Source organism: Dioscorea cayenensis, chromosome 17 (assembly GCF_009730915.1).
Source record: "Dioscorea cayenensis subsp. rotundata cultivar TDr96_F1 chromosome 17, TDr96_F1_v2_PseudoChromosome.rev07_lg8_w22 25.fasta, whole genome shotgun sequence".
In the NCBI taxonomy this organism is placed as follows: domain Eukaryota; kingdom Viridiplantae; phylum Streptophyta; class Magnoliopsida; order Dioscoreales; family Dioscoreaceae; genus Dioscorea; species Dioscorea cayenensis.
In genome coordinates this window covers 2716998-2788204 of record NC_052487.1, presented here as the reverse complement: position 1 = coordinate 2788204, position 71207 = coordinate 2716998, and the positions used below count along the sequence as shown (strand labels likewise).

Sequence of the window (71207 nt, the reverse complement as noted above, 5' to 3'; positions counted from 1 at the left end):
CTTCTTATGTAAGTTTTAGTCCTTTAGAATTTTTCCTATCCACTTATGTGCTCTTAACATTTTAATAGGTGAAGAATAAGGTAAGGGTAATGTTATAAATTAATTTGAATTTAAAAGTAAAAAATTTTAAAAATTAAGGATGTTCTAGGGATTTGATAAACTTAAAGGGTTTTTTAAGGAATTGAAGGAGTTGGAGGGACTACTTGTTACTATCTTCTTAATTTTAATAAATTGAATGTAGAAGAAACCACGAATTTTATCTCTATAAAATTTCACTTTTCAAAAATGTCCCTACTTTTATAGTGTTATTTTTAAAATTTACAAATCACCAAGAAAAATGGTGAACGTGAAAACACCCAAGTACTTTTAAATAACTAATCCTTCAACTTATTATTTCTAACAATCATAATAAATTTTATATAAATAGAACAATTACATCATATTAGAAAAATTAATGAGAAATAATAATAATAATATGATATATATTTATTGAGAAAAATAAAAAGGAGAAAAGATTAAGAAAATTACTCTGAAAACAAAAAGTTCAATGTCACGCTGAGTGCCATTGTATGTGGAAACAGGACTGATAGCAATACCAAGAGGTGTATCTTTGCTAACTTGAACAAAACCAGGACATGCATTGTTCATACATCCGGTGCTTTTAAAATCATCACACTAAAAAACAATTATTATTAAAATAACAATGTTAAATTTATCATTTTTAAAAAATCAAGAAAATAAAATAAAAAAAAGTGATGAGAGAGCTTACTGTCCAACCAGCCATTAACCTGCTATTTTTATCTCCATTATATTTTGGATCTACCTATAGACAAATAAAACAACATTAAAACTAAAATAATAATAATAATAATAATAATAAACGCAATTAAGCATTTAAATAAATAGTATTTTAAGAAGAAAAATATTAAATATCTTATTGATATGACACAAATTTTATAATAATAATAATAATACTAAATTTTGAAATATTTTGAAATAAATATAAAAATTAATATAGGTTTCATTTACTTTCCAAAACTATAGGTAAACTAAATATAGATGATATTAATTATGAATTACATTTATTTGTAAAAACAAATATATCTTAAATTATTTTTAATGATTTGGTTCCTTTAACATTTGTGGTGGAAAAAATCAAATCCAATCCAAACAATAAAACATCTCCTTTCTTTTTTTATTATTAGATTTTAATAATAATAATAATAATAATAATAATATATTATTATTTATAATATGGACTAGCTATCACATATATACTTATTTTAGAAGTCATCTTCCCTGTTTTAGAATTAGAGAAATTTTTATGTTTGGTTTCATATACCGTGCAGCACTATGCACATAACTATAGAACTATTCCATAAATAAACTAAATCTAAACTCTACCCATAGCAAAACCAGGGACTTGGCAGGCAAGTTGAGTATCTTATTTTAAACCTCAATCACGCATTAGGAGGTAGTAGAATTCTCAAGCTCATACATAGGAGTTAAATACCTTAATTTCTCAATCACTGGGTGTTAAGTTTAAATTTAAAAAAAAAACATTAAAAAAAAATTCAGTTATAATTAGGAAAAAAATTATGAATAATAAGAAGAAGAAACTCACAGCCCATCCAACAACAATGTGATTGATATGACCTAGATCATCATCATTTGCAATCCAAAATCCACTTGATGAGAATTGAGTGTCTTGCATTCCAGGGAAACCATATATACCCATTAATCCTGAAGCACCATAATACCAAAACTGGTGGTATGGTTTATATGGAGTATGTATTGTTGCCCACTGATTAACAATATTAAAAAAATTAATTAATATATATAAACACATCAAAATAATAATAGTAATTAAATCATATGATATAATAAAAATTTATTTTATTTACCCTCTGAGTAGTAGAAGCATCATCATTAACATTAGAAGAAGAAGAGGGCCTGATCTTATATTGTTTGAAAGATGATCTCATTCCAATGAGTTGTTCTTTTTCAACCCTTTTTATTGGTACTGTTCCTGATGGACAACTCTCATGCAATCCGACTTCCATTGATTTTATTCTTGATGATGATTTAATCATATCATTATCAAATAATCCAACTGGTAATGAACTTGGCCTTAACTGCAGGAAAACAAATATATCATATAAATATACATATGTTTATTATTTTATAATGAATTAAGGAACAGAGGAATGAAAGAAGAGACCTGAATTTGATGATCTTTAAGAGATGGGTGATCAAAAGCTGGTTGCTTGTTAATATCCACACAATCAAAGATATCTTCATTTTCCTAGTTATTAGTATTAATGTTAATATTAATAATAATAGAGTGATTAGAATGATAAATTAATGATTAATTAATAATTATAAACTTACCACTATGGTTTTGATGGCTGGCTTGTTGAGAAGCTTGAGTTGTTTCTCAATCTCAAAGTCTTCATCAATGGTGAGATTGTGCTCTGAACTCAGAACAAAGCATGGGAGAAGAAGGCAAACAAAGATTAGCACCATCTTCGTCATCTCTGATGATATTTTCGTTTTGTAATGTTTCTTCTTTCTATGGTGTGTTTCATATATAATTTTATTATTAGTTATAACAATCAGATATTTATCCTGGTTTTAGGAGCTAATTAACTACCTAATATATTTGCTAATTAATCTAATTTTTCAATTAGATTGATGACAATATCTAGCTTGTATAAATTGATGTTTGCTGATTTGTGCTCTAATATAAATATAATTTACAAATGCTACCAGCACTATTATTTAGGGGTCGTGCACATAGGTCATGAATTGATCATTCAACCAGTGTTTTTAGCCCCAAACTCACCTCGGGGATCCATTATGATACATGTGTCTGTGAGACTTGAACTTGAGATGAACTCAAGACATTAATCTTCAATGGACACATTAAAAAAAATAAGAGAAAAAAATAATAATATGAAAGATGAAATTAATTTTTAAAAAGACATTATAGTAATTTATCAAATTGAAGAAGGGTAATTTGGTTTTTTCATAGAGATTTACAAATTAATTATTTTTTTTAATAATCTCATCCCTCTAAAAAAAAAAAAACCCAAATTTTTTAAATATATTTATTAAAAAAATTAAAAAGAAGAAAAAAATTAAGAAAATTACTATGAAAATATAGAGTTAAATGCCATGTTGAGTGCCATTGTATGGGAGAGGCGTATCTTTGCTAACTTAAACAAAGCAAAAAATAATTATAATTATAAAAATTTGCGGCATTTGTCAAAAAGTAAAATTTCCATATTCAAACATCCAAACAAGTGAACAACCCTTTATTCAAGAACTTCAATAAAATTCATACATCTTTAAAAATATTACAAATATCTTCAACAATTCCCCGGACCTCCAAAAAAGAACATATTACCAAGAGGACCACCTGTTTCTAAATAAGGCCCAACATCATAGCATTTTTGTGAACTTACAAAGGGATACAAATTCTCTGAATTTAAATCTTGTATTTTGTTTTCTTCGTTCACATTTTTAATATCACTGATATAACATGATTTATTAGTACCTTCAATTGGGAAATGACCACTTCCCATTGGTGGCTTATCCGGGTTATCTAAGTACCCAACAACTCCACCAAAAACAAGTTGATTAGCCTTTGCTTTTAAAAGAGTGAAAATTTCATTAGGCCAATAGCCTATTAGAATTTTATCTTTTTTAAGAAAAAACCACCAATTCTGACTCTCTGGATCCTGTTACAAATTAATAACATTAATGGCCATTCAAATATAAAAATAATACTATAATTATGATAATGGAGTTAGAATTATTACTTTGAAAACAACTATGTTTAAACCATACTGTGTGCTTCCATATGTTGACAGAGGTTGAATAACCACCCCCAGTGGAAGTTCTTTGCTAATTTGTACAAAGCCCGGACAAGATGTATCTCTACAACCTGTTTCCTGAAAGTTATCAATCTGAAAAAGATTGAAGTAAATTTTGTTGATTAACTTAATGTATTAATTTTAATGATTCAAAAATAAAATAAAATAAAATAAATGAATTACTATACATACAGTCCAAGCAGCAGTTAGTCTGGTTTTTGTATCTCCATAGCTGTCGTTAGATATCTGTGACAGTAAAATTAGAATTACAATTACATATTCTTAACAATTATGACTTCTTAGAAATATATATATAAGAAGAGAATGAAGTGTGATTTATTAAGACTCACTGTCCATCCAATTGCCTCACTGTCCATCCAATTGCTATAGTGTTTATTTGATTATAATCTTCATTGTTTGCTATCCAAATATAGCTTGAGCTGAATTGCCACTCTTTGGGTAAAGGAAGGCTATAAGCATCAATGAATGCTGATGAACCGTATGATTCTGATAGCTCTTCTTTGGTGATGTATGATGCCCACTATAACATCATGAAATCATACATATATATATACAATCGATGTGAGTTTTATATATATAAAGTGTGAAACTAATGAAGATTTGGTTTAATGATAGACCTGACGGTGTAATTCTTCATTTGTATCATTGTACATTGGAGTGTTCTTGATCTTCATGCTCTTCAAAGACAATTTCATTCTCGTGAGATTTTCCTTTGTAAGTCTTCTTATTGGTACTGTTCCTGAAGGACAACCTCCATCTCGCAATCCAATTTCTATTGATGTAGTTCTGCTTGTTGATGATGATAATGAATTATCATCAAATAGTCCAAGTGGATAAGAACTTGGCCTTAACTGCAGACATATATATATATATATATATAGAATAAAAAAGAAGAGTAGCAGTAAAAGAAAGAAGAAGATGAAGAAAGGACCTGAATTTTATGATTCTTTAGAGAAGGATGATCAAATGCTGGTTGCTTGTTTATGCCTACACAATCATATATATCTCCATCATCCTATGATAATATATATCAAGATGAAAATCAGAAAACAAAACAGAAATGAATTTTACTTATAATAATGATTAATTAACTACTTACCACTATAGTAGTCTTCATGGTTGGCTTGTTGAGAAGCTCCAGATCCTCATCAATGGTGAAACCAAAGCTAGGGAGAAGAAGAAGAAGAAGGCAGCAAAGAAATATAAACACTAGCACCATCATCTTCAACATCTTAGCATGCATGACATGTTTTTCTTTAATTCTTCTCTCTTCTTATATACCACTCATTTATGCAATGCATTAAATCCCAAATTAATGCCTTGCAATTTCTGTCCTTATATAGATTCATTGAATTAATATTAATAAATACAAACACAATATTTCACATTAATGATTTAAATTTAATAATATATGCAAGGTATGAAGTATCCATTCATTCACATTATATATTCATGTTGTACCACAAAATCATCTTCTCCCTCCGCTCGGCCCACAAACTCAACGAATTGGGCCAGGCTCTGGGCCCCAAAATTTTCCAGGGTTTATATATATAGCCAATTCATAATCTAGATATTATTTTATAAAAATTTCAAAAAAAAAAAAAATCTTTTCAACTTTTAAAATATTTAATACTAATGGAATACATTGCCTACACATCAAGCTATTTTTATAATAATTATTAAAAACTTTCTGTTTCAAATGAAGATAAATTTATTTTTTATCTAATCATATATTCAAAAACAATATTTTTTTACTTACAAGTTATGAAATTTTTTTGTATTTTATTATATAATCAAATTATTAAAAAATAAAAAATCGCAACTCATGAAATCACCCCTTCACTAATTCCTTCAGTTTATTGATTTTTACTAAAAAAAATTGTAAAACTTGAACGCTGACAAAAACCTAAAAAAAAAATCTAAAAATAATAAGTACAATAAAAAAATAAAAAAATTACAGAGTAAATGTCTTCAATTATGAATGCCACCATGCCCTCATAATAAAAATAATTATCAGTATTATAAGACCCACTAAAATCTTCATTCTTATATCATGGACTATATGAACTTGGAGTTCCCTCAATTAATGGTAAATCATTTGACTTTGAATCATGGTCAGCATATTTCACCATTTGAAATAGGTGCGACTTACTATAATTTTTATCTGAAAAATGACTAGTTCTCATCCAAGGAAATGTGGCATCTCGGTATAAAGTGCTGCAAAACTCGAATCTAGTACTGTATTGAGCTAAAGTGGTGAATAAATTATTAGACCAATAACCTACTAGGTTTTTATCATGACCATAAAAAAACCACCAATTTATAGTCATTTGATGCTATAAAAAATGCTTAATATATTACTCAAGGCTCAATTTTTTTCTCAAGTGTATTAGCAGATGTTTGTTTGATTAAGCAAATAGTTTCAAATTGAAATCTTTGCTGATGAAAAAAATTGTGAGAGAAGGGAGACTGAAACCTATGGGTCACATATAAAAAGAAAAACCAAATATTTTTTTCAAATATATGAGAGGATTTAAATTTAATCATATATATATATATATATATATATGAAGGATTTTTTAATTCACAAATTTTACAAAATTTATTAAAAGCTCATCTATATTCTGATTCTGATCATATATATATATGATATATATGATCATCTTGGTTTTTTTATTTATTTTCTTGTTTTTATTATTTGAAATTTTTTCTGCCTTAGTCTGTACTTAGATCTGTCCAAGAGCCAAGTTACCCTCCTAAACTTGAAGGCAAAAATGGGAGAGTTTAGACAAATATATAAGACCCGATGTCCGGGCCTAGGACAAAAAACAGAAACCTATTTTAAAAATGGACTAGGTTTGGTTTTCATTGTTAAAAGCCCGGCCACCCCGTCCGGTCCAAATTATAAAATATATTTATTAATTAATTTTGTATGTATATACTTATATATATAATGGTTTGAATTGCCATTGATTATTTATTAATTAGTTTTCTATATATTTACATAATATATATTTATTGTTGATTACCATTGATTATAATGATTTGAATTTTAGTTGTTGTAATTGAATAAATATTTGTTATTTTAATTTTTAAGTGTTTTGTATAATAATATTTGGTCATATTTACATATTAATATTATTGTTAATTTTTTTATAACTTACATATTATTTGATAACAAACCTATTTGAGTGGGTTTGGGCGGGCTTTGAGTAGAGATCATTAAATTTGGACGGGTTCTGGCAAGGATTAAGACTTAGATTTTTTGGCCAGACCGGGTTTGAACAAGTTTAAAATTTAGTAATTATGGCTTAAGCCCAGCCCGAACCTGACAGGTCTATCTCATCTGTACTCTTAATAATTGAGCTGAAGGAATAAGATATAGATAATTTTGTAATTTTAATTTAATTTAGATATAAAAATAAAAATTTTAAAAATTAAGGATGGTTTGGGGATTTGATAAATTAAAGGACTTTCCAGGGAATTGAAAGAGTTGGTGAGATGCTCTAATTTTCTTCTAAATTTAATAGATTTAATTAGAAGAAATTAACAATTTATCTCTAGAAAAAAAATTTCAGTTTGATATAGAATCTCCCATATTTTCATTTTCCAAAATATCCCTACCTTTTAAGTATTATTTTTAAATTTAAAAATTAATCATCAAGAAAATGGTGAACATCAAAATATCCAAGGACCTTTTAAATAACTAATCCTTTAATTTATTATTAATAACAATCAAAATATATTTCATATAAATAGAACAAATTACATTACATAAAAAAATTAATGAGAAGGAATAATAATAATAATAATAATAATAATAATAATAATAATAAATATAAATATGATATTTATATGTTAGAAAATAAGAAAATTAATCTTTGCAAACTTGAACAATGACAGGCATGCAGAGTTTATACATTATGTGCTTTTAAAACTATCATTCTTAAAAATAAAAAAAAATTAAAATTAAAAAAAGGTTAAAATTTTCATTTGTAAATAATTAAGGAATAAAATAAAAAAAATCAAATAAAATAAAAAATTATGAGAGAGCTTACTGTCCAACCAGTTATTAGCCTAGTATTTTTATCTCCATTAATATTTGGATCTACCTATATACAAATAAAACAACATTAAAACTAAAAAAAATTATAAACACAATGAAACATTTAAATAAATAATATTTTAAGAAAAATTAGTAAATTTTTTTAATTGATATGACATAAATTTTTTATAATAATAATAATAATAATAATGAAATGGGTGAAATAAATTTAAAAATAAATATTGGTTTCAATTATTTTCCAAAACTTTAAGATTAATTATGAATTCCAATTATTTTCTAAAAATAAATAAATAAATATTTTAGGGTCTTTTTGGTAGTCACACATACATGTGCCCTCTATGATTGGCTCCTAATGTGGCCTCACACTCACACTCACACTCACACTCATAGATGATTAGATAGGAGAGATTGCATATATATATATATATATATATATAGTACACCAATAATGAAAGAAAAGAAAAAAATCCGAAAGAAGCCTATCTAGTTGTTTGGTTTAATACTCCAGATCATATATTTCTAGTTTAGATTGTTCAATTTAATTTAATTTTTTCCCCAATGTGAATAAATAACACCACACATATGAATGTCTTAAATTTTTTTGAAGAGTTTAATTTAAATTTACAAAAAATAAAAATAAAAATAAAAATTATAATTAGAAAAAAATTATAAATAATAATAATATTTTATTATAATTAGAAAAAAAATTATAAATAATAATAATAATAATATTTTATCCCATCTAACAACAATATAATTGACTAGATTATCATCTAATGCAATCCAAAATCCCTTGATGGGAATATTTGAGCCCCTGGTATTTCAAGAATACCAAAACTGGTGGTTTAATAAAATGGAGACATGAGTGGTGAGAGTTCGATTCTCGGCTGAGGGCACATTTCTGAGAGTTATGAATAGTGGTTGTGTATGGGTGGTTCTAACGCCGACGTGAGCGCAGCCCCATCCCCATTTATTTCATCAAGGCTTGTGCATGTCTCTGGGTCTCTAGTGGGTTCGCCTCGCTTCTCTTTCCCAAAAAAAAAAATGGAGACAAAAGATGTCCCCATTTTCCTAGTGATTAGTACTAATGATAATATTAATAATAATAGAACGATTAGAATGATAAGATAATGAATGATTAACTAATTATTTATGAACATATAATGGTTGGCTTGTTGAGAAGATTGAGTTGTCTCTCAATCTCAAAGTCGTCATCAATGGTGAGATTGTGCTCTGAACTTAGAACAAAGGATGGGAGATGAAGGCAAACAAATATTAGCACCATCTTCATCATCCTGATGATATTTTAGTTTTGTAATGTTTCATCCTTTTATAGTGTGTTTTATATATAATTTAATTATTAGTTATAACAGTAAGATTTTTATCCTGTTTTTATGAACTAATTAACCGTCTAATTTATTTGCTAATTAGTCTAATTTTTTAATTAGATATTCATAAAAATATCCAGTTTAGTTAAAAAAAAATATATATTTTTTAGTACATATTTCAAAATTTTATTTTAAATGTATATACTTTTATTATTCAGTCCAAAGCAAACCTGCACTTAAAAATTAATCCCAATAATTATAGAAATTTTTTCTAACCAAACATCCAAACAACCCTTTATTCAAAAACTTAAATAAAACTCATACAACATAACAACTATTACAAATACCTTCAACAATATCCAGGACCTCCAAAGAAAAACATATCACCAAGACCAGGACCTGTTTCTAAATAAGGCCCAACATAATAACATTCTCTTGAGCTTGAAAAGGGATACAAAATCTCTGAATCTATATCTTGTATCTTGGTTTGTTTGTCCACATTTTTAATATTACTGAAAAAACATGCTTTATTCCTACCTTCAATTGGGAAATGACCGCTTCCCATTGGTGGTTTATCTTGGTTATTTAAGTACCCTACAACTCCACCAAAAACAAGCTTATTAGCCTTTGAACTCAAACGAGTGAAAATTTTACTAGGCCAATAGCCTATAAAAATTTGGTCTCTTTTAAGAAAAAGAAGCCAATTCTTAGTCACTGGATCCTGTAACAAATTAATAACATTAATTGGCATTTGAACATAAATTAAGAAAAAATAATATAATGATCGATGCAAATGAAGGTAGTGTTATTACTTTGTAAACTAGGATTTGTAAACCAAATTGTGTGCCTCCATATGTTGATAGAGGTCTAAGAGCAATGCCCAGTGGCAGTTCTCTGCTAATTTGAACAAAGCCTGGGCATGTTATATCTCTACATCCTGTTACCTGAAAGTTATCATTCTGAAAAATATAAAGTAAAATTTGTTACTTAATGTATTAATTTTAATGGTACGATAAAAAAAATAATATTTAAACATACAGTCCAAGAAGCAGTTAGTCTGGTTTTTGTATCTCCATAGCTGTCATTAGATATCTGTGACAATAAAACTAGATTAGATTCTTAACAATCATGAGTTCTTGGAAATATTTAAGAGAATGAAGTGTTATTTATTAAGACTCACTGTCCATCCAATTGCTATACTGTTTATTTGATCACCATCTTCATTGTTTTCAATCCAAATATAGGCACTTGAGCTGACTTGTGACTCTTTGGTTATAGGAAGGCTATAAACATCAATGAATGCTGATGCACCATATGAATCTAATAGTTCTTTTCTGGTGATGTATACTGCCCGCTATAACATCATCAAATCATACATACATGCAATAAATGTGAGTTTGATGTATATAATTAAATTGTGAAACTGATGAATTGGTTTAATGATTAACCTGATGGTACAATTCTTTATTTGTATCATTGTGCATTGATGGAGTGTTCTTGATCTTCATGTTCTTCAAAGATGATTTCATTCTCATGAGATTTTCTTTTGCATGTCTTCTTATTGGCACTGTTCCTGAAGGACAACCTCCATCTGGCAATCCAATTTCTGATGATGCAGTACTATTTGTTGATGATGATTTATCATCAAATAGTCCAACTGGATAAGAACTTGGCCTTAACTGCAGATATAATTTATGTATAATAAAAGAAGAGCAGCAGTAAAAGAAAGAAAGAAAGAAGAAGAAGAAGAAGAAGAAGAAGAAGAAGAAGAAGAAGAAAGGACCTGAATTTTATGATTCTTTAGAGAAGGATGATCAAATGCTGGTTGCTTGTATATGTTCACACAATCATATATATCTCCATCATCCTATGATAATATATATATATATATATATATATATATCAAGATGAAAATTAGAAAACTAAACAAAAATGAATTTTACTTGATAATGATTAATTACTTACCACTATAGTACTAGTCTTCATTGTTGGCTTGTTGAAAAGCTTCAGATCCTCATCAATGGTGAAACCAAAGCTAGGGAGAATAAGAAGAAGAAGAAGGCAACAAAGAAAAATAAACACTAGCACCATCATCTTCAACATCTTAACAGGCATGACAAGTTCTTTCTTCTCTCTTTTTTATACCACTCTCATTCATGCAATGCATTAAAACCCAAATTAATGCCTTATGATTTCTGTCCTTATATAGCTTCATTGAATTAATGGTAATAAATGCAAACAAAACATGTCACATTAATGGATTCATAATACTCCATGCAAAACATCCATTCATTCAGATGATATTCATGTGCTACTACAAAATCATATTCTCCCTCCACTCGGCCCACAAACTCAAGGAATTGGGCCCAGGCTCAGGCCCTGGGCCCTATAATTTTCCAGATTAATATATATATATATATATAAGCAATTCGTCATTTAGGATGTCCTCAGAATTTGTGAAGTTTTCTTAAAATTATAATCTTTCCAACTTTAAAAATATTTGATACTAATGGAATACATTGCCTACACATCAAACTATTTTCATAATAATTATTAAAAGCTCTCCATTTCAAGTAAAGATAAATTTATTTTTTATCTCATAGATTCAAAAGCCAAATTTCTTAATAACAAATTATCAATAATTTTTTCAATTTATTTCATGATAAAATTATCAAAAATAAAAAATTTGCAAACTCATGAAATCACTCATTTACTAATTCCTTAGGTTTATTGATTTTTACAAAGAAAAATTTGCAGAACTTGAACCCAAACATAAACCTAAAAAAAATCTAAAAATAATAAAAACAATAAAATCTACAATAAAAAAAATTAAAAAAACAACAATGCCAAAATATATATATCTTTAACAATCAATAAAATCAACCCCTCAAAATAAAAATAATTACATCATACATAATGAAATCTCCAACTTTAAAACACGGACTATCCCCAATTATGATGACTTGAATAATATTTTAGAGATAAATCTACCCTACCATGCAAGTATGCAACTATCGAGGGATAATGGTTCTATTTTAAAAGTAAATTAACCACATAATACATTTATTAATTAGTTTAATTTTTTAATTAGAGAATGATGATAATATCTAGCTTGGATAAGTAAATGTTGCTGATTTGGAAGCTTATAGGTTTTTGAATAAATGTGGCATGTTTTGTAATTCATCCAATAAACATGTTCTCACTTGACAACATGGGGCTCAGATAGCAAGCTCGAACTCACATTGGAGATTGTTACCACTATTGTTTCTTAAGGGATTTGAACTTGAGTCCCATACCATGTCTTTTACAGTGGGATTAATACTACTTGACTATTAATCCTCTAGCAAAATAGTTCTTTCAAGATGGTTTTTTCCTTATAAATATAATTTCAATTTTATTTTATAAAAAATTCATAGTAAGGAGATTATATTGTCCAGCCAACTGCAACCACATAATGAAGGGATGTTTATTTCTTTAATTGCTTTAAAATATAATACACTTTATTTGGAATGTAAATTTTTAAAAATTACAAGACTCTGATAAGAAAAAAAAAAAAAGGGAATTTTTACAATTTATTCTTTAATATTCTCTTAAATATTTATTATATTTCTATAATCAGAAATATAAAAAAATCTAATAAATCCTATAAATAAAATTATCATAAATTTTTTATTAAAACTAAAATCTTCATTTTACTAGAACAACCAGTGGAGCCATCAAAAATAAAAAATACTAGTGAAACAAAAATATTATGCTTGAATATTTTGGCACCTCAAGTGCTGCCCATTAAACAACATGAGATTAATTAAAGATTAATTTTTATACAATCTTAATCAAGAAACAAATATAAAATCAATGACATAGTGACATTTTAAGTACATTTTCAAAATTTTATTTTAAACATATATACTTTTATTTCAATCCATAGCAAACAACCATGAAAACTTTAATCGGAATAATTAAAAAAAATTGTCAAAAGGCCTTTGCCAATGGCACCGACTCCACTACGTAAGTGTTGGCTGCAAGACTTTCATCGTTCAAGTTAAAAATGAGCCGAGCGTAATGATACAAAAGGGTCTTTAGTTGTTAATGTGGGTTTACAACTCAATTATATGTTGGTCGGGTGAAGGCATACAGGTGAATTTGTATTGCTTTCTATATGCACCCTCCTTTCTCTGAATATACATACACTTGTCGCATATGTAAAAATAATTACAGAAAACTTTCATAACCAGATATCCAATTAAACAATCTTTTATTTAAAAACTTCAATAAAACTCATACAACATAACGAATATTATAAATATCTTTAACAATATCCCGGACCTCCAAAGAAGAACATATTACCCAGTTGGCTACCCATTTTTGAATAAGGCCCAACATAATAACATTCTTTTAAACTTGAAAAGGGAAACACATTCTCTGAATCTAAATCATGTATTATGTTTTCGTTGTCCACATATTTAACATTACTGAAAAAACATGATTTTCTAGTACCTTCAATTGGATAATGGCCACTTCCCATTGGTGGCTTATCCGGGCTATCCAAGTACCCAACAATTCCTCCAAAATTAAGCTTATTAGCCTTTGCACCCAAATTAGTGAAAATTTCATTAGGCCAATAGCCTATTGGAATTCGATTATTGTGAAGAAAAGACCACCAATTCTTAGTATTTGGATCCTGTTAAAAATTAATAACATTAATTGAAATTCAAATAAAAATTAAGAACACTAATATAATTATAAAAATGGAGGTAGTGTTATTACTTTGAAAACAAGGATGTTTAAACCATACTGTGTGCCTCCATATGTTGATAGAGGTTTTATAGGAATGCCCAGTGGCAGTCCTCTGCTAACTTGAACAAAGCCTGGGCATGATGTATCTCTACATCCTGTTTCTTGAAAGTTATCAATCTGAAAAAATATAAAGTAAAATTTGTTACTTCACTTAATGTATTAATTTTAATGATTTGATAATTAAACATACAGTCCAAGAAGCAGTTAGTCTGGTTTTTGTATCTCCATAGCTTTCATTAGATACCTGTGACAGTAAAACTAGATTAGATTTTTAACAATTATGAGTCTAAGAAATATTTAAGAAGAGAATGAACTGTTTGAGACTCACTGTCCATCCAATTGCTATAGTGTTTATTTGATCATCATCTTCATTGTTTATTATCCAAATATAGCTTGAGCTGACTTGCCACGTTTTGGTTAAAGGAAGGCTATAAACATCAATGAATGCTGATGCACCATAAAATTCTGATAGTGTTTTTCTGGTGATGTATATTGCCCGCTGCAACATTTCATGAAATCATACATACATGCAATCAATGTGAGTTTGATATATATAAAGTGTGAAACTAATGAAGATTTGGTTTAATGATTAACGTACCTGATGGTGCAATTCATTATTTGTACCATTGTGCATTGATGGAGTGTTCATGTTCTTCAAAGATGATTTCATTCTCATGAGAGTTTCTTTTGTATGTCTTCTTATTGGTACTGTTCCTGAAGGGCAACCTCCATCTGGCAATCCAATTTCTGTTGATGTAGTACTATTTGTTGATGATGATTTATCATCAAATAGTCCAACTGGATAAGAACTTGGCCTTAACTGCAGATATAATTTATATATAATAAAAGAAGAGTAGCACTGTAGCAGTAAAAGAAAGAAGAAGAAGAATAAAGGACCTGAATTTTATGATTCTTTAGAGATGGATGATCAAATGCTGGTTGCTTGTGTATGTCCACACAATCATATATATCTCCATCATCCTATGATAATATATATCAAGATGAAAATCAGAGAACTAAACAAAAATGAATTTTACTTGGTGTTAATAATGATTAACTACTTAATTACCACTACAGTAGTCTTCATTGTTGGCTTGTTGAGAAGCTCCAGATCCTCATCAATAGTGAAACCAAAGCTAGGGAGAAGAAGAAGAAGAAGAAGGCAGCAAAGAAATATAAACACTAGCACCATCATCTTCAACATCTTAGCAATCATGGCATGTTCTTCTTTCTTCTCTCTTCTTATATACCACTCATTTATGCAATGCATTAAATCCCAAATTAATGCCTTGCAATTTCTCTCCTTATATAGCTTAATTGAATTAATATTAATAAATACAAACACAATATTTCACATTAATAATAATGAATTAATAATACATGCAAAGTATCCATTCATTCACACAATATTCATGTAGGACTACAAAATCATATTCTCCCTCCACTTGGCCCATAAACTCAAGGAATCGGGCCAGGCCCTGGGCCCTATAATTTTCCACATTTACATATATACATATATATAATTTCAGAATGAAACCAAGTACAGCAAGTGTTAATTATGTGGCTAACAATGAATCAGATAGAGTGTAGTGTGCCAGGTTGGTTTTCCAGGCCATTGTGTTGTTCATAGCACCAGCAACGGCTACTAAAAATTTAAAAATTCTCAACAATACACGCTCCATTAAAAAGCAAACCAAAAAAAAGCAAACAAACAAACAAACCCACCGACCTCCTCTTTCCCTTTTCCAGCTCCACAATCCCACCACCTCTTCCTCCCATGCACCTCTCCCTTATAACCCCCCATCCTCCATAATTCCTCTGCTTCTTCATTGATTTCCTCTGTAGACATTGGAAAACCACCATGCAGAAGAAGAGGAGTACTCCAATACTAAGGAAAGCAATGGACCTCATTGCTCATTCCATCACTCCAATGAGCAAAGTGAGGAAACCCAAGAGTTTTAGGCTTCTCAAGCATTATAACTATGCCTATGTTGGAGAGTATGAGTTCTCTCCTTCTAGTACTCCACTCTTTCAGCATTCCAGAAGGGTGCCTGTAAAGAAGAGAAGTCTTCATTTCCTTTGTTTTCTCTGTGGTGGTAGAGCTGGTTTCACTGACTCTAGTGCTTTGGAGTCCTTTTCTTTGACTGCTGATGTTGTGGACTTTGAGTCACCTGAGCCATTAGAGCTTGCTGGAGAGGATGATGAAGATTCAGTGGACACTAGAGCTGAGAAGTTCATTGAGATGTTTTACAAGGAGATGAGGATTCAGAGACAACATTCTCTCTCTGCATTGTTTTGATTTATGCTGTGCAAGTTGCGGTTTTGTTTGCTTTAGTTTACCTGTTTGTTGATTTATAATTCATTTCTTATTGATATTTGTTTTTCATTCATGATTTGATTTCAATCAAACAAAGACTAGTTTATGTCACAAAATCAGAAAGAACATCAATCCTTGTACACCATGTCACAAGTGAAACAAAATTTAGCTTCCGTGGCACAAATCAACAACAACTTCATCAACCAGTAACTGAAGGATGTCAGTTTGAATCTCAATGCCTGTCTCAAAAGCATCGACTTCACATGTCGTCCATCTCTCAATTGATCGGCTCATTTCCTTTGCGATAATGTCGTCGGTGTTTTTCCCTGATAAGCTCTGCCAACTTCTAATCTCTTCAAAAATTTCAGTCTTCAATCGATTTCTGCTGAAGAACTGGCACGATCTCATCAATGCTTTGCAACCAGTTTTCGAATGCAGGCATTCCATAATGCAGTCATACAGGAAATTCCTAACCGCATTAGGTTCATCGTACTCTCTGAAGCAAGAACCAAAAGCTTCGAGGATGGATTCTAATATGTTGAGAAGAAATGTGTTCCCATTTGATTGATCAAAGAAAATGTTGTCCAGCAGCAATTCTATATCTGATATGGGTTTGTGCACATCAATTAGTTTGCTTACTGAGTACACATTGCCGGTAGGATGGAACTTATTCATGGACTGCTGACTCTTTTGAGTTTCAAACTTTTCACTAATTACTGAAGTAGCCGAATCCAAAAGATCACTGTCAAGGTCCAATTGGAGTGTATTGTTGTTAAAGCTCTCTGTGAGCCTCACTTCTGGTTTGCATCCTGGAAATAATCACATGCAGAAGGTTAAATTAAAAGAGAATTTTAAATGCTTGCGCAGATCAAGTAAAAAAACTCTAATTCCAGAATTCAAAAAATGAACATGCAACCACTGCATACCTGAGCTACCATTTGGACTTTCAGATAAAGAACCCTCATTGGAGAATGAAACTCTGAGAATAGAGATTGGACTACACTGATCATTTTCACAGGCCGGAGATGCAGCAGCAAAAACAGATTGTTCCTTTTCCTGAAGAAAGAATGAAAAATCAGCAGAATGATAACAAATGTAACTAGGCATCAATGAAGCACACAATAGGTATGTTTCAACATATCTTTTTTTTTCTAGTTGAACAGAATGGAGTCCATTAGATTTCAAGAAAATTCACAAAATGAATGCACTGCTGATGAAAAGATACGCATCAAAGGATCAAAGACACCATTAATCAATGCAATAAGTAGACAAACAAAATACTTTACTTCAGTGTTATAAATTTAAACCATGAGGATTGGCAAGTCACTCTAGCGGTAACACCCAGAAAAACAACATAAGATCAAGTATTAGTTTCAAAATGAGAGTATTTGCAATTTCCAACAATAATTTAACATACCTGAAGGCTTTTGGTAATGGCAACTACTTGATTCTGTAACTCGTCAGAGTCATGACAAGAATTGCTTGTTACACTATGCTCATCCATGCAACAATCAGAATTTTTCTGAGGTAATGGAGCTCCTGTCGTAAGTGCAGAGATAAGCTCCTCAAGAATCGAAGCAGTAGACCTACCTAAATTTGCATCCCCTTTTGCTAACTCATCCATATCCAGCGATGACAGTTCTCTGATTTTCTTTTCTAGAAGACTACTCAGTGCATCACCTCTCAAAGGTGTTGCTCTTTGAGATGTCGAGTCACCATTCTTTCGTTCGGGTGATGATGCCTTTGGATTCAAGAACTCGCCTGAATGTTTATCTTCGCTCCTACTCTTCTCGGCCATCCCCTTATACAAAGAAGAACTTGAACCATGTCTCATTGGAGCAGTGAATGTAAAAGAGAATGCATCACTACCCTTGCTACCAGAGGTACTATCACCATCTGCCCTCTTCCTTACCTCACTCTTGATACGATTCCGACTGATAGAACGTTCGGTAGTGATCCCTTTAGCAATTCTCTCTTGTGGTAATTTTGAATTGCTTAGACACAAATTTTCATTCTGCAAGCCTCCAGCCGGTCTTCGCTTCCGAATCAAATGCTTCCCGCCAACACTTCTCTCCATCCCAACCATCTTATGGCTTGTTGCTACTGCTTTGGTCGGCCGTGTAACAGTGGTCTTGTTTAAATTTTTACTGGAAGATATGAAATCTTTGGCCCGATTCACCTCGTTGGGATACCTTCTTCCATCTTGCTTGCCATTAACTTTACCTTTGATAGATGGCACCGGATTTTGCCTCAAATTTTTCACCTTAGGGCCGGGTTTTGGGATGGCATCCTCTTCGCACTTCCTTTGTTCTCGAACTTCAACAATGTTGTACTTCTTTTCTACATTGTCCGAAGCTCTATTCTTTGCATTAGTCTTAACTTGATCAACAAGAGAGGCCACTTTATCAAGTGGCTTGATCCCGATATCTTCATACCCAACATCAGAACAAGAAGCATTGCTAAAATCCGAAGTAGAAGAACCACACTCACCCAACCGCAACCCTGGAACTTCAACCAAACCACCGCAACTCCTACAAGATCCAACAACTGAATCCTTCACATTTCTTGATAATAAACCAACATTTGATCCTTGCACACCACCACTGGCTCTTGCCGAGCCAATGTAAGTAAGAGCTCGATTCCTAGCATGAGACCCGGGGTCTAAGATCTTTGTTGCAGCCTCCATCAACCTCACTGTGCTCCTCCTAGGGAGTGTCCTCGGGCTCTTAACAGGCGTCGGGAGCTTATGATGCTGCTTCTTCGATCCAGCCAGCATGCTCTTGTTGAACCGAAAAGCATCGGAGCTAAACCGAGAAGCATTCACTGTCTGCTTCTCCAAGAACCCTCCTGTCTTCTGAATCTTCTGTGGCCTGGAATCAATCTTACCATTCCCACCCATCTCTGTGCAAAGATCCTGATCAAGCCTGGAACAATCCCAGCTTTCATCCCTATCAAAATACAACTCAGAATCCAATGCTTTTCTTGGTTTCTCTTGATAAACAACAGGCATTGTCTCTAAACCCATCAATCTAGCAACAAGCCCAGCAGTTTTCATCCCATTTCCAACATCACCACCATCATCATCGTCACACAAACCAAAGGATTGTTTAGCATCAGATTTCTTATTAGAGTTTGGAAAACCTCCACAGTTCTCATCCGCAATCTATAACAATTTCAAACAAACCCAAAACAATACTTCATATCAACACTCGCTCCAAACTAAAATCAAACAGTAAAGAAAACCAAAATGAAAAGATAAAATCTTTCTACCAATTTCAGCTTGGAAGTAGGCATCTTTTCATCACCCCCAAACCTCTTGGAAACCCTCTTCACACCACCAACTGAAACAAAAACACAACAACCAAAGGACACAACTTTGAAGATCCATTCCACTACCCAAAAGCAAAAGAACAAAAAAAAAAAACAGAGAAAAACCAAGAAAGATCCAAGCTTTACCAGGAGGAAGGAGCTTGCGAGAGAAAAGCTTCTTCTTTGCAAGCCTCCGGTTCCAATCCAAGAGCTGAAAGAAAATGCCAACACACCCACCAACCCTTCTCTGCTGCTGTTGCCCAGACCTCTTCTCCACCATAGCCATGCTCCCCATTCTCTTCAACTCCTCAGTAACCACAAAAAGCTCCTTCCTTTACCTCAGAAAACAAAGCAAACAACCCCCAAAGGGAGATCTACCAACCTACTGACACACAAGCAGCTGCCATTGAGGAGAAAAAGAAGCCAAAGAGCTGTAAAGCAGCAACTCAGGCATCAAAGAACCAAAATCAGAGAAGATGGTGATGATGCTAAGTTTAAAGCAACAAAGACAGAAGCTTGGAAAGCAGAGGACACTCACTTGCAAGCAAAGCCATCTTCTTCTCCATGGATGGAATGAAAGGAAGGTAAGGCTATTACTGAAGTGACGGCAGATGGCAAACTTTTTGGGAGTTCACTTGGTTTGAGGAAATGAAGAGAAGGATTAGTCAACTGGAAAAGGATGTGATTTTGTCTTTAATCTGAATTTTCTTTTAAAATAATATGGATTTATACAATTTTTTTATTTGATAAAATAATCAATTTATCATTTTGGTCCTTCTAATATGATTTATCTCTAAAAAGTCCCTGTATTTTAATTTATAAAAAATATAAATCCCTCTCTCCTTTTCTCTAATATAAGAGCCTCTTAGAGATAAATTATATTAAGAGAGACCTAAAGACGAATTATATTAAAAAAAAATATTTATATTTCATAAAAATTAAAATTTAGAGATTTCAAATGACAAATGACATTAGAGGGGGGCGAAAAGGAGAATTTCCAATGACTCCATGTTAACAATGCAGCTCATAAAATCAAAGAAATAATATGGTTTTATTGACCACAAAAGTATCACATACATTTCTCATTAATACGGATCATTTCTTCATGCCCCACTTTGCAAGACATGATACAATTAAACAAACAAACAAAATCAAAATGAAGGAATCACAAACAACCATGTAGATATAATAAGGTAACCAAACAATTTCAAATCCCCAACTTCAAGTCCAGACCAAGATTAGGGTTAGGGTTAAGGTTTGAAGGATGATAATAGAAAGAAGAAGAAGAGGAAGAAGAAGAAGGCCCTTCAAAAACAAGGCCAAGGGTACCATCATCCAAAGGTGGTGGTAAGTTTAAGTCCCAAAAATGCCCTCGCTTATGACTAGAACTCAACCCAACCATCTCCTTCCACAAACTCTTCTTCCCTTTACGTTTCCCTTTCATGCAACTCATGCATGCAAACCTTGAAGAGCATGGAGGGCCATTGGAGAGCATTATCAGGCTTTTAGCGACGTCGAACTCATCTGCAGTGAAACTACTGTTTGAAGAAACCAATGAAAGTGGTTTGCAGAGGGCCGGAGGGGGGTTGATCCCTCGGTAAGGTCTCTCCGGGTGACATCTCATGTGGCCAAACAAGGCCTTCCAAGAAGTGAAGTGCTTGCCGCATTCTGTGCACGGCGGTGTTGCCGTGTTGCCGGAGAGTATTGGGCTATTGGGGTTTGGTTTTCTCCTAGACTTCGGCTTTCCATTGATTATGTTTATGCCAGTTGTATTTGTGAGGCATTGCTGCAACATGGAATGATGATTGTTCGAAGGTTTTGGAGGAGGAGTGAAGTCAATTGGGATCATGTTTTGGGAATGATGATGATCCATGCTGGTTGTTGTTGTTCTAGCCATTGTTCTGATTTAGGTTTTGCAAAGAAGAAAAGAAGGAAGAAGAAGAAGAAGGGGTGCATGCGGAAAAAGGCTTTTAATCAGTGAACCGTTTCTTTGAAGCAGTTTGAGTGAACGGTTACAACTGAACGGGAAGGAAACGGAATGATCCCATTTGCCGTGGTGTCTTTTCCCATGTATTATGCTACGTTCATGCAATATATTTATTTGTTATGAAAATCAGGAAATGAACTAATTGTCACCTCATTTGTTGGATTAATCTTATGTTTTTTTTTAAATAGAAAATAATATTAATGGAAAATTACTTATACACCCTTATACAAGTGTGTATAATATAATACTTATTTAGTCTCTCTAATATAATTTGTTCATAAAAAAACCTATATGAACATATTTATTTTTGGTTTTTATTTGTTGTCATTAATTAACATTTTTTATAAAATTTTTTGAGAATAATATTTGTTGCTATCATTACTCTATAAAAGTTATTTACGTGGTATTTTGTGATTATAAAGTTAATTTAAAGAAACTATTTGAAACAATGTATTTATGTTTGCCCTTTATTTAATTAATTTTTTTCTAAATCTAATTAAAAAATAATATAGATGTACAAATAATATTATAATTTTAGATAATATTTTAATAGAAGTTACTTACATATCTTTATCTATATTTTTTTTATTTATATTGTGCTTGAAAATAAGTTAATAATTTTATAATATCTGCATTTATCCATCATTGACATTAATTATAATTTTTAATAATAATATTATCTGTTATTTTAATTTTGCTTGTGTAAATTACACATTCGTGTAGGAAGGAATGGATTACCCTGAAATGATGAAGCATAACTAGTGTATGAAATTTCATTCGTACATTTTAATTATATTTAATACTCAAATTATCTATCATGAAATTGATAAATATTTTACAACATATTAACTACGTAATAATTAATTACACTTCTATTTGCCCCTGGCCAACTGAGCTGCATAAATTATTTTTGGGTGAAATTTCAATTACAATCAAACCAATATAGATTGACATTTTATCAAAACCACCCGATTCAAGTGATTAGCATCACTAAAAATAAATTTGTATATGAGTGATATTACGGTCCATACTCACACGCTGAGACAGACACTTGTCGTTTTTTTTTAAAAAAAAATTGACATTTATAAATCAAAAGAATAGGATGAGTCACGAAAACTCGCAACATGATTACTGTCGATAATATTTTGATGTCGACAATATTTTGAGAATTAATTTCATTGTATTATTATTTATTTATTTATTTAGAAATTATAGTAAAATGAGCATATTTATTTAAAATTAAAAACACGTAAAATTATTTTATATTAATAAAAAAAAATTAGCTTGTTTATAATGGTGTTTTATTCTGCAATGATGATACTCAACTCAAACACAATTGTGTTTCTTAATTATATTTAGTTGGTTTTTGTTTTAATATAAGTTTATAATAATAATAAAAAATTTTAGAAAGGCTACAAGCACCAAAACCCTAGGGACCCTAGGGACGTGCACGTGTAAGGAATAAGGCTCAACACTGACCCGCGTACTTTTATCTTGCGTAGGACATGAGCTTCTATCCCGAATCTTCTCTAAACACCTTACGTAAAAGACCCGATAATAATTGACCCAGAGACCGTTGGTATGATAATAAAAACTTACTCTTGATAAAAAAATTATAAAAATTAGATTTATATATATATATATATTAACTTCTTATAAGTAAAGGCAGACTACAAAATCAAGTGAGATAAAGTACAAATTAAATAGTTTTTTTTTTGTTAGTTACAAAAAACAAAAACAAAAAAATCTTGACACCAATACAGCTAATTGACCAGTCAAATTTTAAAAAAACGAATCTCTGGTTTTAAATAGAAATAACAATTCAAAACAATCCAAAATCAAACAATACTTTGCATATTTATAGTAGATATGCTCGTTATATTATTAATTTACTTACAAATATAACTAATTAAATTTCTAGAAATTAAACAGGAGATAAAAGACCCAAATAGTGGAAGTGGAGTTGGAGAATTTGTGTAGCCTGTTATGGAATAGGTATTTAGTCCTTCTAATATAGTCAATTTATTATTTTGGTCCTCTAGTATGATTTATCTTTGGGAGATTCCTGTATTTTAATTTTTGTGAAATGTAAATCTTCATAAGAGCCTCCTAGGGACAAATTATATTAAAGAAAAGGACTTATATTTCTCAAAAATTAAAATACAGGAACCTCCTAGAGACAGAACATATTAGAAGGATAAAAAGTGTAAATTGACTATATTAAAGAGATTAAATAGGGTATTCTACTCATTGTTAATTGTTGTTGTTTTGGCTTATATACATGCTAAGCTATTAATTTAAAAAAATAAAATAAAAGTTTATTGGGAGGTGCCGAGGTGGATAGCAGAGAAACATCTCCATCGTTTGCTCAGTTCTTTGTCTCCCCCTGCAATATTATATACACTGTTACACACTCCCAAATATTATTATTATTATTATAAACTTTATTTCTCTCTTTTTTTTCTTTTTAAAAATTAATGTTTATAAATAACGATATTTTTCTACATTATATTAAATTTGTTTGTGAGGCACATAAATATATTTATTTTTTCCTTTTTTTTAATATTTAATTATTTTAAATAAAGTGAATAAATTATAATTTAATAATACAAAACAACAAATATAATAACTGATCATGAAACGACTGCCTAGGGAATAGATAACCATTAGAAAAAAAAATTGATTTCAGTGAGTATAAGAGAAACATTAAGAAAAAAAATAAAAAATTCACCAAAAATAAAAACCATAGTGAACAATATTTGAATTGCATTAGCATGTTTTGTTTTAGTTATTTTTATAATATATTAAATAAATTAAAAACTAATATAATTTGTGAAATCATGCCATCCATTACATGAAATAAAAGGATTAAAACATATATATCTATATATATATATAATGATTTACTTAAATCATTAATATAATTTGTTTAATACTGGCCTTTTTGTTTTCTTAAAATCTAGAAACTAGTTCACATCATGATGCGTTTCCCAAACCCAAGTCACAATGCTAATTTAGTGAATAATTATGAGTATTAATTAGCTAACTTAACTATAAAGTTGTCACCAAAAAATATTTCTTTAATTTTTCGAATACTCTAATCCTCTCCATAATTTAAGCACTTTTATTTCTAATATTGTATTAAGTAAAATTTAATAAAGTTATTTTTAATTGTCATCCCTTTTATTGTTTTTTAACACTAGTGAGTTTAGCCTAACTTCAATTTACTTATTTCAATTAGTTTGAATTAACTAACTATTTAATTATACATGAAACTACTTATATTTTGGTGAGTTTAGCAAAGTAAAAAATTAAAAAATCTCATTAATTAGTTTGGGTCGCTTAAATAATTAATTTCTCAAGTTCTAAATTATACGTATATAACAAATATTTATTTTAAAAAAACTGTCCTTGATGAAATAGTAATTAATTGATATGTACATTTTTTTTAATTTAAGATGAGATAATTTTGAAAATTTAAAAAATATATATATAAAAAAATTTAATAAAATTTTTCATTTTATTTTATTTTCCTCACAATTCGTTCACCACAAGAATTCGTTTCACCACAAGAACCGTTTCCCCAAAAACGATTCCTCAAAACCGCCTTTCCCAGGGACAAATCCTCGGAAGTGATGCAAGAGCACAGACAAGAGCACAGAACACTCACATTGAAAGACTTGGACAAGATTACAAAAAGAAGCAGAAAAGTAGTGTACCACATCCTCCAAATCCAAAATTTTATATATATATATATATTTAATTTCATTAAAAAAAAAATATCTTATTTAGTCCCTCTAATATAGTCAATTTGTCCATTTAGTCCCTCTAATATGATTTGTTCCGGAGAAGTTTCTATATTTTAATTTTTAAAAATAATAAGTCCCTCTCTATAATATAATTTGTCCCAGACCTTTATAAGGACTTATATTTCACAAAAATTAAAATATAAGGACCTCCTAAGGACAAATCATATTAGAAAGACCATATTAATAGATTGACTATATTAGAGAGACTAAATAAAATATTCTACCTTAACGATACCAAAATATACTTCTTTGACTTTCCATCCACCCTTGTTATTAAATTAATTCCAATGCTTTTATTATTATTATTATTATTATGAAGAATGTTAATCCTGTATCCTGATTTTGGACAAAAATAAAATACCAACTATGGTGTTATAAGAATAATTTTCTTTGCATTTATTTATTTAAGTGTCACGTGTGTACGTGTATGTGCACATTTAATGCTTGGTTGAGCTCTACACTGGATTTTAACTAGGTGAACTTACTTATTTTTCAAATTATTTTCCAACTTTGAAATTAATTAATATTTATTAAAATTAATATAATATAATTTTTTAATTTATTATGTTTTATATATATATATATATCTTCACTTATATAATTCTTAAATGATTTATAAGACTATTTATAAACTAATTAAATATTTAGTTGGATGTAAGAGGATTTAAATCTTAAATGATTTACAGGATTATTTACAAACTAATTAAGTATTTAGTTGGATGTAACAGGACAACTAGGTTCCCTTATATATATATATATATATATGCAAAAAAAAAAATTCAACTTTTATCTCAAAACAATATATTCTCACTAATATTCTTAAATATCACATTTTCTTTTGCAGACCAAATTAGTGCTATTTATACAAATTATTTTTTTTTTTTAAAAAAAAATCCACTGATAAGAACTATATTATATTATATATATATATATATATATAGAAGTTAAAGGTGAAGCCAAAATGAAACAAGTGGACCCATGCAAACAAGAGTTTGGTGAAAATGGTCCACAAAGCCAATGCATCCAAAACAATGTGAATTGGACCAGTGTATATATTAGTTGCCCTTCTTCACTGAAATACTCTCAGTCTCTCTAACATAACCTTTTATATATGCTATTTATTTATTTATTTATTTATTTATTTTCATAGATGTGAACAAGCCATGGCCCATGGATTCATCCAAATATTATATTCACTGGTTTTATATCATTATTTATCAGTTTTCCTTTTTTTTTTAAATGGTTTTAATTGAAGATAATCTTTTTTTATTTAATTAAATATGAATTTGACACAGCAGGGGAAACATGTGAGTTTTCATGTCAAGAGTGAATTGGACACTTTTTTGGTGAAGCAGAGACACTTTCACATGTATGTACATTTTTTGTTTTCAAGTTCTTGTCTTTTTATTAATTTCAACATCCAAAAGTAATAACTGGATCTGGTTAATATTAATATTAAATAATAATAATAATAATAATAATAAAATTAATAACACATGGTGAATTTTGGTTGTATGCTTCCACGTACTAATGGATTTTAATGTTTCTTTTCCTACCATAGTTTGTTTTTTTTTTTAAAAAAAAAGAAATTATTGACTTGGGACATGGTACACTTGTCTACACTCTACACTATGTTTTTGAAAGATTTGGTTTAAATAAAATCACATGATTTTTAACAAGTCATTTAAAACATTTTTTTAATACATTATATATTGATTATGAATACTAGATTGACAGATAAATATTACTTTTATTTCTTTAAATTTTTTTGGGATGTTTTTTTTAATATTAACTTTAGTTAAATGTTATGGTTCTCTTATGAATATTTTTGTTTTATGTATTCAAAGCAATTAATTCATCGATCTTTAATACAAACTAGACATATATATATAAAAGACTAAAGGGACGTTCTACATTCAACTTTATATTTTCCAACTTAATTATTACAATACAGCCCAATTTAATAATTTAATTAATGAAGGTAAACTACAAAAAGCCGGCCAAAGAACAAGTCAAAAACAAGTTAAAACAAAACAAAAAGATAAACTATCCATGCAATAAAAGGACATCACAACCCTAACCCTAACCCTAACCCTAACCATGGCCAAGCAAAGAAATAAAAACCATCTTCCTCCTCTCACACCGGAGTACAAACCATACTTATCTCCGGCCTTAGTACCGATACATCATGGACCGATGTATTCGGTTTATGCCGAATTGAGAGAGCAAAAACTTAGAACAAAGGCAAAAATAATGCTCAAACAATCACCACCACCATCTTCATTATTGCATGTAGTGTTAAGGAGGGAGGAGAAAGCAATAGCTAATGACATGGCACCCATTTCTTCAAAGAAGGAAGTTCAAGTTATGACACCAAGGCCAGGTAATAAGGCAGAGTTGAGAAAATTTGGAAGCATGGTTGCAAGAAGGTATGGTTAATTAATGATCTTAATTTGTTCACTTTGTTTGAAGGAGATGATGAATTGAAGTTATATATATATATATATATATATATATATTGTCATTGTGGACAATCCGTGCACCCCTAATTAATTCTCAACCCAGCTTTGGTAAAATAAAACTTTCTATCTTTTATATGGGAGTCAATTGCACGGCTGCACGCTTATTGTTGTTGTGATAGCTAGTATAGTACGTAGGTTATATACAATTTATTGGAAATTTTGAATAACATGATCTCTTCTTTAGATTTTGGATTTATTATTTTTGAATGTTTATTACATGTATCTAACTTGGATTGGCTTTGATTATGAAGAGAGTTTGAGTGTTCTTTTCAATAACATTTCATTGTTTCTTAAGCATTTAGTGGTTGTCAACAACAAAATTATGCTCCAGATTATGTTAATTGTTGACATTCATTGGAATCTAGCTGGTAGGCATTCATTAATGTTTAACTTTGATGAAGATGGATGAGTGTCAATCTATATAGAAGAGCTTACTAATGTAGATTAATGATCAAGATTTCCTTTTTTTTTTAAATATAAAAATGAATAATAAAATAAATAATATATTAAAAAAAAGGTACAACATTTGCCAATAAACTCTTGGTTTATTAGCACGAGATCCCTTATGTAGTATATTCGTGTCTTTACTAAAAAAGTGGGTTTGAATCTCAATAACAGTAAAGCACAATAGTTATTATTGAGCTTGCACATATATTCTACGTTTACATATTTTTAACTTTCGGCTTCTCCAAAATAAAAAAACCTCAAACACTGTAAATGCGTAGAATTCAAGCTAGATAAAACTTGGAAAAAAAAATATTTAGTCAATTTAATAAAAGAGTTGATTGGGAAAAGCCAAAAAAGATATTAACATTCCTAAATATAATAAAATTTTTAAATGATAATAATTTAAATATTTTTGTCTTAGACTATTAAATAAGTGTGCGTCGAATGTATATGACCGGGTCTCTTCCTATCCATTTAATTAATTTCTTTATATTAATTCAAGTTCATCTAATGTAGATAAAGCTCAGTCTTATGAATAAAAATTTTGGGCCAAGTGGATCAACATATGAGACAGATAATTTGCTGCTCAATGGCCCAGCCCAAGCATATAGTTTTAAGTTTTTTAAGCCTTGATTTACAAAATCAAATTATATTGTTTCAATTTTGGGTGGAATTGATTCCCTATTCTATGTTTCTATTATGTATAATTATTTTTCATTATCTTAATTTATTCCTTATTTAATCTTTGTTGGAACAATCATGAGCTTGTTAGTTGTTATTTTATTCAAATTAAATATTTTCAATTCCATAGGTAATATTACACACATAAATATAGCTAAAAATTTAATCATGAGCTTGTTAGTTGATTTATTAGATGTCACAATTTTAAAATATACTCTAATATGAGTGTAAGATTTATTAGTAGTGTAAGCCATGATTAATTTATCAGATAATTTAATCATGAGCTTGTTAACCACCTTAAATATATCATTAATAATTTATTAAACAGTACTAAAATTATTATTTATTTACTGAACTGTTAAAATTATATAAAAAATTAAATTCACTAATTTATATATTGCAATAAATTTTAATATGACTTGAATCAATTGTTAGAGCAACCCGGGCAATGGTTAACCCAACCTTGGGGAATTTTGTGTTAAAAAAAAAAATAATAATAAATGTATGTTGTGATAGGCGAGAACTTGTGCTAATATTCATTTATATCGAATCATTATAATTTTGAGTCTGATAAAACCTTATTATATATATATATAGTAATTGATTTGAAATCATAATTATTAAGTAGCAGCGTAATTTTATTTTCAAAGAGTGCTTTGCCACTATTTCTGACTTAAAGAAAAGTTCAAATTAAAGATATATATATATAGCATGCTTGGGGAGCTAATGTTAATATATATATATGTATGTATATATATATATATATGATAAACCAACCACCAAGGCCTACTTATCAAACACTTAAACAAAATACGATCTTTGTCAAAGTTCTTGTTTTGACCTTAATTAAGTTTCTCAACAAGCTTTATGTACTATAGACAATAATTCTATTATTAATTAGACCCTAATTAATCCCTATCAGTACTGGAGCCTAAAGTTTCAAGATTAGTTTATCCAAATTAAGCTTTTTCGCTAATGCATGCACGTCATCTTGCCGACTTAATTAATCCTTAATATATCAAACAGTCTAATCATATAATGCATTCACGTTTCCTAATCTCATAAATATAATTAACTATCCCTTTATTAAAGCTTCTAATCTTCATGTGAATCCATCTGTCTTCTTAGCTAGCACCATAGAGCAATGCATATGACTTTGTCTCAAGTGCATTAAGGGACCTTAATTCACGGATACACTAATTAATCTTGTTTTAAAATTGATCATATTTATGGAATCCTTAACACTTAGAACTCTAGTTATATAAACTAATATAACTAAGGCCTAGGAATAGCTTTTTCTATGTCATTAATCAAATGAAGTGTGTATATATATATATGTATGTATATGTATATAATAATAATTATATTAAACTTAGCCTAGAGAATCACTTCACATGACTTCAAGTGAAATCCACCCAAACATTGTTCCTTTATTTTCTTTAGTGGAAGTAGGTAATGTCACTTGGAATACTTGGCCATTATTTTAAGAGCTATGGCCACATTGCTTGGATTGCTATTAGGCTTTCAACATACACTTTAAAAGAAAGATATATTTATCAACTCCATTATTAGCCCATAGTTTCTTGCTTTATCATTATTATTATCATTATTTTTTTTAATTTCATCTCTAATATATTCTTATAAGAAAACAAGATATATATATATAATGGATGTCTTATCAAGATTGAAAATATTTCCTTGGAAAGAAGGACATGGTGGGACCTAAATGTGATTCTAGTGATCTTAAATGTTGCTATCTTTTTCCATAGATTAATCACATAACTTAGCATGATCATGATGTCTTAGACGAAATGACTTGTAATGGATGGTGAAGGCCACTTTGTTAAATAAGAGGAAACTCAATAAATAGCCTCCAATTTGGATCACTCATTCTCCAAAGTCGCTCAAAACATGAGCATCTTGTCCTTCGTTAGTTACTTAAGTAATTCATCCATGATGTGAGTGGACATACCATGCATGTGATTTTGAACCCTTTACACACCCTAACCTTGAGATTAATTAAATATTTGCAAAGAATATATATATATATATATATATATATATATGTTTATTATTGAAGCTTGGAAGATGGGAAGCAAAGGAGAGAGAAAATTAAAGTGTGCCAAAGAGGTACAAGTTAAGGAAGACAAAGACTTGAAATGATAAAGTATGGCCAACTTGGAATAGTACCCTACATCACAAACTATATGGAATTAGGGTTAGCTTAATCAACCCTAAGGGAAGGAATCTAGAAGCTATATTGGTGGATGGGTAACATGACTGTTGTTCAAGCGTGTCACCTCAACTACTTCCCATGAGGGAGACAAACTCAACACCTTTCTTGGTTGGAGAGACTAGATATCCAATCTAATCCTCCTAGCTAACTCATTGAAGAGAGAGAGAGAGTTATAGATGTTTATATACATACATATATATATATATATATATTGATCAAATAATCAGTTGGGAAAGACATAGTCCTATATATATATTCAAAGTATATTATATATAGTACAAGCTCTTGATTAGAAAAGGAATCCACCATCTTGAGTATCATTAAAAACATTGAAAGGATGAATAAACAACTACCTTGGAATAATTAATACACATCTACATATTTGATTTTTATTACTATTTTTTCTCCTAAGAGTGGGAGAAAGACCATGCACCTACAATGCATAGGTTGATCAATTATCGTCCGTATAACTTGTTATATTTGAAACACATAAGTCCTTTATATATCTTTTCCCTGTTGTTCTCCATTATTTCCTACCTAAATCCCCACATTTTTCACTCCCATCAATCACTCAAAACATATATGCCCATGAGTCTTATCAAACCAAGCTACATCTCTCTCTCTCTCTCTCTCTCTCTCTCTCTCTCTCTCTCTCTCTCTCTCTTTCAAGTACACTAAACCCTTATCTTTGAATTCATTCAACACAAAACCAACCCCAAACCCTAATCTCTTTCTACCTCTCCTTCCTCTTCCCTTCTCTCACTCAAACCCTTACCCATTTATAATATAATATATTAAACATATATATATAAATAAATATATAGCACAGTGTCATTATCTACTCCACTTCAGTGTTGAGGTGGTTTGACTCTTCTCCTTCACAAACCCTTATTATATTCTCATAACCCTGCATGTCTCCACATATAAATACAACCCTTTCCTCCCCTCCATAAACACCACTCCACCATCTTCATCTTCCCTTCTCTCTCTCTCTCACAGAGAAACAGAAACTATATTAAGGTTCTTGTTGTTATTATTATTATATATATTATTATTATATACGTAAATCAGTGATGGAAGCCATGCAAAGCCAAACAAAGACAAATAGCAACAGCTCTGCAAATCCATGTCTCAAGATCTTTGGCTTCAACGTCTCAGAAGACTCTGACGTGGACCACCACCACCACCACCAAGCAACGCCGGAGGCTGGATCTCCGTCGTCAACAACGACCACCGCCGGTGAGCAACGTAAGTTTGAGTGCCAGTATTGTTACCGCGAGTTCGCAAACTCTCAGGCTTTGGGCGGTCACCAGAACGCGCACAAGAAAGAGAGGCAACAGCTGAAGCGCGCCCAGATGGCGGCGCACCACACCGCGACCGCTCACCGCTCACCGCCCGGTACGTTGTACCCGCGGAACCCGATGGTATCCGCTTTCGCACCGCCACCTCATCTGTTCCCCGTGGACCCCACCGCGCCGAGTTGGATCTATTTCTCCCACGCTGCTGCTCCGGCGATACACGTGTCACATGGATGTGCGATGCCGTCCGCTGTTCGGGCACCGCAGCAGTTCTCGTTCTCGCCGAGTGATGAGATTGACTCGGCGATGGATCTTAGAACTCGGCCGGGTCAATGGAACTCGATCAGTGGGTTTGGTGGCGATTCGGGACACGTGGAGGCTGGTGGGCAGCCGGGGGGAAGTGATGATGGGTTTGGATTGGATTTGCACTTGAGTCTCGCACCCGCTGGCTCGTGACTCGTTCTTAACTCAGTTTAGTTGGGTTTGGGTTCATTATGATGAATTAAGTAATGAGTGGATTATTAATGAACTTTGTAATTTTTTTTTTTAAATTAAATTCTTTAATTTGATAACCTTTTTTCTCTATTTCTTTACATGATGTTTGGTTTTTATTTCCATATTTTATTTTTTTTAAAATGTTTTTTTCCTATATATATATATATATATATAAATGGTAGGGTTTATGATCTTTGGTTAGATCTCAGTGGGGCCATGTTGGTTAGTTTGTGGGCCCGGGTTGGTCGATCGGCAAGAGTTCAAACTAAGCTTGATGGTGTGCTATGCTTTCATTGGATATATATATATATATATATAAACATTAATTTAAATTTTAAAAAATGAAACAGTTGGAATATTAATTATAATCGGTTGTTATAATCAGTTAGTATTAATTTTGTATTAACTTTGTTATTAATAACAGTTGCATTCTTTATATATATATATATATAAATGTCAAAAGTAATTCAAAGTGACAAATAGCAGACATAAAGATCAACCAAAGATTTGTATCAATTAAATATATAAACAAAAGCTTGGTATTTAATTTATACATGAGATTTATAATTAGGAAGGAGAAAATAAAAAAATAAAGCATTAGGTATCATTGATTCTTAGGAGTTGATTTAATTTGTCTTATTAATTAGTGTTATGGACTTGCCAAAGCTAGTTTTGATGGAATGTTTTTAAGGACAATGACTTAACTAGACCCTTTGTTTTGATATGGACTTTCAAACAAATGCAGGTATTTTAGGTAATGTTCTTGTCCTTCCTCCAAAAAAAAACAAGATTAATTAGCAATAATTGATGACATTATAAGTTTTTATAACTTTTTTTTTATTATTTTGACTAAAAATTCAAATTAAATTAAACCATCAAAAGATATTCAAACTATATATATTTAAATTATTTAAATAAGTGATTTTGACTTTATTTTTTTATGTATGTGAAAAAAAAAGACTAAGAGAAGATTGTCTTTTTAAAAATTCTCAGGACCTCATCCCAAATTAGTTTAGAGTCTATAACTCTTAAAAAACTGGTCGATTACAGATTAAGTTAAATTATTTAATTTTTAAAATATTTATTTATTTATTTTTGGCAAAAAAAAAAATTGAAATTAAAGTGAATTATTAGAAAATCATTGTCCACTAACACTACAAGTCACAAGTTAATTTAGAGAGAGATATAGAGACAAATTATGCTGACTAGGTCCTATTTGTTTTATAATACACCTTGATTGATATAATTGGAGAAATACAGGCATCAAATCATAACCAAACTTAATTATCAAATTGAATTAAACACATGATTATTGACTTGAAAGCAACAAAATAAGAAATAAAAAAGAGTACCACTAAACAAAGTGTCCACCATAAGATAAACATTGTTTAACTAGTCAAGAGACAAAGGGATTACAATTTTACTTATTAGTCATTAGAAAAGTTAATTAATTAGGACTAACCACTTAGAAGCTTGCATTTAATTGAAAGCCATCCACAACTTTAATTTGTGATACTAATCCTTCATTAAGGGACTAATGATCTTTTGACAAATTAAAAAAGGAAAAAAAGTGGGTTTCCAAAGAGTCATGAAGGTCTCCATCCTTAAGATTTGGCCATCAAGGAACATATCCTAGAAAGGAAGATATGGAGAGAAAGTGTGGCTTGGTTTTATGAATAGCTTTTTGCCTTGTCAATCTCATCCAAATTGAATGGTAATTAAGCATGGGACCCATTGTCACTAATCCCAAAAATTAAAATTAATTAAACCCCATCATAACCCTTAATTATATGTTCATATATATATATATATATGTGTGTGTGTGTGTGTGTTAATTGATATTAGATTAACAACTAGAGAATGGCTTGGAAGAAGGGAAAGAAGTTTCTTAGATTTATTTATTGGGTGACATGAACAATCAAATCATGACATTTTTATGGTTTTCATTGGAATGCAATGTCCTAGAAACACTCATATGTGGGACCATAGTTATATAAATTTTTATTTTATTTTTACTATCTAGAGTGGAATGACCATTTCAAGCCTATCAAAATTAGACATGAAGTGGCACTTACTTCTCCTCAATGGAGCACTTACACAAGTTATTACAACTTTATATGTTAATTAAATTATATGGACTATATATATATATATAAAGAAAAGCAACATGCATTATTATTTTTAATGAATGCATCTAAGAATGGTTGCCCACCAATAATAGTGGAAAACCTTTCCATCTCAATGAAATAATATTGTTTTATTAATATATATATATATATACAAGAATGATATTTTATGTTCATCAAATTCCAACAAGAAGCAAAGAATAAATAAACAAGAAGTGAAGAATAATGATATTGTTATTTTTTCTAAGTTTAGATACAACCAAATAATTCAAAACATAGAGATACAAGAGTAACAAGAACAGAAATGAAATACTAAATTGAGATTTTTTTTTTTTCTTCAGGGCTCATTCAGGTATCAGCCACCATAAATAAGGAAAAATACCTCTCCAATGATACAATAAAAATATTTATGTATGAATGTGGTTGAACCCTTCTTTTTCACTCTCTGAAATGGAGGTTGAAGCCTTTAACTGATTTACATTTTGAACAGAAGACTAGTTGAATTTTCTGGATTACCGCCCGGAAATTAACTAATGAAGTGTGATACTAGAAAGTAAAAACTTCGCAATGATCCTCATTTCATCGTCATTCTATTTTTATAATTTCTTTTTATTTGGTACCTGTCAGGCCTTCTTGCTTAGATTGAGGTTAAACCATTTCTTCTTGAAAGATTTATCCCGGCCGTCCGGGGTTTTATCTTCTCTTGGGCTTCCAATACTAGCTTCGTCGTCAGGAGCTTTGCTGCTGCCGCTGGTGCTGCCTCCGGAATTAGTGATAGTTCTTACAGTGGTAAATGAGGAATGGATACTGTCTCGATGTTTTAGCAAGTCGTCTACCTGCATGCCAATCAACGCAAACAGACCGGTTTAACATCAGGTAAATAAGAAATCATTCAAAGTAAACCAATTCGTGATTAATAATTTGAAGAAATTCAGAAAACAAAATGAGCTTCAACAATGATATGACAATATTATTATGTTTGAATGGCACTTAATATAACAAAATCCGATCAGACTACTCTGAAAGCGTTAAAAAAAGAGCCACATAAATATCTCAATGTATCCGATGGATGGCAATGTAAATGCCGCTGAAATATTCCTTTGCGGTACAATAACTCAACGAAGAAAATTTGAGCAAAGAATATAAATTTTTCGCATTGATATGACAATATGCTAGGAGTATAAAGTCATCAGCTTCTTACAGACTCTGTATTTATGTAGCTTATTCACTTGATTCTGATTAGAGATCCTATCAAACTATCAGTCTTTATATACTGCTTTGAAAGAGGAAAAAAACAGATGTCAATGATAATCAAAACATACAGCTTGTTTTTCTTGGGTGTATCTGTTTGTGACTTCCTGAAACCGTGCCAATGCCTGTAGAACGATCAGAAAGAGGAACTTAGCAGGTGCATCTATGCTACACTATTCAATCTAGAAAAAGTAATCCTCTTACTTTTCTGTATTCTGTTTCGAATTGGCGAAGATCATTCCTCTTTTTAAGAATTTGGCTCTCGATCTCCTTGAGTTTCTCAGTTATATCTTCAAATGGCCTTGCACACATAGCTTCGATCGTATACCCAGCAGGCTTAAAAAAGTTATCACCTTGAGAAATTTTTCAAGAGATCCATGAGATGAACATAGATGTTGGCAATTAATTTGGAAGAACTGATACAGTGAACAAACCATAAACAGCAAAAATATGAGTGCCAGGCTTCAATTCAGAAACTTCACAGGGTTGGAGACCTTCCAATCTTTTGAAGAAAGCTGCATCGGGGTCTTTGGCCATAGCTAACTACAACAAATTAGAAACTATTTTTTTAGCTTTTTATTTTTCACTTTTGCTGTTATAATAGGTTTTCTAAACTTTTCATCCCAGTTGGGACATATGGCAGTTGAAGGTATTGTATGACGAACCGCGTTCACTGTCGAATCCATTCTGTAAACTTGAAAATGCAAAAAATACATTCCAGCAGAGGTCACCTTGCCAGTCTTCTCACTATCTTCCTGTCAGTAATAAATGCAGTGGCAAATATAATCCTCACTTTGGTACTCACATTAGAGCATAATTTTAAGAATCCAAGGATATGATGGCGTCTGTTATTAAGCAGTAACACTTCATAAAAAGACACAGGTCAATTCCTTCAATTGAAGAATTTTAGTCAACTATTATGCCATGCTAATAGTAATTTATCTACTTAGTGACAGACTTCAGTGAGCCATTATAGTTAATTGAATTAATATCGTGTCTTGAAGGGCAACACAGGCAAACATTTCCATCTCATACTTGTAGAAGCTTCCAACCTGTTAGGGCTTAAACTGACACTAAATACTTTTTGTCGTTGGATTATATCAGCAATTAGAGTTACCTGCAAGGCTAATCCATAACCTCCAGTTGCTTCTTGTTCAAAGTAAAGAAGCTGCCACAAACAAATTTGGTATGAGATGACAGGAAGTAGTTACAAACAGCAAATAAAGTTAAGTATAGAAACGCATAACTTTTTAATATCATGTTCTATCAGACAAATCTTATATCACTCAGTGGGGGGAAATTACATAACCCACTTGATTTCAATATTTAATAGCTGTACCTTGAATTTACTATGCGAAGATGATATAGCCCTGACCACTATTCCGGCCTGAGCTTGTTGCTCATTAATTGTTACACCAAAAAAATGAGCGCACTGCTTATCAACCTGCAAAAAAAAGAAATTTTAATTGCAACTCCACAAAGACAACTAACTAGATCATTACAGAAAAGATAAGGCACCTTTCCACTGACTGATGTCCCAAGAGGAAGAGGCCTAACTGTGACTGTTCCATTTAAAGCCTCTTCAAGAACACTTGCTGAAATGGTTGTTTTAATAGGAACACCTAGTTTGCTGTAGATTTTTATAAAGTCAAATAAAGGTTTAAAAAGTTATAAGCAAAGCAAAATGTGTGCTTCATAAATTTCAAAACCTGAACAGTGCTGCAAACATTGTGTTAACAGTTCCAAGGTTGGATAAGTCAATCTCCATATCCATGCCATCATTTTCCAAAGCCTACAAAAAGCCATAACAAACACTAGAACATAAAACACTATACAAACGTAATCTTAAAACTTAAAACTGCAAAAACATATTTAGCAGTATTTTTAAATAAATTCACAGTGAATGATTTTAAAGGAAAAACACATTTGCCTTATACAGCATGCCACATCTTACTGAATTAGAGCACTTTTGTTGATTATAATTGACAACAATAATATACAGATTACTGCAGCATCTATATTCATTGGATTAACAAATTAAAACAGCATAAGTAGAAAAAATGGCCTGAATACTACAGCCTTTGAACAAATTGGAGATTCGCACTCGAAATTTTAAATAATTAAATCTGATAAAGAAAGCTATATAATTTATATCTTCAAATACTTGGAGTCCCATGTCCCTTAAAGAACAAGATATCCAGATGTAAGGGCTGAAATTTTATCAAAAAACTGTATATACATTGTATAAGAATTTGATAAATTCTATATGCAAGTACATTAGTATATGCAAAGTAATTGATGTACTATGTATTGGTAGGAACATTAAATTTTCTGAAACCTTACATAGCCAAGGACACAGCTAATCTATATTCACGGTCTATATCACTTGAATGCAGTGCTATCCGTGCCCTCAAATTTTGACAAATAAGACTTTTCAACACAACTTTTTTTATGGAAGGCATGTATGGAATTCTAGCATTCAACAATGACTAAATGGAAGTGTACAGAGATTATTTAGGATGTTTCAAAATGCATTACATAATTATTTAGTCAATATTTAACAAAACAAGGTGGTAAACCAAATCAGCCTTTCACCTCAAAACCAGCAGTGTCATATTGTCTTCTTTTCTCTGGATCAGATAAGACGCTATATGAATATGCAACTTCCTTGAAAAGCTCTGAAGCTTCAGGATTGCTGACATTTTTGTCAGGGTGGTACCTGATTGAATCATAAAGTTATTTTTCAATTTGAAGATTTGTTTCAGAAATGCTTCATGACATTAATTGCAGATCAATAATGCCCGTCTGAACTCATGAATTGAACATAGGAACACCCGCTCACAAAAAAGTGTAGAATGTTCAAGGAAATTTTTGCTCCATAAGCCAAAGAAATGTCAGCATAACCATAAGGGTAACCAAGAAAACTTCACCACAAGGCTACAGTTCCTTGTTTCATATACATAGCAAATACAACAAACTCCACCAAAACAAGCATTACAGTTTGCATTCTCTTTTATACCATAAATTGTGGCCTCCAAGTCCCTTCCCATAATTGTGGCAATATTTCCTATGCTTCATCCTGGTTACAGTCTGTGAGGTACTGGGATGAGATATCCTTGCATGAAGGGCTAATGACTTCTGGGAAAATCTAGTATCATAAAAAGAACTAATCCCAATCTGAAGAACTAAATAAAATTTGTCAAACCAGAACCTCATGGAAATCTGCATTTACTTTGGTAATGACATAATACTGGATGAGAATTATTGTCATTTTCCTATAGTATCCATTATAATCAGGACCTTACTGCATTTCCCACTGGGGTTCAATAACATACTTGTAATTCTCTACAATCCACATACAAATACTTTTAAAAGTCAGCACACCCCACAACATGAGCATTCCACTCAAAAGTAGTAAACAAATGAACTATCCCATTCAAATACTTGCTTACATATGATCAGGGGCAATAAACTGGTTAAACACATATAAACCTTCGATGCTTGCATCCATATACACACCAATCAAACTAAAATTAAAATCTAACAGAATAAAAAACAGAAATTTATCATTTCCAAAGTTATTATACGAAAATAAATGAGAGGGGAAAAAAAACAAATCTTTAACTCACAACAATTAACTTCAGAGGCAGTCTCAACCCTTCCAACTATTTTTCCCATCAAAGCTCTCATTTTTATCATTCTCCCAAAAAATTTCCTCATTGAACACCACACCAACCATTCATCACAAACATATCACTAAATCGCAAACACGCCAACAAAGTCAGACACCAGATCAAATCTCAAAAGCAAAGAAAACTTCAAAAAAAAAAAAAAGGGCTTTACTTGAGAGCCAGCTTCCGATAAGCAGTCTTGATCTCCTGGTCAGATGAATCCCTCGAAACACTCAGCACTTCATACGGATCCCGTCGGAGAGCCGGCGCCGACGGGCCTTCCATCTTCCCCAAATCTCGATCTCCTTCACTAGTCCTCCTCTACCTCTGCTCCATGAATCCAATCCAAAGAAAACCAAATCACGGAGAAGGATACAAATTCAATGGATTTCGAGGGGGATTGAATCGATTGATCGAAGTGCGAAGGCCGAGATCCTTGAGATCGGATTGTGTTTTTAATTTGCGAGCTGTCCTTAAATTTTTCTTTTTTTTTTTTTCCCGAAAAAGTTTCCGAAACGCGGTTTTTTTGTGAATACACCCTCGTGAATTTTTATAATTCCATTTTTTTTGTTTCCTCTGTTTTTATGTTCAAATTTTCATCAAAGTCATGTTTTTTTCCATGTCATTGTTCATTTTGTTAGGATTATTTTAAATTTTTTTATTATTTTAAACATTATCTATATGTTATTTCTCTAGGCTTCTACAACCCTGACCAGAAAAAAACCAAAAAAATTAAGCTTGTGTACTTGATCGATCACCTACCAGTCAATAGAAGCCATGAGTTTTTTTAATTCCGTTTAAATTGATTCTTAAGAAATAATAATGATTCTTAATATCGACTAAAATTTATTTTTAGTTTTGTTGTGTCGTTTTACTTGATGGATTATATTTTTGTGTTTTGTCCTTGTAACTAGGTCTTATATTTATCGGTTTTTAATTACCATTTTCTTTAATTTTGGTTTACTTATTTTTATTAAAAAAATTGATATAATTCATATATTTTATCTTTTGGTTTGTTGATATATTTGAATGAACTCACCAACATTCCATATTTTGGAAGTATACTATGAAAAGAAGTATGTAACAAATTTTTAGTATTTTTATTATTTGATAATGTAGTTAATTGATATTGTATTTCTATAAAAAAACGTATTTACTGAAATAATTTTATAAATCATTATTGCTTATTTATTCACGCAAAAACACACACTAAAAAAAGAAACAAATAGAAGTGTTTGTTTGAGAGTGTATATAACTTGTTTTAAACCCCATGCTCATCCATCGCACTAGTTGCATATATAATATATGATATTTTACTTGCTCTGGTAATGTTTTTTTGAAATAGAGAGACATTCACAGATGTGAAGTTAATCTTTCAATACACCAGTGCCTTCACCTCTGTATGAGTTGAGTTTTGAATCAAGTCACTTCAATAAAATACAAATACTCTACACAAAAGATCTGATGCCAATAAACCAAGAGATCATTAACATTATTTCTATATCTTACTCTTATCATAATTTTTTTAACTCTCATGTAAGGATTCGACTTTTGGTCTTCGTCTGCGCCGTGGGAAGGGCTCAGTGCTAAAAGGGCGGTTGGCCCATCATAGAGTCATAACTAATGAAAATAAAAAAAAAATTAATGAAAATGAATACATTAATCCGTGCATCAAAACAGGGGAAGCATGACAACAGAAGGACCTTTTCAGCAAGTGTATGATCCTATGTTAATGAGAAATCAACTCAATATTAATTCAGATGGACCTTTGCAACAAGTGTATTATCCTACGGAAATGAGAAATCAACTCAATATTAATTCCCAAGAAAACAGATGCATATGAAGAGAATTGGATAAGAAAAAAAAGAATTTAACAGCAACTGAGGAAATAATAAGCAGAACATCACAATTGACAAGACAAACAGAGCAAAAGCAGATGAAATACAGTATTTTTTTTTTTTTTTGAAATAAAATCAATCTGAATTCAGTGCTGATAGAAAGCAATCAATTTGCTGCATCTAGTTACAATCTATCAGCTTGGCTATTCAAGTAAAACAGAAAAATTAGTAACTGTCACATATGTTAACCTTTGGAGCAAGAACAAGAATGATTTTCTTTCTAAGGCCTTGTGGAATGTGGAATGTCAATGAACTACATCAATAAGAAAATGACACATGAGATCGACTAAAATTAGATAACTGTGAGAGTAGTGATATCTTTTTACCATAGACAGTCCTAGAGATTTCAGATCATCATCATTCAGAAGTTTCAGTACGACCATATTAACCTGCAGACAGAAAACATATCCATGTGTGTTAGCATTTTAGTAACTGCAGCAGAGTGCGAAAGGATCTTATTACATCAAGTGAAGTGTTTGCCTTTCTCCTTGAAAGGTGAGCTGGGCCAAATCCTCTGACTGTACAAAAGATGAAATAAGATCAAGTCAAGAGAGTTCTATGAATAATATATTTTGTGACAATGAATTCAAATTTAAGCATAATTGTTGCACATGATCTTTCCATCAGCAAATGTTTAAGAGTTGAACAGATAAGCAGTGTTGGTTCCTTTGGAAATTGTCCCATGAAGCCTATACACAAATTCTGTAAAATATTTATTATTAAACATAAAGGCCTATTAGTTTATAAAACTATCCACATCAAGACTTGCCTTCATCTTTCGATATTCTAATCATTCAGTTTATCCAACAAACCATACTGACTTCATAGATATTCAGGCATCAATTGTGGAGAGGTAGACACTAGATACTTTCTTTCCTATATTTATACATATATATATATATATATTATATTGTGGAATTATTGTGGAGAGGTAGAGAATAGATACTTTCTTTCCTATATATATACATATATATTATATTGTGGAATTGCAGCTACACTGTGTTGACACATTAGCTAAAACAAGTCAATGAAATTATTATTAGACATATCACCACCTGCGTCTTATCCCCAGCTTCAGGTGCAGAAGCAGACACTACTACAAGCTTCTTAGATGCTTATAATTTGATACAGAAGGAAAGACATTCCTTGTTTTTTAGAGCAAACCCTGAGCACCATTAGCACTTTCAGAGATTTTAAGGATATTATTTTGGCAACCACTTACAGCTGGATCTTTTAGAATTCTGGTCTTCCCCACTATTTTAGAACAATTGAAGAAAAAACAAATACAATCAATTGAGTTTTAACATCAAGATTATTATCAATAATAATCAGAATCTGATGATTACCATGACCTTTTTCTCAAAAGGAATTGTCATTCCATTTTACATTCTTCGGAAACTTCCTGAAGATATAGCCAAAGCAATAAAGCAAGAAAGCTATCTGAAAGAAAGGTGAAGATGTTGACCAAACACAACTAAGAGAAAATCCAATTCATAGATAATAGATAGCTCAAGGTCTATACACTGCTCCTTCAAACAAGTTGCTAGGGATTTATTATTCTACAGGTCATGCTGTCTGAGCAGAACCCGCAGGGAACAAAACAAAAATGTAATTGTCCATTTGCTTGCTGTGGCATCACACCAATGCTCACTGGGCACGGGTCCCATATGATGCACTTTATGACATGAAATCAAAACCCCATATATATGTATATATATATATATATCCACCTACAGTATTATGCTTACATTTTCGGATAGTTCATGGATATGCTAGATGTAGATCTATGAATGTCTCCTAATGAATGAGTCATGTATGAAACATGCATAGATGCTGATAATGCTATATGCTGGTTAATGACTGCCTCCTGCTGCAAGATTTTGCCAGCATTCTCACAAAACATATGTATGGTCATTTTAAATGCAGTTCTATGCATGTCTCTGCTGCAGGATTTTGCATACATTCTCAGAAAATGTATTTATGATCATGCTGGATACCTGTCCATTCATGCCTCCTGCTGAAGGATTTTGTCTAAATTCTCACAACATTTACAAATGATCATGCTAATGCGGTTCTCTGCATGTCTCCTGCTTTATGTATGGTCAAGCTAGATTCATGTGAGGGAACCAATAAAGTCTAGAGGGTAATGATCAATTCCTTTTACCAAATAATCATACATTACATCATATGACAAGCAAACGTACAACACTGAGAGCTCTAAAACTGCTATAAATGTCCATGAAACCAACAAGCACCGGTGAGAGAGAAAAAATCATCAAAGGTTTGCTCAAACTTTAAGCAATCCAGAGAAAACATATACAGTGTTCTAACTACATAAACACATGAAAATCATTGATAAACCATCTGGTAGAAAAAAAAACAATTACACAAGAGAATGCAAACAAGTAATGTTATTGATCATCACCTGCAAGAAAGAATCAATTTTTAAACAAATTCCACCCAAATTCAGAGTATACAAATTGAAATTTCAGAACAATCCAAACAATCACTTTTCTAATTTTCTTCCTCAAAACTCCAGCTTGCTCACAAAATAAGCAAGCGAAAATCACAAATAGAACGCCAAAAATAGAGGGAAAAAATCCAATATAATCTAGAAATATACCTCTCGGTGGATTCCAAGGGATTCACAGATGACAACGATGAACAAACGTAGGCGCTTGCTGCCTCTGTGAAGCTGAGGACAAGGAAAAGGGGCGAGGAAGCTACGAGTAGAGGAGTGGTAGCTATTGATCTTAGGGCAAAGGCTAGGGTTTCACCATTGACGAACGAATGAAGGTCTTGAAGCTCGACGAGAACGATGAGCTTTTCAATGGTTTCACAGATGAATGTGTTCATCTTGGGAACATTATAGCCGTCCGATTTGCCTCGTGATCTTAAACGGTGATTTATATTATTATTATTATTATTTTTTTTTTAGTAATTTTCCATTGTACAACGACTTTAAAGTTTAAAGCTTATAATAATAATAATTAATATATATAATTATTTTATTTATTTATTAATGTATACAAAAAAAATAATTTATTTTATTTAAAAAGGTTTAACCGTACAGTTGGGTCCCATGAGAATGACTAGCTTTTCATGTGATAAAAGATGGAAAACGCCATCTAAAATAAATTATATAATCATGTCATATTTGATTTTTTTTTTTAAGGTTTTTCAAGATGTGACTCGATGAAATCATCATTGTTTTTTTGGATAATAAATCGCTTAATTTGTTCATAATTGCATTTAGTAAGTCTCATTAGCGTAAGCATTTCATCAGCTATTTAACCATAGTTTAATTTTAAAGAATCCGTAGAAATATATGTAAAACAACAAGGTCATTTATGTAAATCAAAAAATTAATTTAAATTTTTTCCAAAAATGATAACAATTATTAGAAGAAAAAATAATCTATCACATAACCCATTTGATATTTCATTATCGTTTTTAAGTCAAAAGTCAAAACTTATTTATATTTTTGAAAAAAAATTATAAACAATAGATAAAATTTAAGAGGTACTTACAATATTAATGGGGTATTATTGTGGTGCATATTTATTTTATAATTTTATGTAAAAATATTTAGATTTGGAGTAGTCTACTCATCTTCATGAGCACAAGAACTGTGAACTACACCGGTGATACAGATTATAATTTAGACATGGAGTAGTCTACTCCCTCTTGCAGCTTGGATAGGTCTGTATTACCAAATAATAATTTTCACCAATCAGCTATTTTCTTTAGCTCTTGTTGTTTATTTTATTATTTTTGTATTTCTCACCTATTTTAGTTTGTTCATTTTTTATTTTTTGTTTCTTCTTTTTGTGCATTTGCCCTGTTTCCTCTTTATTTTTTTAATAAAATTTTGGTTTTTCAATTTTATTAATATATATATATATTTACTTGTATATGCAAAAAGTCTTTAATGTTCTACTTAGTAAATAAGACAAAGAAGTTTATTTATTTATTTTAGAATTTTACTTTAAATAAAAACTAAGATTAGTATATTTGTAAATCCCTAAAATTACTTAAAAATGAAAAAATGTTTGTTGCCATCAATGCCACGTTGACAGTACACAGTTTAGCCGGCAAAAGTAATGGACACGGATTCAATGTGGGACCCGATATGGGAATGTCCAGCACGGACTCGGTCTTCGCCTCTCTTACCTGACCAAGCACAACCATATTAATTATGATATATATATATATATATTTATCAATATTACTGCTTTTTAATTTTTTTTTTTATATTTAATCATAATTTTTATGAGACATTATAATTACTAATGGCCTTTTGATTTATTAGTACCAAATTCTTTACTTATCATACTTCTGTCTTGCCGAAAACTGTTCTAAATCACATCTCATCAAGGTGAGAGCATAAGTGTATTAAAATATTAACTCTGCGCTTGTACACACCCTAGATTCGTAGTTATTATAACAAATATAAATCTATACATATGAGGCATCTTCGAACATTGGTAAATTTTTCATCTATTAATGTTCACAGATGACCATCTAATTAACTCTTTTTCACAGCGGTTCAGATCATGATCATAATTGTAACTCAATCAATCATAGCCGTGCAACTTCATTTATACTAATACCTTTTTCTCTGTCTCTCTCCACCACGACAGCTGTTCCAATTGTATAATTATTGAAGTTTACATGATATTTTAGGGTTAGTGATTTTGTTAATTTAATATACTTTTATTATTACAAATTATAACTATAATTATTTTTTAATACCGTCAAATTTGCCAATTATATACTTCACCCAAAGACTACATTAATAAAAATAAAATCAACATACATAAAACATATGTCTTGTATATTATTACCAATTTTAAAAACAAATCAAATAGAAACTTGGCGTTAAATATTGCCATCATTAGTACGTAGAGTACCAACTTTATCATAATATATATATATATATATATATATAATAATAATCTACCATATAAATATAATAAATAAAATGAATTATGAAAAGAATGATCACTCGAGTTTAACCAATCACTTCTCGCCCTCATCAATGAGCAGTCAAATCTCTGGCAAAAGCAGTAATAAATAGAAGCCACTTTTCCTACCAAGCTAACATGGGAATATATATATACAATAATTTTTATGTGTTTTTTACAATGGGCTAGAAACACCACATTTAAAATTTAAATCAAAGGCACAAATACAGATATTAATTATATATATATAACTAAAATAAATAAATCATTAATTTAATAAAAATTAAAACTAGTACAACCCAAAAAACATAGAAAAAAAACAACAAAAACAACAAGCAATCACCAAAGTTAGTGCAAGGTTAAACAAGGGGATATATATCATACATATATATATATATATATACTTCAAAAATAAAATTTATATTATCCCTTTTATCACTGTCCACTAATTCCAAAAGAACAAAGATACAACGATTAAAAGAAAGTTAAAATAAAAAAAAAATCCTATTAATAGACTAATTAGAAGAGAGCAATAATAATAATAATAATAATAAGAAGAAGAATTATAGGGTCATTTTGGGATCAAATTTTCATTCCCATTCTGACCATCAAATCCTTGTCCTTTTTCATTCTGGAACCTTGTACGAGTCCAACGTGATCTCTGAGAGCCATCCACCCGGAAAAAGCGCCTAAAAAATAATAAAAAATAAAAATTTTGAAATTTTATAAGATAAAAAAAATTGAAAAAAAAAAGAAAAAAAAAGAAATTTCAGGAGGTTATTATCGTAATTTACGCACGTCGAGCTTCTTCTGAGCGGCACGAGCGCGCTTCCGTGGCCGGCGCCGGGGAAGGGATCCGGTGATCGCGTAGACGTCTTCGGCGATCTCGTCCTTAGAGAGCGTCAGAGAGAACCTCGCCGGCGTAGAAGGGTTCAGATCCGGCTCCGCAATCGACGAAACCCTAGCCACCGACTTCCTCGGCCGAAGAGTCCATGGACGAGTCGCCTCCGGTTCCCCGGCGAGTTCCATCTTCCCGGCGGCTTCACGGACATGGACCATCAGCTTCTCGCGCATCTCCTCCAGGTCCCGATCCCCATCCTCATCGTCCCCATCCTCCTCCGGCGACCCGATCCGGGCGAATCTCGGACGGGGTTCGATGATCTCGCCTTTGCCGTTGACGTTGGCGCAGCGAAGGAGACGCTGAGTGCCCCAGGTCTTGAAGATTGGGAACGACGAGTTGTGGAGCATCCGGGAGAGGCGCGGCGGCGGGGAGGGATCCGGCGGCCGGGATGGGATGTCGGCGGACATCACCATGGATCGGAGACGATGAAGCGGCGGTGACCAGATCCTCGATTTTAAGCGAGATGGGCGGAGTACGGTTACCGACGGTGAGCGGAACGGTGAGGGGGTGTGCGGCTTTAGGTTACGTGGGCTCGGGGGCAATACGCGCGCTGGAGGAGGTTTTATATCGGGAAACGGGATTAGGTTTGGGGTTGTATTGTTGGTGTGTGCGACGTGACGAGGAGATGACACGTGGTGAATACACGAGTGGTTCGTGGTTTGGTTGCAACGCGTTATGTGGGCTTGGGTGGTGTTGCTAGAATCGGTTTGGCGTTTTCTTAGGTTGGGTTTCTTTCTTTTTTTTTCCCTCTTCTCCGTTTGAATATTACTGTTGCTATGTGGGTCACGTGCGTATCATGTGAGACATGAGATTACTTATGAAAATTCAAAACTTATTTTATCTGGAAATTTGTATATATATATATATATATGTGTATGTATTTGTATTTTTATTTTTTTATTCATAAAAATTTAATAGAATTTAAAATTTTATTATGATTTTAGACGTGTTTTATTTAAATATAACAGTAAACTAAAGGGTTTCATAATCCAGTGATACTAACTCCATTATGAAAAATATGTAAAATTTTTCAATATCTCTAATTCAAATGTCATTGCACACGTTCAGTGTTGTGTCATTAAATAAGGTGTATTGACTGAATGATCAATTCTTCGTCTGTATATACCCCTGACTAGCTAGCTATGTTATCGCATTTGTCAATATATATAATGATAATATCTTCATAATTTTCATGTTTTTCCCTCTTTAAATTATTACATTAAATTTTTTTTTATTAAGAATTAAAATATGAAATTTGTTACTTTGTAACTACTAATGCTAAAAAAAAATAAGCACAAGGGTAGGTTTTATAACTCGTTAATGTGCTTGAGAGTGTTAATATTAAAATATTTATACATATGGAAATTTACATATATAACTCTCAAAATAACATCACTCTGGGTGTGTTTATTTTTATTTTTATTTTTTAAATTATAATATATGGACAAACCATATTAAAATTGTACAAACTGATAAAATTAATATCTCAATATATATGTGTCCTTGTTTTGTATGAGTTAAAATTTAAATATAATTTTTAGATAAAAACACAAATACCTTGTCAAAAAGCTGTGTGCTAATAAATTAAAAAAGCATTGTCATTATGTTGTACTTGCATATATGCATCCCTTTTGATAATGATATAATTGCATGTATGTTAATTTATAATTTATAAACACCCATTGTATTGTTCCTGTAGTATATACCATATAAACACTTAAATACCATATTTATGCATATACTTTTATAGAAAAAAAATTCTGATGTACCCTCACATTTTCATTGTGGCGACAATGAAATTTTTTGGTGGTTTTCTTTTTCCACAATGAATTGATATCCAATTATTGTTGTGTATTAATATTATCATGTACACAAATATATAGACCACAGATAATAAAATCAATAAAATAAGAAATATTAATTAATGTAACTTAGACCTTATTACAATATCTTCAGATAAAATTACACCTTGATTATAATATCTTCAGCTAAAATATTAATTAATAACTCTACATCTTTGAACCCATGTATTCAGTGGGGCCCTCAAACAATACAAGGTGTTGTAGACACGTGTCGTGCTATATGACCACGCTGTAGCAACTAGCCCACATTGGATCATCCCCGCCGTTCTCTTCGCCAAGATGTATTCTAAACTAAGCCCTATACGTGGCAGATAGTGAGAGGCTAGAGGTTTTTCATATCCCAAGTCTGTAGCAAATACACAGGTGGTGCGTCGAACTTTAAGAATCGTTAACGTGGACTCGAGAGTAATGTTACCAACACTCGTTAAAACGCCAACCCCTCCCTTCCCTCTTCTTCTATTCCCGTTTTCCGTCTCTTTCCCGTCGTTCGCCGGCGTTTCCCACGCCGGAATCCGGCGATAGCCGTGAAGATGATCTCCATCGCCATGAAAGGCGATGAATCCGAGCTCGGAGATCACCGGGGAGTAATCCATCATGCCTCGCCACCTTTGCCTCCGGTTCCGAGTTCCAAGTCTCGGCTCCACAACTTCTCGTTCCCCACCGGGAGCTGGGGCTCCACCAAGGCCTTCCGATTCACGAAACCAGCGTCAGGATCCACACCTCCGGCTGCCGCAGTCGCCGCCTCCACCGCCGCCCCCGAGGAGGAGGCCTCGTTTCCGCCAGGTCGGCCGTGGAACCTTCGCACACGCCGCGCCGCTTGCAGTGCTCCGATGGAGAAAGACGGCGAGGAGGTGAAGAACACGGAGTCGCGGTCGCCGCCGAGGATGGAGAAGGTGGGGAGCGGCAGCTTGAGGACGGTACGATTGAGATCGGAGGGTGGGGGAGAGAAGGCCCAGAAGGGCGGGGAGATGAGGAGGTTAATCGTGCCACTCTCCAAAGAGGAGATCGAGGAGGATTACTATGCCTTCAAGGGATCGAAGCCCCCTCGTCGACCCAAGAAGCGGCCTCGCGTCGTCCAGCGCCAGCTCGAGGTAAGATCTTCATTGCTGGGAAAAAAATCGCCTTTGCTTTCGTTTTGTTAATTTTTTTTTTATTCTAATTCTCATGAGTTTTTTGACAGTCTCTTTACCCCGCGTTTTGGTTATCGGAGGTGACACTAGACATGTACAAGATTAGTGATTAAGGTGACTATCTTTGGATTTCTTGTTTTTTTCTTCTTTTTGGGTTCTTTGACGAATTTGTGTCTTTTTTAGGGCTTTGTTTTGGGATTTGGAGATGAGATTTCTGATGGTTTATGATTCTTTGCAGTAGGACAAGAAGCTGTGATAGAGAAATATTTGTTCTTTGGGATGAAGATTTACAGAGTTCTGTATGCTGGCTGATAATGTAATGTTGTGGGCTTGGTTGATTCAATTCTCTGGTACTCCCTCTGTTTATCTGTAAATCCAAAAATTTTTGAATAAAAGTGCTCGAAGAGTTGTCCTCTTTATCTCTTCTGCTTGCTTGATTTTTCATTATTTTTTCTTATTTGAATGGCCAGTTGATCTAGCTTTATATGGCTTTGTCCTGATATTCAGGTACACACACACACACACACACATATTGGTTGTTCAATCCTTTTATGGTAACTGCACCTTGATCTGGGTGTGTATAATGAAACTGCTAATTGGCAATTTGTGGAGAAGTTTTAAAATGGCTTACGTGGATGATCAACAAATAGTTTAGTTGATTCATTCAACCTTCCTGCTGTTGTGGTATCATTATTTACGATTTTTTGCTGTGTTAATTCCGACCTTATTATCTACAGTCTATATATACTTTTTGTGTTTGGGGGGTCATCTTACATCCTAATTATGGTTTGTACCAAATACCATATGAGGAATTTGATGTATTTTGCACCATTATGGACTTGATTTTCTTAAGAGAAACTAGAATATCAGTGAAGTGAATGAGCTTTTTGTTGTTTGCTGATTTGTCGTTTGTCGTTTGTGTATTGGTTATGTATTCTCTTTCATTTTTCTCCATGGTACTTTCTTTTGTTGATTTTAGTATTTCTGCTATTTTAATAGTTGCCAATTCAATATTTCCTATGTAAGGGTTGTAGGTTATCTAGCAAACTGAATGCAATTGCCTTGAAAGGCCTCTGGTCATAATGAAGTGAATGAACAAGTCCTCTTGGTGACTTTCTTGATTGTTCTGGTTGACTTGCAGAAAAGTCACAGGCATGGACTCATGGTGAGTTAGGTTCCATGATTGGTAACTTTTGTTATATTTTCATTGCTTTCCACAATTAAATCTTCAAGTCATGTTTACTAAACCGGTGAACCCTTTGTTTGGCCAACTTTCTGTGTTAGCACTATTTTATTGCTTGTTTTGGTGCTGATAAATTGTAACAGTTTTTCCTTATAGATTTGAATTTGTCTCTTGAGTTCCACAAGTGTTACCACAAACCATTTAAATGGAGTTGTACAGTAGGCTTTCAACTTATGTGAAATGTTTTGCCATGCACTTCAAAAAGGCTAATTTAACTGTGTGAAGTATTTATTGTTAACATTTTGCCATTGTTGTTATTTCTATAATTTGTTTTGTGTTTTACTTAATTTGCTATTTCAATAACGTTTATTGATTGCAATCCATCTGAAGGTTTGTCTTGTGTTTTTTGGTACTCTGTTGTGGTCTGAAGATCAAATAGTTCAGCATGATCAACTTTACCAACTGTTAATTGCGCAAGCTTTTCTTTTCAATCCTTTGAGCAGCATGACTTTGATTCTCCTTTAGTTGCAGATGTTCATGTGCTATTTTTAACATGTTGCACTAACCCCTTTTTATCGCACTGCAGTCATCTTCTGATACACCTAATAACAGCCATGTTTGTGTGACAGTGAACACCATTGTGCATGAACTATTAAGATGAAGATCCTGTACAACATCCACTAAACATTCTTTTCAGATGGTTTGGGTGCTGTTGTCTATGATTTGAATGAAGCGGAAGGACAAGAAAGCAGCATGGTTAACTCTTTTGAGAGTAGAATTTCCAATCTACTGATGAGATGCCATGAATGGGTAAGGGTTGTTTGGTGACAAAAGCTTCAAAATTCCTGTTTAGGTTCATCAATGTTACTCATGTCAGTCAAGCAGCTATATGCACTCATTAAATCTCATGCAATTGTTAGTACCTGCCTTCTGGTGAAAGACTGTTTGTTATGGATTGTAAATTGATAGCAAGCTCGATTTAGATGTTTTCCCTTTTTAAGATATCTGATTCCACGTTATTCTTATATTTACTGTAAAGAATTGAAGAAATGCAGATGTGTAAAGGCAATGCACCATAGTTTGAGAAAATAAACAGTAAAAAATGATCAATAGAATGTCTTGTTGTTTCTGGTTGATACTTTAACTGAAATTGAGCATAATGGATGGTCAATAGAGTTTTCTTCTTCATCTCTTCTTTTTACTTGATTTGTCATTATTTTTTCTCATGTGAATGACCTGCATATCTAGTTTTCTGACCCTTAGTCCTGGTATTTAGCTGTATTTAATAGTTCATATGTATAATGTATACCATTAATCTGCTACTACTTGCCAATTTGTGAAGACATGCTTTCTTGAAGTGTTTCTGAATTTGAGGACACGTTTAAAGACGCTTACAATGATGATCAACAGATAGTGTTTAGTTGATTTAATCCTCTCACTTTGTTTGCTTTGTAAAATTCTTGATTCAGCTTAATGTTGTGAATATGGTATGCATTGAATAACTTTCCAGGAATTTGATGTATTCTGTGCATTCCATTTTTGGTACGTATTCTACCTCATTCTCTCCCTTTTTATTTCGGTTGAGTTCGATGTTTATGCTATTCAATTTAAGGTGTACTAGATTCAGTATTTAGCATTAAGATTTTGTAGGTTTTTCATCATACTTAGTGCAGTAATAATGAAAAGAATGACTCAATTTTTCTGATCGACATGGTTGAAACTTATGGGCATGATGAGTTAGGGTTGCATGTTACTAATAATAATTATCATCATGATTTTTCTTGCCACAATTGAGTTGGCAAGTCATGTTTAGTGAATCTTTTGTGTTTTTTTAGCAACTTTCTTGAATTAGCACTACAGTATTGATTTTCTTTGTGCATGTAATTCTTGACAGCTTTTTCTAATATCTTGTTTGTTTTAAATTACTTCTTAATTTCCACAAATGCCACCAACAAACATTTTTATTGATTTTAATTGAGTTCTCAACTTCTATGAAATATTTCTGTGTGGGTATTTGTATGGTCACGTGTGTTGCACATGCCTCAACAGTCAACAGGTAATTATTTACTAATACAAAGAATTAAATAGACTGGTTAATGCGAATCAATAAATCATTCATCTTAAAAGGTTTTTGCATGTTGTCTTTATAACTGTATAGTCTGTATCAAAATTATTCTGGGCTTTATTATTTTAATTGTTGAAAAAAATTGCATATTGGGTGTTGGAAATTCTAAGAATTAGAAAGGTTTATATTTGACTTGTGTGTTAGACTGCAAAAATTTAAAATTCTTTCACATAGTTTTTGGTGGATTTCTGTTTTTCTTGTCTATTATATATATATATATATATATATATATTGTAATAATTTTAGTGTTTGAATTTTTATTTTTATTTTTTTATTTTTTGGTAGAATTTTTCTTAAATTTTCTTTTCCCAAATATTGTCATGGTCCTAGAGCGGCCAGTGTATTTGGTGATTTTTATTCTATTTCTAATTATCCATTCAATTAAAAAATTAGAATTAATATTATATTTGTGGTTAATATATTCACTAGTCCAACATTTCAAGCCAATAAATTTTAAATGATCAAAAAGGTTTATATTGACCATTTCGAATAATATTTATAAAAAAAAAAAAATACAAATCAATAGAAACGACCAAAATAAAATCTTTGAAAAACCCCCCGAAAAACTCCGAATCCCAAAGAAACCAAAGATATCTATATATTTTTTTTATGATGAAGATATCTATATATAAAAATAAACATTAAAAATGTAGTGTCATAAAAATATGAAATAAAAAAAAATAAATTTAAAACCATATTATCTTAGCATTTCAAGAGGAAGAGATTTTTCCACAGCACAATAAAAATAAAGAATTGTTTGCTGTTTGTCCCCATCATTATTGAAGTTAAATATTAGTTAAATCAGTGAATATAATAAATCCAAATATTAGTTTGTCTTTTACTGAATTTGAGATTTTATTTATTTTTATGTGCAATGTTCAAATTTTAATTCACATAAAATGAGAGTGTGTATTGAGGTATTTATTATATGCTCTTACTTATGACTTGTCCATATTTCATAAAATAATTAAAAAAAAACTCAACTTAATTGGTTTGATATTATATGTTTTCACTCTCAAATTAAAAACAATTACATGCAATAAATATTTAGCTAGGGATTACAGTGTGTGATTAAAGGATTTTTTTTTTTTTTTTGAAATATTGGATGAAGGGAAATTTTTATTATAATTAATTAAAGTTGTTAATAGACTGTTAGCTTACTGGCATCAGATCTCTTGTGTAGAATATTTATGTTTTTGTCAAATGCACAAATGAATTGAGATATTAACTTATAGCTTGTGTATGTCTTTTGACATATGTGGTTTGTTCACATCTGGAAAAAAAAATGATTAAAATTTAATTTAATAAATATTAATAAAAATTAAATGTTTTGAAATTTAATATATATTTTTTAAATAATAATTATTGACAAATAAAAATTGTTAATGTTTGGATTTGGTGGTGTCTTAGTCAAACATACATGGTTATAAAGTATATAATGCTTATAATGTTTTCACTTTTGTTAATTTCATATATATTTAAATTTTAATCTTATTAGACATTGTAAACACCTTATTATTATTTTTTTTAATAAAATAAATAAATCACATGTATTAAGAAAAAGAAACAGAAACAATCAAAGAAGCATAACAAACTCTTGCAAAAGAATAGATCATCCAATGGATGAAGGGATTTATTATTATTTTGATTCTATTAAATAAGTGGATTTAAAATATTACATGTTGATGAATAAAATTTAAATATTTAATAATTAAAAATACACTAATTCTTTGGGATTTTTTTTCTTCAAACAAAACGAAAAGAGATCAAATCGGCTATTTTTTAAAAATATTATATTTTTTTTAAATAAATACCAAAATGCGAATTTATATGGATAATTACCAAAAATACGCACTTAGTACTATCCATGCTATTTTCAACTGAAAATGGGTTGAAGTTGGCCCCAAAAACGATAAATTGTTAACAGATTTATATTTAAATTTTAAAATCAGTTTTTTAAATATTATTTTACACTTAGGTTTTTATAAATTTTTTAAATCAAATTTTTTTTCCACAGCCTTATTTAAATTTTGACAGTTAAAACCAGCATCTGTTAGATGTTATGACTAGATGTTACGAAGGTCAAATTTATTACGGTAACAAAATTGTAATTCTTAAATCTGTTAGTAATTATGACAGTTAAATCGGTAATTGTCAATAATTATGACGGTTAAATTTACAACTGTCAGAAATTATAACCGTCAAATTTACAACCGTAAAAAATCACAACAGTTAAATCAACAACTGTAAGTAATTATGACGATCAAATATACAATTATTAGTAGTTATCATGGTTAAACTTACAACTGTCAAAAATTATGACGGTTGAATCTACAATGATAAAAAAATCACAATTGTCAAACTTTTGCAGGTTTAATTGTCATAATTTCTAATGGCCGCAGATTTGACTGCCATAATTATTGACAGTTGCAGATTTAGAATTCTAATTTTTTACTATTGTAAATTTGATCATCATAACATCTGATAGCTGGAGGTTTTAATTGTCAAAATTTAAATACAGTTGTAGGAAAGAATTTGAATTAAAAAATTTATAAGTACTAGAGTGTAAATATAATATTTAAAACAACTTATTTTAAAATTTAAAAATATCTGTTAAAAGTTTTAAATTAAAAAAAAAATAGTATAGAGTAAACTATGTGCGCATTTTGGTAATTATCTAAGTGCGCATTTTGCTATTTATTTTTAAAAAATGTAGTATTTTAAAAAAATAACCGATAAAATCATATTGACTCTGAAATATTTTTTTGGATTTTTCTCAATGTCCTGACTATTCATAGAAGTTGAGTAACATATATATGATAATGCTTTCGGTTTATAAGTTTTGTCAAATACACCAACCAAATCTCATGCAATTATTGTTTCTTCCAATTTTTATCATGTGAGAATGTTGGCAATTGATTATTAAGCTTCATTCATATGCTTCGCATATTTACGATTAAACATTGAAGAAGGTGAGCATGTGAAGTTATTGAACAACTAAAAACGATGACTTGATTGTTTGTTCAAGAAAATTCTCACACATTATGTGTGTATATATATATTTAAAAATAAATAAATAAATCATATGCATTAAAAAAATAGAAACTGATTTAAAAATAATACAACTTGAGAGAAAATAAAGTAGAAGGAATTATCCATTAAAAGTAGAGAAATATGTGGTCAATTTTTTGTTTTAAAAAAATACAAAATTAACAAAAATAATGACTAACTAAAAAAAAAAAAATACAACTCGAGAAAAAATAAAATAGAAGACATTGTTCATTAAATGTGGAGAAATGTGAGATTTTGATATTAAAGAAGTACAAGAAAACCATTTTTTGATTAACTTTTTATCCATTTAATGCATAATTAAATAAATAGTAAATATGGGTAAAGCATGTGATTAGCTTATCATATTAATGCTAAGATGAAGACAAAATTTAAAATAAATAGGATTAATTGAAGGATGAGGCTTGCATGTTATTATTCATTTATTGAAACTAATTTGGCCCACAAGAGGAAACATATAGGACTATCAATGGGTCATCTTGGCTCATAACAATCTCTACCCAGCCTGTAAATTCTTACTCTGTGGGTCATCCATAAACTAAACTCATATCATTTACACACAAATCAATTATTATTATTATTATTATTATTATTGTTAGAGAAGACTTTAATTAAGACCAATTCAAATATGCCTGCTCAAGGCTAAAGAATTAAGATTTTTTTTCCTTAGAATTTCTCAGACTGGTTTAGAATTCCATTCCAAGTCATCACCAAATTGTTGAACTTCTGCATTTCTTGACCAGCTTAAAAAAAAAAAAACTGATTAAAACTCATCAACTGCAAAATCTCCATATTTTATTTTAGTCATAAATTGATTCTCTCAAACCAAAGACAAAGTATCAGAGTTTGATTAATTGGTTTATTCCAAGATTTGATGTGTGAAATGAAGAGCATCTTTCAAGTACATAAATAATATTTGCATCAGTAAAACCAGGAGAAAAATTTAACAGTTAATTTACAGTGAAGAAAAGATTTTAAAAAAAGATGAAGCCAAATATCTCCAATCTGACAAACAAAACAAGAAAGCACAAAAGCTGGACACAGATTCCCAACCACACTACACACCAACATGCCCATGTTGATACCAACCAAGAATGTGAAAAAAAAGAGAGAAAAAACTCAACACCTTTCTCTTTCCATCACTCTCCTCCCACATTGCAACCCTTGAGCACCTCTTCTTCTTGTCCCCCATTTCTTCAACAAATTAAAAAATAAAACTAAAATTAAAAAAACTCATATCATGGAGAACATGTCACTCCTCTCCTCTCCATCTCCTTCTCCATCCTTTTTGTGCTACATTTACATAAGAGATATCCAAATATACTTGAATTATTACTTCTATTGCTACTATTGAAACTACTATTGCTACCATTACTGCGGGAACTAGCAGTGCTTCCTCCTCTTGGCAAATTGATAACAGGATTTATCCTAACTCCATCACCATGTGACCAACTCTTCATCCCTGAGTAATAATATATCTTTGAATTTGATTCCATTGGCCGAAATGTGTTCTTGTAATTGTAATTGGTATAATTCTTGTTTCTTGTTTTGACAGTACTGCATCCTGCTGATCTACTGCGGCGGAAAGGGCAGATATTGTTGTTCTTTTGCTTTGTTGTTGTTGTTGTTGATGTTGCCGTTGTTGCTATTGATGTTGTCCGGTTGCTACCTACACTTCCGCTGCGTCCAAACATCCAAAACGGTTTCCGTTCCGTCTCTTTCTTTTGCTGATCCTCTTCTTCTTCGTTGTTGTCGTCGTCATCAATTATTTCTTTCAGTGTCGTGTTTTGCTTCACATTTGTTCTTGTCGATGTTGATGTTCTGGTTGTCATGACAGATTGTGGTTTTTGTTTGAGAGGGAGAGGGAGGATTTTTCCGTCGGAGAAAAGCTCGTCGGCTGAGCAAGGTTCTTGAGTGGATATTTCTAAACTTGTAGTGAAATCAAAATCAAAATCGGTGATCACCGGAGGAGAATCATTAGATTCATGAGAAGAAGAAGAAGATAAGGATTGTAAGAGTTGGGTTTGAGGTATATCATGAGAGAAAGATAGCCTTGGACTCACCATCCAATCTTTCTTTGTTGAGCTCTCTTCTTTCTTTACCTCCATTTTGCTTTAATTTCTTGTGAATGATCTATAAAAGAATTGGAATTGGAAATTGGGTATGAACAATATATGAGAGTATCTATATATATATATATATTTATATATTTATATATTTAAGGGAGGAGTTGGTAAAAGTTTGATAAGGTTTGAAGAATTCCCAGTCTTTGAGAAGGAGTAGATAGAGAGGGATGAGAGGGAGGAGGGAATAATAAGTAAAGCGTGGGAGAGTGGGTGTCCCCACTCACCGACGAGCGTGTTTTATGGCGTGCTTTTTGTAACTTTTGGTGTATGTATATCACTTCCTAAGTAGTTAGTAGGAGCCATTTTAGGTGCACATGCTTCTTCTTCTTCTTTTAAATGATTTTAGTTGCATACAATAATCTTTTTAAGAAAATAATTTTATATTTTATATTTTTTTTAAATCTTTAACTTCCTAATTTTTTAAGAGTTCTAAGTTTTGAACAAATTTAAAATGAAATATTGCGAGTTCTAACAAAGAGAGTAAAATTCTCTCAATAAGACTTTTTTTTAACATATAAAGAATTTGAACTGGAAATTATTTGCTTAATCAAATATCTATTATTTAGAGTAATGTTGAGATAATTTTATGTTTTTTTAAAAATCAGTAATTTGGTTTTTATAAAAATATATATATAACTATTTTATAAAATAAAAATAAAACACCTAAACAAGAGCATTTATTTATAAAATAAACTTTCCTTATAAAAAAATCTAAAAAATAGTTAAAAAATGTCAAGACTCAAGAGCTTCAAGAGTTTGAGTGCACGTCTTGGAAAAATTATTTTATATAATAAATAGATTATATATATATAACACTAGCAATTTGATGTTTTCTAGAATATTTTTCGAATAAAAAACACATTAGTGAAAAATAAATTAAGAAAAGTTATCTTCTCAAATGCATCCAAATTAACGTGGCCCCAGTTAAGTATGGTTTTGTTGGATTATTAGCTTTTAATTATTAGATAAAGAAACATTATATTGAATTCATATGTTGTTTACAAATAATCAATGTAACTTGATGATTATTTAATAATGATTTCATAACTGTGATGACTCTTGTTATAGGCTGGATTGGCAGATATATCGAATTAATTAATATTTCTTTTGGTTTTTGTGTTTGTATAATTTTTAAAGATCTAAAATCAACACCTTAAAATTTTAAGTAACAGTACCGATGTTATATAAATATATAAATATTTTAGGATTTCCGTAGCTATTTAAAACCTTATGATATTTAATAGTAGTTGTTAGATCAGTATCTAATAGTTGTTATTTATAGACATGGTGTACATAATTACTATTAATTGTTATACTTCAGTATTGTAAAAAATTATTAGATACTATCATGTATTCTTGAACCTTAAATCTAAAACCCTAAACCCATTACTTAACCCTACTATTCTTCCACCATCTCTTTTCCATTCCAAAATCTATTACACTTGGACTTGTTTTTATCCCCCAAATCCTAAAGCACTGTAGAACATTCCTAGATAATAAGCTCTGTATATTATCTTGTAGACTCAGTTTTATGATAACTATCATGGAACCGGTTCCGTGGAATCATCTCTCATATATATTTTTATAATTTTTAATATATTTATTAATTTTATATTAACATAATCAACCAATTTGGTGGGAGGGCAATTAGTTCTTTCTCAAAGGATGTACAACTAAAATAGATAATTAATTAAGGAGAATTTCTTAATGAATGGTTGAGGGTACTTTTAGTCATGAAAATATATGTGAAATTAATTAATCCTCCCAATTGCTTGATTAGGTGCAAAACTACTTTGTCATTATTGGAATGGTTCTTTTATACTTGTAAAGCTGAATCACTTTATCTAAACTTAAAATTTAGTTGTCCAAATCCTAATCTTTTATAGTAATAGGATGAGGTAAGAGTTGCTTAATTTATTTGTTAAATTGGGTCAAGATGGTTGGGTCAAGGCTGATCCCAAAGATTAAATTAAGATAACAAGGACAATGATAAGATCATGATAAGAATGTTTAGTTAGATAACTATCTAATTAAACACATTACAATGTTCAAATAAAATACAAACTATTGCAAGGAAGATTAAGGTCCATAAGGCCCCTCCCTCAAACATAAAAATTCCCAAAATCTTCGTTAGTTTTTTTTTAATTTTTAAAATTGAATAAATCATTGGATTATAATAAAAACACATCATGGAGAGTTCGAAATATAACAACAGAAAGTCCATTTGATGTGGAAAAACTACAAAAACATAGTTAACATAAAACACTACAAATATATAATATTAGCATAAATAGTCTTGAAATAAAATTGATAGTAAGCTCATTAGGGGGTTTCAAATTATTACAACAAGTACAATTTTTTTCTATTAGTATAACCGTATTTTTTTAGTGTTATTTTTATTGTATTAGTAAGAGAGATCTAACAATATATACACACACACTATGTGGTCCTTCCATCATAGGCTTACTTGAGTATATGAGCCTACAATTATAATTACTGTCTAGTCCATATTAAATAAAAACACAACTTAAAATTTCAAAGGGACAAAATCTAATAATTATAATAATTAGGATCATGAATAAAAATAATAACTTAGTATATTAAAATTGCTATATAGGGTTTGGCTTTTCACAAATACGTACAATAATAACAACAACCCACACAAAAATTTAATTTATATATAAGAAAATTCCAACACTATGGCAAATAAATTTTATAATAATTTCACATTTTAAAGTTGTAATATACAACTTGAATTTTATGAACGTAAACAATAATTAATAACAATTCTCATGAAAATTAATTTTTATATAATTTTTTTTAGTCGACAACATGAATAAGCCAACTCACTTATTTCAAATATACATTAAGGAGTCAAATCTTTAACCTCTCACTCATGAGTTAAATACCTTATCGTCCACATGTAACCATATAAGATAATTCCAATACTATCAAATAAAATATATTTAAATTTTCATGATAAATAAAAAAAAAATTCATATGTTCCCCTGAATTGAGCTTGATTCTGAATTTTTTTTTTTTAGTGTCTCCATCATATCTGCTATCTCATCCAACAATTTCTGAGTCTGCAAAATGAAACACATATTATGATATTGTTAGTAATTGTTCATAATTTTAAATATGTCCAATAACTTTACTTTGAACTATATTATCATTTATCAATTCTATATGTTTGTTAGTAACAATTAAAAAAAAAAAAAAACCATTTACCAAATATTTTAAATCACAAAAGAGAGAAACCCACCTGTTGGAATTTATCATTTGAGGAATCATGGCAGTGAAGTTGGCCAACAGAAACAACAGCTTGATTTGTAGAATTTCTATTTATTTCTGCAGAAACATCATGATGAACCTGACCATAAGTAACATGATTTGCAGAATTTCTCTTCAATTCTGAAACAAGCAGCTGCACATGTGGCTTTAATCTCTCCAGTTCTTCAAGAACACTCAACAGTTTCTAACCAAAATAAATAAATAAAAATCACCAAATTGAATTAAAATAACAGTAAAAACTAAACATAGCTTATACCACCTTTCTGGTTTCAAGCTTTTCTTTTTTCAGTGAAAACTTGTAGTCTTTATGGTAAGGTATAGTTTCAGTGATCAAACTGTTTCAAAAAAAGAAAAAAAAGAAGACAAGTTTGGAAGAATTATTAATTGAAGAAATATTAAAACTAAAAGAAAAATGAAAAACATACAAACCTTGCAAATATAAGAAGTTCAATATAGAGATTGATGATGTTATTCTCTTGTTGCCTATAAATGTTAGCCTGGATAAACAACATGATATAATGAGAAGCATGCATTTGAATGAAAGAAACTGAAAATTAAGTGATTGACTTATAAAACAAACCTGTTTGATGAGATTGTCTGAAAGGTTGTAATAGTAACTGAGAGAGATTCCATTGGCCACTTCAATCCTCTCTGCTACTTCCACTATGTTTATCACCACTTTTGGTGAATTGTTCATCTTGGTTTTCGTTTTCAGTTTTTCTTTTGGTTTGAGATTGTTCCTTAAGACCGATGAGTTCTTGAGGAAAAGTCAACGTTCACTTCTTCTTCTTCTTTTTCTTCTGGTATAAAAAAAGAGAAATGCTATTTTGAACGAATGAATCGTCCGAAATAAGGGGCCGAATGACGTGGATGCCTATGTGGCATCCACATCATCTCTCTCTCTCTTATGTTTTAATGAGAAAAACAAAGTCGTGGATGTCCTCTTTCCCAAATCCGGTTTTCCTCTCCGAAGACACCTATTTCCTCGCCGTCCAGTCTCGCTTGATGCCACCGGCGACGTTATCACCGCCGCCGCCGCAGTTGCGAAGCCCTTCTCGCCCGACGCCACCGGCACACGACCTTGAGTTTTATTCCTTCCCCGACGCCACCGGCACACGAGCTTGCCCGACGCCGCCAGCCCCTTTCCTCCCCGACCGGTTTGCGTTCCTCGGAGAGACCTGCATTGATCTCACGTCCGACCAAATCAGCATCTCAGGTTAATCCTTTTTTTTTTCTAATGGTTTTCTGGTTTTTTTTAGTGATTTCTTCGTTTTTAGGGTTTTTTCTTGATGGTTTGTTTAGTGATTTCTTTTGTGGCAAATTTACCCAAAATTTCTGTTTTTTTTCTTAGATCTGGAATGATGAATTTAATGGTATAAAGAGTGTTAATTTTTGTTTTTAGGGTTTTTTTATGGTTTGGTGATTTCTTTTGTGGCAAGTTTACCCAAAATTTCTGTTTTTTTTTCTTAGATCTGGAATGATGAATATAATGGTATAAAGAGTGTTAATTTTTTGTTTTTTTAGGGTTTTTATGGTTTGGTGATTTCTTTTTGTGGCAAGTTTACCCAAAAATTTCTGTTTTTCTTAGATCTGAAATGATGAATATAATGGTATAAAAGAGTGTTAATTTTTTTGTTTTTAGGGTTTTATGGTTTGGTGATTTCTTTTGTGGCAAGTTTACCCAAAATTTTTGTTTTTTTTTTCTTAGATCTGGAATGGTGAATTTAATGGTATAAAGAGTGTTAATTTTTGTTTTTAGGTTTTTTCTTGGTGATTTGTTTGGTGATTTCTTTTGTGGCAAGTTTACCCAAAATTTATGTTTTTTTTTTCCTTAGATCTGGAATGATGAATTTAATGGTATAAAGAGTGTTAATTTTTGTTTTTAGGGTTTTTTCTTGGTGATTGGTTTGGTGATTTTTTTTGTGGCAAGTTTACCCAAATTTTCTTTTTTTTTTTCTTAGATCTGTAATGATGAATTTAATGGTATAAAGAGTGTTAATTTTATGAGTTTGCCATCTATAAGGCATGAGTAACTTAAGTGTAGGGTCTGAATTGAAAAAAAAAGAAAGAGAATTTTCTCAAGCTAAACTCACGAATAAAAGATCTTCCTTGCTTGCTCTTGCCTTTGTTCATTAGCTTGGAACATTGACTATATCATATAACATTTAACAATTTATAGAAAAGCAAGAGCAAGCAAGCAAGGAAGATCTTCCTTGCATGTCCCGAGTAGTACATTTAACATTTTATTTTCCTTTATTATTTTATAATTAAGGTCTATATCTTGGAACATTGATTATATCATATAAATGGTATTGGAGTGGCATGGCAAACCTGCGCAGTTAAAACAACCAATTGGCAAATGTCTTCGATTTTATAAAACCTGAATGAGATCCTTCCAGTTGGCCAACATCAAATTTGTTTATTGTGTTTATTGACCATCATTCGTTTCAGGTTTCTCTTGCAAAACATGACCAACACTTGGCCTTCAATTGAATCCAAAAGCAACAAAAGAAGCTGGGAAACTGGACTTATCTCTTGCAAAAATTTGTTTTGTTTTCTTCCAATTTTTGCCTAGATTTTGGACGAGAGGCTAGAATGGGTTGGAAATGTGAAGTTGCAAAGGCAAAGGTTGTCAGGAATTATGATTATGCATTGTTTGTGATTTGATTTCAGCACTGCATTGTACTTATGAAATGTGCAAGGCTGTAAATATTTATGTTTTGTTTTGAGCACTAAACTAACTGTGAATTGTATTCCTTTGATACAAATGTGCAAGTTTTAGAATCATTTTTGCATAAATAACTGCTCATGAATAAACAACACAAGCCATTTACATGAATACATCAATTTGATACTAACAGTAATTTGTTATTTTTTTTCCATCAAGCTCTCCTAAAAAACTTAAATGACATAAACAACAACAACAACAACAACAAGCTTTCATGAAAAAACTTGAATGACACAAACAACAATAACAACAACAATGACAACAACAATAATTGTTCTTCTCTTCCAGCAAGTTTTCTTGAAAAACTTGAATGACACAAACAACAACTACAACAACATAAACATAAACATACATTCTTCTCAAGCATCTTCAAGTAATCCATCTGCCCAAAATAAAAACATGTATTTGTTACATTTAAATTAATCTGTGGTTAGTTAAGACAAAAGCTATTAGTTAAAACCAATAATGCATCACACAATCTCACCACAAAATTGCCCATTGATTGTTAGGTCACTCAGGAAAAAGAAATGCTTTCTAACAAAAAAAGGTCCATTTTCAAACATCATCACACAAAGGCTATTATTATTTACCTGCAAAATCAAATCAATAATGCATGATTGGTAGAAAATCCATGAACACAAAATCCATGAACACTGAAAAAATTTAGCAGTTCATGATTCAATGAGAAAATTCATCGAGTTTTTTTTTTTTTTTTTTTTTTTTTTTTTCATTATAGATCAACTTGGCATGATTGAAATGATAAAACAAAAAAACCTGAATTAAAATGGATATTGGCGCAAGTAGATGTTCCAATATCATTTGCAAGCATCTCTCCACTATTATCAACAGGTGTTGAATAATTTGATGGTTGACCTTGTCACATGTAACTCAATTAAAAAATTCATTTGTTCATCATTGTATAAATAAAAATACAAATATAGAGGTATTTCATTTTTTTTCATACCTGTGATGAAATATCAATTCCAACATTTTGCCAATTGAAGTCATAGACATCCACATTCATCACTTTTGGGAAAAAATTGGAAGTCACCTAATGAGGAAAATTGTTGTCCAATTTATTAAAACATCTCATGCAATATTATAATAAATAAAGATATAGAAAAATAGAGCAATACCACACTTGCTTGAGTGTGAATTTCAACCAATGTATCATTTTGCATTTGTACAATCCCCTTTGCTTGAGTTTTCTGAAGAAAATATTAATTTTAGGCAAAAAGGAAGATTAAAAGAAACCAGAAAAATTATGTGAAGTATAAATACCTTTTTTTTATTTCTAATGATCATCTCTTCAACTTTTGACTTCTTCCTCTTAAATGGTGGCCGGCCTTTACTATGCACTTTTAAAGGAGTTAGGAACTTTGAAGATGTTGTTTGGTGGTGCTCATGATCCTTTTCCAACAACATTGGTGGCATAACTTGATTCGAGTGACCCTCCAAATAATTTGCATTGTCCATGAGCTTCTCTATTGCCTTATCCACACACTTCATCAAGAAACTATATTTTTCAATGGATTCTACCCCAATTTCAGCAGCTTTAGAAAAATGAGAGCACAATTTATTATACCGCACTTTTTGCTCACCAATATGTGTATCTTCATAACAATTCTTCACATAAGTATGGTGGCGTTTAATATCCTTTCTCCTACGAGGTAAAATATATCGAGATGGAATCTCTTTGACATTTCTCTCAATAAAAACTTTGCATATGCCTACAAATAATCCCTTTGAACTCGAATAAACGACAGGTGCATTTAATATCAAACTCGAGCTCATTTTGATCCACAGTAAAACCCACTTGTCGTCTGACTCTTCCATCTTTTACTTTTAAAATGTCTGTCACCTGAAATATATTTCTTGCCCGGGGTCTGATCTAATAAATGTAAGATTGCAATATAGCATTCCTCTCAACTCATCTTGGAATAGCTTAAAAATTTCATTGGTATAGGCTTCTTGTAGTTGCTTCTCAAAGCAACAATCAGTTAGGACTTGAAAGTTTGAGTTAAAAGTTGCAAAATCAGCCTTGTTTTCTTTCTCAATCTTACTTTTTAATGCATTGTCATACTGCTCCACAAATTGCTTTAAGGATGTTGTTGGTCCCACATAACCATCAAAGAAAGCATTTATGCTTTCACTTCTTTGGGTGGTAGACATTCCATCCCAAAAAACACCTTTAACATATACAAGGGCCCATCAATGACGATTTGTATATAAAAATTTCAGCCATTCATTTTTCCTGAGATTGTAATCTTCTATCATCTTCAACCAAATGTTTTCAAATTCTTGAATATCTACTACCTCATAAACAATACTCTTCAAAACTTTTTTTATTGCTTTGTAGTGTGTTAGTCCGCCAAGCTTCTTGGGGATCTTCTTCATAATGTGCCAAAGACATAGTCGGTGATGAGAATTTGAAAAAACTGTCTTGATTGCACCTTGAATAACCATACACTGATTTGTAATTATTGCCTTTGGAGCCTTACCCGACATGCATTCCAACCAAGTTTTAAACAACCAGATATAGGTTTGTGTATCTTCGTTCGACAATAACCCACATCCAAATAATATTGTTTGCCCATGATGGTTTACTCCAACAAAAGGAGCAAATGACATATCATATTTATTTGTTAAATATGTTGTGTCAAAAGATACAACATCACCAAAAACTTCATATGATGTTATAGACCTTGCGTCTGCCCAAAATACATTTCGTAACCGACCTTCTTCATCCATATCAACCAAATGAAAAAAATTAGATTTGTCACACCCACCCCTTCTACCGAGGTAAATGTGGCACCCATCAGTTAAAATTCCCTTTTAACTGGAAACTGACACCCTGCTTTAAACAAAATCAGACCTACAAATCACAATTTATAATTTCTCACCAAGCACAGGTTCAAATACAGAAATACAATAAATATAAATACTCAAATTTGCGGGTACAACCGCTACAAGATCACAACAACAATAAATAAAAAGAAAGGAATGGGGACCCACTGCAATCCTGGACTCAACCCTGACTAGCGCTATACTCAATCAGGCAATCTAGGGTTCTGCTCCTGCAGCTACAGCACATTCAGTTGGTCGGTAGTGGCTTAATAATTTCAAATACTTAAATATAGTGTATATAAAGTACATAAATACCAACTGCTCAAATAATTTTCCAACTTTTCCAAAATACCAGAATTGTAGCAAAATACAATCTTTAAAGAACTCTTGAAATATAAATTCAACATAAATCAACATCAATTTGATTTTCTCAGAAAACACAAATTTTGCGAGAGACCATCACAATTCAAAAAATAACATAACTCTCGAATTTAAAATAAAGCAATACCCAACACTCACCCAGCATAACATGGTCTAGAAAACTCTCTAAACCTTCGCCGTGGCCGCGGCTAGGTTCAGAGCCGTCAAGGAACTCATGTCCTTAACGTTGACCCATCGGTTCACCGGTCGGTGACCCCCGGCTACCCGATGAATATCCAGTCAGGGCTCTCCGCTCCCACCTGAGCTGACCCTCGTGGAAATCAATACTCAGGTCCACCACGCCACCTCTAAAGGCTGGCCCGTGGGGACCCACTACTGCAGTAGTCGGGCCTTAGCCCGCCATCACGGTCCAAACCAACATGTAAATGCAGCAATAATACAAACTGTATAAATCATATCACAGGATCCTTATCCAGGACAAGCATTCACATCACGGAAATAACCATTATTTTCCACAAAGTCAATGCCAAAAGTATAACAATGCATAATACCAGTAAAGCCCAGATCCACGATACCATTCCTATACCAGGAATGAAAACCAATTCTACTAACAATGCCGATAAAACATCTTTAATATGCTCACATGGTTTCGCAAATCACTCCAAATCAAAGCATATATACCCATAAAAAATAATTACATGAATTGAATACTTAAATCTCATATATATATATACATGTATTTCCACTATTCACAAATACGTATAATTATACAAAACTGATGTATTAATACGGTTATCATGGCACATCGTAGGAAAATAAATATAAGTATATTTCGACCTTATACGTAATTAAACATGATAAAATGAAATACTTAAACATTTATTTCCAAAATACTAGCCATTAAACGGTTATTTCAAAATAATAATAATTAATTAATTATTTAAAATAATAGCCACTACCAACTCACCTAGTATCCTTGGGTTCCTTCCTAGGCCCGGAACTCCCTCCCAAGTCTGAACAACACCTAACAGAATAATATAATAAAAATAAATAACACATTTAAACCCAAAATAAAATACTATAAACAATAATAGACTCTCTATTGGGCCCACTCACTCCAATCGGTTAAAACCCGACCTTGCATAATCCAACTGGCTTTCAATTGCACTTAAACCAACTCAGTTTAGGCTAAATATTGCTGAACCAATCTCGATTCCACTAAACCAAGCTTAATTTCACTGAACCAGCTTGAACCAACTCAATTCTTATTCAAAATCCATTGAACCAACTTGGTTCAGCCCAAAACCCTTAGCACAAATCAACTGAACACAAACCCAAACCATCTCAACTTGATTTGATCAAGCCCAACTCAACCAAATCAATTCAACTCAACCAATTCAACTTGGTTTGATCCAACCAAATCAATTGGACTAACTCAACCCATTTCAATCCAACAATCATCATTAACACCTTAATCATCATCATCATCAATTTAATTAACCAAACCAAACCCTAATCATTCTCATTAATATTTCTTCAAATTCATCAATATTTTCATCAAATCCAACCATAAATACATATATATACATGCATACATACACATGCCAAAAACAATACAAAGAAAGGTTCTTACCAAGCCAAGCCATCCCTCCGGCAAGCTCACTCCGACGATCTCCAAGTCCCTCTCCTTAAAACCTCCAATTTCTTCCCATTTCTTCATTTTTTATTTTTTTTAAAACTCTCGGGTTACTGTAGCAAGAAGAATGATGGAGAAGAAGATGAACAACACTCAAGCTCTAGATTTTTCTCTCAATTAACTCTTCAGCCGAAATCCACTTTTAATCCCTCAAAAGATAATTTCTTATAAAACAGTCCTAGAAAATCAACAAATGGTCCCTGAATTATGAAATATTATTCTCAAAAGGTCCTTTCAAATTATCCAATGGTCCCTGGATTATAACACAACATTTCAAAAAGATCCCTTCATCTTACCTTTCAGTCCTTGGTTTTCAGAAACATTTTATATCAATTCTTTTTCTATTACTCTTTAACCCAAAATCTTTTAAAAACTTTTACATTTAAGTCCTTGTTCTTTCCACTTGGGGTTTCTCCACAAGGTTACTCTGTAGAAAACCTTACTGCAACTGTAGTAATACCTTGAATATATTTTCTAATAGGTATCCACAGGTTCAGGGTATTACAAGATTTCTCTGTTGCATGCGTGAGAAATAATTGCCAAGTGCCTCCGCATCTCCAACTCCAAGTCTGAATTGCCTTACTTTTGCAATATAATTCTGACAATCTTTTGCAGTGTAGGTTAAATTTTCATATCCACCACTTTCAACGGCCAATGAATGAAAGTTTTTACTCAAACCTATCCCTGCTTGGTCGTTTAATTCAAGCCTTTTTTTGACATATGCATCCATTTTTTTATTACATCTTTGGAAACGAGCCTTA

At 31.3% G+C, this 71207-nt stretch overlaps 10 protein-coding genes across 11 annotated transcripts in view; 3 read left to right on the top strand and 7 right to left on the bottom strand.

Moving 5' to 3' along the window:
* Window positions 1-2534, bottom strand: part of LOC120280498 — a 3260-nt gene extending 726 nt beyond the window's left edge. Inside the window, exons 1-6 of the mRNA XM_039287357.1 lie at window positions 2392-2534; window positions 2222-2305; window positions 1905-2135; window positions 1625-1804; window positions 770-823; window positions 529-675 (exon numbers count right to left, since the gene is read on the bottom strand). Coding sequence (XP_039143291.1) covers window positions 529-675; window positions 770-823; window positions 1625-1804; window positions 1905-2135; window positions 2222-2305; window positions 2392-2526 — 831 coding nt within the window. The 5' untranslated portion in view covers window positions 2527-2534. The remainder of the gene's footprint in view (window positions 1-528; window positions 676-769; window positions 824-1624; window positions 1805-1904; window positions 2136-2221; window positions 2306-2391) is intronic.
* Window positions 2535-13571: 11037 nt separating this feature from the next.
* On the bottom strand, window positions 13572-15920 carry LOC120280497. The gene is made up of 9 exons (XM_039287355.1): window positions 15820-15920; window positions 15160-15226; window positions 14988-15071; window positions 14689-14910; window positions 14419-14589; window positions 14281-14334; window positions 14061-14207; window positions 13791-13974; window positions 13572-13648 (listed from the first exon to the last, which is right to left on the bottom strand). The coding sequence occupies exons 1-9, from the start codon at window positions 15918-15920 to the stop codon at window positions 13572-13574; spliced, it is 1107 nt and encodes a 368-aa protein (XP_039143289.1).
* Window positions 15823-16429, top strand: LOC120280561. Its single transcript, XM_039287431.1, has one exon. It carries the CDS (start codon window positions 15952-15954, stop codon window positions 16387-16389), a length of 438 nt encoding a protein of 145 aa, XP_039143365.1. The 5' UTR covers window positions 15823-15951; the 3' UTR covers window positions 16390-16429.
* Window positions 16430-16553: 124 nt separating this feature from the next.
* On the bottom strand, window positions 16554-20341 carry LOC120280560. 2 transcript variants are annotated; one of them, XM_039287430.1, is made up of 6 exons: window positions 20255-20341; window positions 19864-20161; window positions 19678-19748; window positions 17825-19570; window positions 17334-17463; window positions 16554-17216 (listed from the first exon to the last, which is right to left on the bottom strand). In XM_039287430.1, exons 2-6 carry the CDS (start codon window positions 20009-20011, stop codon window positions 16573-16575), a joined length of 2739 nt encoding a protein of 912 aa, XP_039143364.1. In that variant the 5' UTR covers window positions 20012-20161; window positions 20255-20341; the 3' UTR covers window positions 16554-16572. The 2 variants fall into 2 exon arrangements, with proteins under 2 accessions (XP_039143364.1, XP_039143363.1); XM_039287429.1 differs by having other exon boundaries at window positions 19864-20147.
* Window positions 20342-32092: 11751 nt separating this feature from the next.
* On the top strand, window positions 32093-33289 carry LOC120280756 (zinc finger protein GIS3). Its single transcript, XM_039287701.1, has one exon. It carries the CDS (start codon window positions 32472-32474, stop codon window positions 33150-33152), a length of 681 nt encoding a protein of 226 aa, XP_039143635.1. The 5' UTR covers window positions 32093-32471; the 3' UTR covers window positions 33153-33289.
* Window positions 33290-35634: 2345 nt separating this feature from the next.
* Window positions 35635-40715, bottom strand: LOC120280738 (chaperone protein dnaJ 15). The gene is made up of 11 exons (XM_039287682.1): window positions 40412-40715; window positions 39164-39287; window positions 38278-38360; window positions 38087-38198; window positions 37908-38012; window positions 37686-37736; window positions 37234-37323; window positions 37003-37111; window positions 36773-36921; window positions 36640-36693; window positions 35635-36153 (listed from the first exon to the last, which is right to left on the bottom strand). The coding sequence occupies exons 1-11, from the start codon at window positions 40522-40524 to the stop codon at window positions 35941-35943; spliced, it is 1203 nt and encodes a 400-aa protein (XP_039143616.1). The 5' UTR covers window positions 40525-40715; the 3' UTR covers window positions 35635-35940.
* A 7002-nt stretch (window positions 40716-47717) lies between these two features.
* Window positions 47718-48555, bottom strand: LOC120280840. Its single transcript, XM_039287795.1, has 2 exons — window positions 47903-48555; window positions 47718-47793 (listed from the first exon to the last, which is right to left on the bottom strand). Exons 1-2 carry the CDS (start codon window positions 48416-48418, stop codon window positions 47731-47733), a joined length of 579 nt encoding a protein of 192 aa, XP_039143729.1. The 5' UTR covers window positions 48419-48555; the 3' UTR covers window positions 47718-47730.
* A 1772-nt stretch (window positions 48556-50327) lies between these two features.
* On the top strand, window positions 50328-51416 carry LOC120280024. The gene is made up of 3 exons (XM_039286722.1): window positions 50328-50958; window positions 51048-51111; window positions 51239-51416. Exons 1-2 carry the CDS (start codon window positions 50398-50400, stop codon window positions 51108-51110), a joined length of 624 nt encoding a protein of 207 aa, XP_039142656.1. The 5' UTR covers window positions 50328-50397; the 3' UTR covers window position 51111; window positions 51239-51416.
* Window positions 51417-58612: 7196 nt separating this feature from the next.
* LOC120280496 lies at window positions 58613-59482 on the bottom strand. The gene has a single exon (XM_039287354.1). It carries the CDS (start codon window positions 59480-59482, stop codon window positions 58613-58615), a length of 870 nt encoding a protein of 289 aa, XP_039143288.1.
* Window positions 59483-62337: 2855 nt separating this feature from the next.
* On the bottom strand, window positions 62338-63567 carry LOC120281363 (AMSH-like ubiquitin thioesterase 3). The gene is made up of 5 exons (XM_039288209.1): window positions 63375-63567; window positions 63224-63291; window positions 63054-63129; window positions 62766-62978; window positions 62338-62586 (listed from the first exon to the last, which is right to left on the bottom strand). Exons 1-5 carry the CDS (start codon window positions 63489-63491, stop codon window positions 62497-62499), a joined length of 564 nt encoding a protein of 187 aa, XP_039144143.1. The 5' UTR covers window positions 63492-63567; the 3' UTR covers window positions 62338-62496.
* Window positions 63568-71207: the final 7640 nt, after the last annotated feature.

What these genes read in the sequence shown, in the direction of transcription:
- LOC120280840 (XM_039287795.1), bottom strand. Translation starts at nt 48,418, where the DNA reads ATGGTGATGTCCGCCGACATCCCATCCCGGCCGCCGGATCCCTCCCCG. An exon ending in CCGCTCAGAAGAAGCTCGAC is followed by an intron (nt 47,794 to 47,902) that starts GTGCGTAAATTA and finishes ATTATTTTTTAG; the next exon opens with GCGCTTTTTCCGGGTGGATG.
- LOC120281363 (XM_039288209.1), bottom strand. Translation starts at nt 63,491, where the DNA reads ATGAACAATTCACCAAAAGTGGTGATAAACATAGTGGAAGTAGCAGAG. An exon ending in CAGACAATCTCATCAAACAG is followed by an intron (nt 63,292 to 63,374) that starts GTTTGTTTTATA and finishes TTGTTTATCCAG; the next exon opens with GCTAACATTTATAGGCAACA. An exon ending in CAAATGATAAATTCCAACAG is followed by an intron (nt 62,587 to 62,765) that starts GTGGGTTTCTCT and finishes TTCATTTTGCAG; the next exon opens with ACTCAGAAATTGTTGGATGA.
- LOC120280496 (XM_039287354.1), bottom strand. Translation starts at nt 59,482, where the DNA reads ATGGAGGTAAAGAAAGAAGAGAGCTCAACAAAGAAAGATTGGATGGTG.
- LOC120280560 (XM_039287430.1), bottom strand. Translation starts at nt 20,011, where the DNA reads ATGGGGAGCATGGCTATGGTGGAGAAGAGGTCTGGGCAACAGCAGCAG. An exon ending in TCGCAAGCTCCTTCCTCCTG is followed by an intron (nt 19,749 to 19,863) that starts GTAAAGCTTGGA and finishes TTTTTGTTTCAG; the next exon opens with TTGGTGGTGTGAAGAGGGTT. An exon ending in CTACTTCCAAGCTGAAATTG is followed by an intron (nt 19,571 to 19,677) that starts GTAGAAAGATTT and finishes AAATTGTTATAG; the next exon opens with ATTGCGGATGAGAACTGTGG.
- LOC120280024 (XM_039286722.1), top strand. Translation starts at nt 50,398, where the DNA reads ATGATCTCCATCGCCATGAAAGGCGATGAATCCGAGCTCGGAGATCAC. An exon ending in TCGTCCAGCGCCAGCTCGAG is followed by an intron (nt 50,959 to 51,047) that starts GTAAGATCTTCA and finishes GTTTTTTGACAG; the next exon opens with TCTCTTTACCCCGCGTTTTG.
- LOC120280497 (XM_039287355.1), bottom strand. Translation starts at nt 15,920, where the DNA reads ATGAAGAAGCAGAGGAATTATGGAGGATGGGGGGTTATAAGGGAGAGG. An exon ending in TAAAGAATCATAAAATTCAG is followed by an intron (nt 14,911 to 14,987) that starts GTCCTTTATTCT and finishes TTATATCTGCAG; the next exon opens with TTAAGGCCAAGTTCTTATCC. An exon ending in ATAATGAATTGCACCATCAG is followed by an intron (nt 14,590 to 14,688) that starts GTACGTTAATCA and finishes GAAATGTTGCAG; the next exon opens with CGGGCAATATACATCACCAG.
- LOC120280738 (XM_039287682.1), bottom strand. Translation starts at nt 40,524, where the DNA reads ATGGAAGGCCCGTCGGCGCCGGCTCTCCGACGGGATCCGTATGAAGTG. An exon ending in ATGTTTGCAGCACTGTTCAG is followed by an intron (nt 38,199 to 38,277) that starts GTTTTGAAATTT and finishes AAAAATCTACAG; the next exon opens with CAAACTAGGTGTTCCTATTA. An exon ending in GTTATGGATTAGCCTTGCAG is followed by an intron (nt 37,324 to 37,685) that starts GTAACTCTAATT and finishes TATTACTGACAG; the next exon opens with GAAGATAGTGAGAAGACTGG.
- LOC120280756 (XM_039287701.1), top strand. Translation starts at nt 32,472, where the DNA reads ATGGAAGCCATGCAAAGCCAAACAAAGACAAATAGCAACAGCTCTGCA.
- LOC120280561 (XM_039287431.1), top strand. Translation starts at nt 15,952, where the DNA reads ATGCAGAAGAAGAGGAGTACTCCAATACTAAGGAAAGCAATGGACCTC.